At 40.8% G+C, this 72,089-nt stretch overlaps 1 long non-coding RNA gene and 1 other non-coding gene across 2 annotated transcripts; one reads left to right on the top strand and one right to left on the bottom strand.

Annotated features, from left to right (window-relative positions):
• Positions 1-15,220: 15,220 nt before the first annotated feature.
• Positions 15,221-15,327, top strand: LOC132682495 (U6 spliceosomal RNA). The gene has a single exon (XR_009611684.1). It is a non-coding gene; the product is annotated as a U6 spliceosomal RNA (small nuclear RNA).
• Positions 15,328-39,718: 24,391 nt separating this feature from the next.
• On the bottom strand, positions 39,719-44,925 carry LOC132675300 (uncharacterized). Its single transcript, XR_013554404.2, has 4 exons — positions 44,581-44,925; positions 42,351-42,642; positions 41,706-42,027; positions 39,719-40,243 (listed from the first exon to the last, which is right to left on the bottom strand). It is a non-coding gene; the product is annotated as an uncharacterized LOC132675300 (long non-coding RNA).
• Between the last annotated feature and the right edge of the window lie 27,164 nt (positions 44,926-72,089).

A 72,089-nucleotide genomic window follows, 5' to 3' on the forward strand; every position in this document is an offset into this window, starting at 1 on the left:
GTCTCCCTCTCTCTCTGCCCCTCTCCTGCTCTCTGTCTCTTAAAAAATAAAATAAAATGTAAAAAAATAAAAACAAATAATAGATAGATAAATAAACTTTAAAATAAAAAAAAAAGAAAAGATTCTCTCTCTCTTCCTCTGCCCCTCTCCCCCGCTCACACACTTGCTCTCTCTCTCTCCTATAAAAATTAAAATTAAAAAAAGGAACAAAATGGTTTTGCCATCTGATTTTACTTTAAAGTGCGATGGAATCTGTCGTTTTCCCCATTTTTAAAATTCCCTTAACTAATGCAGCTCAACCACCGGCTGAAGCAGAGCCTTGCACTGTATCCAGGAACAGGGCATGGTGACTTCCGGGCCCTTAAGAAGGGCTGTGCCCGGAAGCCCCCTGACACATCGCCAAGCTCACCCTTCTCCAGATTGCATCCCATGCCGCGTCCCAGCCGGCATGGCCTCGCCACCCCCCCATCGAGAGGCACTGAAAATGTTCTCACGCAGCCCGGGGAGGTGAGACCTTGGTGGATGTTCCCGATTCCAGCAGGCAGCTTCACGGCTTGTGTTCTGAGACCTTCGCACGGATTCTTTTCCTCTTCTTCTGGGCCCACCACTTACCGTGGCTCGATTTCCTATTTCCGGCAGGCAAAACGTGGGGCTTTGGAGCAAAACCGATTGCGTATGCTCCTAGGCCACTGACCCGAAGACGCGCGTACTCGAGGGTCCAGTCGTGCCACCGCGGTGCCCTGAGACTCCGTGCACAACTGCGGTGCCTAAAAATGGCCCGCGTCGCCTTGCTCTCTCACCCGCGAGAGCCGGGCTGCAGGCTGTGTTTGGCCGGGGCCTTGTGTCCTCTGCCCAGCCCCCCAGGGTGCAGCCGGCCCCTGGGCTGGGTTGCAGCTGCACACGGTTTTTGTCCGCAGTGCCCTCCCTGAAAATAGTTGTCTTTGTTGTGACTGAGATCTTTAGATCTTTCTTCCAGGAGTGCCCTTATTTGATTGACTTGATGAGCCTGCAAGTTATTTTGAATCTGGGTTATTTCTATTTCTGAGGGAAGATGCTAGAAGGCGGCATCCATGCTCACCCCACTCTTTTTATTTGATCATCTAAACTAAGCAAGGAAGCTGTTCTGTTAAAGGCTGTATTTTTTTTTTTTTTCTTTCCAGAACTATTGATGGTCAGAACCCAGCACTAGGCGTCTCCCCCTTGTATTAAATTACACTGCCTGGAGGCCTAACATGTCAACATCTTGGTGTCTAGGGCTCTCAGGGGAATGAATCTTTTTTAGGATTCTTTTTCTGGAGGACAAAAAACCCACACTGCCCCAAGGTCCTTTAGTAAATCATTCTGTAAGTGGCTCACAAAAGATGGAGGGATGTGGCCTGGCAATAAAGATATTATCTGGAGAGGTTTAAATTAATGACGACATTGAAGGAGGTGAGCTGGTTTTCCCCATGACTGGATTTTGATAAATTGGGTTATTCACACTGCGCAGAAATGTAATTTGATGACACCCTAAGGTTAAATGGGAAGGAGGCAGAATGACAGCAGAGTCTAGAGAAACACGACTGCTGACACAGCAAAGGAAACCCTGGATTAGCTCAGCTTGGCCTGTGCAGTTTGCACATGAGGTGAAAATTACTAATATCGTCCTTGTTTTTCAACGTAAAACATTCGCTTTAAATTTGAATTTGAATAGATAGGGGCAGGTGGGTTAAGTGGCCCCGTGGGTTAAGTGTCAGACTTCAGCTCGGGTCATGATCTCAGGGCTCATGAGTTTGAGCCCGGTGTTGGGCCCTGTGCTGACAGCTCAGAGCCTGGAACCTGCTTTGGATTCGGTGTCTCCCTCTCTCTCTCTGCCCCTCCCCCCCTCATGCTCTGTCTGTCTCTCTCTCTCTCTCAAAAAATAAATACATTAAAAAATTTTCAATTTGAATAGTTTTATGGACTCCCATGAAATGAGTTATTTTAAAATTACAAAAAAAAATGAATAAAAGTTAACTGGGCAAGGAAATAACTTCGAGATGATGAAAATAAGTGATTAGGCTAAGAACACCGGTGTGGAAATTTCCAGAGTTACAAAACTGTCAGAAGCATGATTCATTAACAGCAACGTTGTCCTACCTAACAGATGCAAAACCATGTCAATACTTAGATTTTACTATTGAAGTAAATCTTTACACTTGCAAAGACAAAGCAGACGATTTTGCAAAAAATATACTGATGCATTCTATTTATCAAAAGCTATACTATGAAGGGATTCCGTGGTGGAAGGAGGAGTTGCCATGCCAGAAGTAACGCGTAGTTAGGACTGAATGAAAAGTGTTTGTATTCTTAGCATATTTCAGTAATTTTTCCCTCAACCTGAGTATTATCACTGTTATCAAATTATTATTCATACTATTATTCATACACTGTCATTAAAGTACGTGAAGCATATTTGGTGGGTGAAATTTCATGCTAATGAAATTTTATTGCAAATATAATTAATTCTGTACAGTTTAATTAGTTAATTAATCTGGTACAGTTTAGGTGCATATCACCGATTCATATTTGCCTATGAGCAGCAAAATATTAAGTCAATGTGCAATGAAAGCTCACTGGAAGCCTGGCAACTAGCTATGTGATCCTTTATGCCAGGCTTGGTATATTAGGAACAGGAAACACAGGCATGATATGTCACTATATTGTCTTCGAACTTCCTCTTTCAAAAGGTATGAGAAGTTGAACTATTTTTTTTAATTTAGTGTTTATTTATTCTTGAGAGAGAGAGAGGGAGAGGTTGAGAGGCCGACACAGAATCCCAAGCAGGCTCCGGGCTCTGGGCTGTCAGCGCAGAGCCCGACGTGGGGCTGGAACTCACGAACCACGAGATCGTGACCTGAGTCGAAGTCGGTGTTTGATGGACTGAGCGACCCAGGCACCCCAGAAGTTGGACTATTTTTTAAATACACTTTTCATCTTAGTTTCGGTTCACAAAAAAGTTGCAAAGATAGCACGGAGGGTTCTTCGGTACCTCGCGCACAGTTTCCCCCACGGCTGACGTTACACGTGACTGTGGTATGCTTGGCACAAGTGATGAAACAGTATTCACACGTGTTGATTAACTAAAGTCATACTTCATTCAGATTTCCTTAGTTTTTCTTAATGTCTTTTTTCTGTTCCAAAATCCCATCCAGGTTTCGACATTAATGTTGAGTTATCATGTCTCTGGAGGCTCCTCTCAACTATGACAATTTTCTCGGACGTTTCATGTCCTTGATGGTTTAGGGGACTATAGGTCAGGCATCTTGTCGACTGTCCCTCTCCTGGGGCGCATCTGATAGTTTTCTTACAACTAGACTAGGGTCGCGTGTTTTGGGGAGGAAAACCACAGAGGTGAAGCGCCCTTCCCACCACATCAGAGCAAGTATGACTTACTACTATAGTTGACCTTGATCAAGGTGCTGACCTTGATCACCTGGCTGAGGTGATGTTTGTCAGGTTTCTTTCTACTGTAGGGTTACTCTTTGTTTTTGTTTTTGTTTTTTTCCATTTCCATACTGTACCCATTACCCTTGGGAAAAAGATCACTCTCTGAAGTCCACACTTGACAGATGGGGATTATATTTCTCCTCCTGAGTGGACAGGATCTGCATAAGGGTCTGGCATTCTACACAGAATCTTTGTCTACCTTCTCCCATGTATTTATTCAGTCATTTATTTATGTGATTTTTGGGCTCATGGGTATTTATTCTACACTTTTTAGTTATAATGCAATACTATGTTGTTTATTTCAGTGCTTAAACTGGAACCTAAGATTGGGACTCCAATTGTAATGCGTGGGTGGTCCCCCGCATCAAACAATTCTCAGACACCAGACGTGTGTCCTACAATTCAACTCAATTCTGCCACCGTCCACTGGAGACAGCATCAGATCCCACAGGTCAAAGGCTCAGTCTTGCAAGTCTGTCCCCTCACTTTCAGGCACCAATCACAGGTCCAGGTTGTCCCTTGTGCTTCTGACCGATTTGTTGTAGATCTAAGTTCCCCCAACCCCCTCCTTAGATTCAATTCATTGCTAGATAGCTCACAGAAATCAGGGAAGCATTTTACTTCCTAGATCACCAGTTCATGACAAGAGGATATAACTCAGGAACATCTAGATAGAAGAGACGCATGCCCTTTCTGGACACTTCTCTCCCCATGTCTCTGCATGTTCACCAACCCGGAAGCTGTACAGACCCTCTCCATTCGGGCTTTTAGGGAGGTTTCATTAGGTAAGCATGTTTGCGTAGATCACTGGTCATTGGCGGCTGAGCTCGATCTCTAGCCCCTCTCCCCTTCTTCAAAGTCAGAGGTGGAAGGTGGGTCTGAAAATTGCCTTCTAATGACAGGGTTGGCTCCATGGGCAACCAGCCTCCCACTGTAGGTGCTTTCCAGAAGCCACCTCATTAACATAGCAAAAGGTACCTTTATCACTCTCATTAAAGGAAATTTCAAGGATCTCTGTTCCAAGGGCCAGGATGAACACTAAAATATAGATTTCATATAACAGATCAGAATATCACAGAACCAAGATGCTGTGTTGATTTTATTTTGTATCTATGGGTTCCTTTTTATTCGCTGGTCACAACCTATTTTTCCAACCTTAACCAATATGGACAACCAAATTTCTAAAGACATTTTAGGAATCTAATCAGGAATCATTATTTTTTCATTTCTTCCAGTTAAGCTTCTGGAACCTATGCATGTTATTATTATGAAAATTACCAGATCCACTATAGAAACTATTCTTTAGTTTTGAAATCCCCGTCAACAGCATTTAAACATTAATTTTACCAAGTATTGTTAATTTATGCCTGCCCTTTGTATATTTTTTAATTCATTCTTAGTTATGTAGGAAGAGAAGTGTTTGTCTGCAGATTATTTATGTGGGTTGAATTATAAAGGAAAATTTGTTGCTAAACCGACAGACATGCCTTCTTGAAACAAACAAGCTTTACCCCAAGAAGAACAAAAGTTTTATAACAGATGTCTATGTTAAATAATAAAATCATATGGTGGGGCTTAGGAAGCATTCCAGCCTCAGATATTATAGAGTCGCTTAAGGGAAGACCTATGATCTTTACACGAAAAGCAAAATTTTGAGAATTGGATAAAATAAACATGAATAAACCTGTTCACAACCATGGAAGTGGGACTAATTCAAACATGGTTGAAGGCATTAGGACCCCAGAGAAGGTGACACAACAAGGCTAGCCCGGTGATGTTTTGTGCAGTTTTATTCTGGAGGCATTTGCCTACTCCAGGTAAAGGGAAAGAGGAGAAATGCAGGATTTTCCCTGGCAGAGGACTGCCCCTGAGCACAGAGGATCCAGCAGAGTTTTGGGTGGTCCGATGAAGCTGGAGAGACAAATCTGGAGACTTGAGCGGCCAGTAGGTCAGTGACAAAGACGATCAAGAATGAGCCTGCCATGGTGTCCCCCACGCCAAAGACATTTGAGGGATTCCGAAGCATCAGGGTTAAAAAGCTAAGCAAAGAACTTCCGAGAAGCAGAACAGGGATCTCCGTTGTGCAGATCTAAGACTTACAGTGGAGATCTCAGCAAGAGAACTGGGGTCTCATAAATTCACCAGGCTCTGAGTTGGAAGCCCCTAAAAAGGTCTGCCCAGGAACAAGATCAAATCAGAAGTAGAAGAAGCCTTATAAGTCTTTAGACCACTTGGGAGTCAGTTCAATCTCTAAATGAATTAAATGAAAATGATCACCCCCTACTCAAACTATCTTGCAGAGGAAAGAGTGAATGTTCTCTGAAGAAAAAAAAAAAAATCATCAGGGGACTCTAAACGTTTTAAACACATTATTTGACATTCAATGCAAAACTTTTAGAAAATCTGAGAAAGGGAGCCATATGACCTAATGTAAGAGAAAACTTAAACAAAAGGAATAGGTCTAATGATGCAGATGTTGGAGCTGGAAATGCGGAGTTTAAAATATTTCTGGTGACTGTGATAAAGAAAAAAGGAGAAAGATGGAGGCGTGTATTAAAGGTTGTAAAATTTTAATAGAATATGGGTATCTATAATAAGAATTGAGTAGAAATTCTAAAAATGAAAAAGACAACTGAAATTAATAAGTTAATAGTTTCACATAACCAAAGGAGAGAGGATCTGTGAAGCAGATTTATAGAAAATACCCAAACTGAATCCTAGGAAAAGAAAAAAAAATGTGTAAGCGATACAATGAAATGTACCAATGTATGTGCCACTGCAGTTCCAGAAAGAGAAAAAGGAGGGGATAAGACAAAAAACGGTATATGTAGGGATAAATACTAAGAATGTTCCCAAAGCCATTAATGACATCAACTTATAGATTCAAGAAGTGGAGGGGACATAAACAGAATAAACATTAAGGCAGATCTCAGTGAAAGTACTGAAAACCAAAGGAGACAGAGTAGAAAAACTTTTAAGGTAGCCAGAATAAAAAAATGCAGTTTCCCCAAAGAAGCAAACAATAAAGCTACAAGAAGACCGACTTCTCTTTCAGCATTTGAAAACTGGTGGTAACTTTCAGTGCTGAAATAAAATAACTTCTTTTTTAAAATTATTTTTTCTCTTAGAGAGAGAAGGCAAGTGTCGGGGGTGGGGCAGAGGATGAGAGAGAGAATCTTAAGTAGGCTCTGTGTCCAGTGCAGAGCCCGATGCAGGGCTCGATCCCATGACCCTGGGATCATGACTTGAGCTGAAATCAAGAGTCAGATGCTTCACTGACTGAGCCACCCAAGTGCCCCAAAATAAAGTAACTTCTAATCTAGAATTCCATATCCGATAAAAATTTCTTTCAAAAATGGAGACAAAATAAAGACATTTTCAGAGAAACTAAAATGGAGAGACAAGACCTGAACCAAAGGCTGAATTGAGTTTTTCAGGAGGAAGAAAAATTGCCCTGAATGGAAACATGGAAATGCAAAAACTAATAAGGAATAACGGAGAGAGTAAATTGTGGGTGAATAGAAACATTTATCCCCTAAAAACAATAACAAAATAATAATGTTTTTTGTTGTTTTAAATAAGTCAAAATGCAAAATAATAATGCAAAAGGTCAGAAGAAGGTAAAGGTGCTATATTCTATCAGCTGGTAAAAAGTCAAAGATATATCTTGTAATCTCAAGTCTGAGAAAATAGTTATCCTAGAGAATAATTAAAGAAAATTTTTAAAAATTAGAGGGAAAAGGGATATTTAGAAATACGCAGTTGATTCACACAAAGAAAAAATGTTTTAAAGGAGAAAAAATAGGAATAACAGTGAAAATACAGAGGGGTCAAATAGAAAAATAGAAAGTAAAATGACACATATGAACCTAAATATATCAGCAATTGGACTAAATATGAATGGACAAAATCTGCCAATTAAAAGTCTAAGATTCTCAGAACAGATAAGAAAAGCAAAAGCTAACTTCTATATTGCTTATAGAAGAATCACCATGATAGAAGCACACAACAATTTTAAAGTAAAGGAGTGGTGGGGGGCGCCTGGGTGGCTCAGTCAGTTAAGCATCTGACTTCAGCTCAGGTCATGATCTTGCAGTTTGTGAGTTCGAGCCCCCCATCGGGGTCTGTGCTGACAGCTCAGAGCCTGGAACCTGCTTTGGATTCTGTGTCTCCCTCTCTCTGCCCCCTCTCCCACTCACTCTCTGTCTCTCTCTGTCTCTCAAAAAATGAATAAACGTTAAAAAATTTTTAAAAAAGTAAAAGAGTGGAAAAGGATGTACTGCATAACCATCAACTAAAGGGAAGCTCATGCACCAATATATCACCAGGCAAAGTAGGTTCTAAATAAAAAATATCAAGAGAGCATAAATACAGGTAAAGAGGGATATTTTGTTATGATAAACAGTAAAATATTGTTATATATGTATATCCTTGCACCAGTATTTTAAATATATAAAATATAAATAACACAAATAAATACTAAGTGATGTAAATTAAATAAAACACAAAATAAATAAGTATGGAGTAAGGAGAGATGGAAATGGAAAGAAATAGGCAAAACAACATTCCTACTGGGAGAGTTTCACACACTTCTCCCGATAGGTAACAATAAGACAAGACTAGATAATATTAACAAATTTGATCTAATGTGATATATAGAACAAGATAACTAACAGTGTGGAATGAAATTTCTTTTCAACAGGACTTGTAAGTTTTCCAAAATTGATCATATACTGAGTCATGATGCAAATATTAATAATTTTCGCAAAGTTGAAATAATTCGGAGTATGTTCTGTCCTGATATTTTAACCGAGGCAGAAGTCAATAATAAAATAGCAAAAATAATATCTCCACTGTTTAGAGAGTAAGGAAGGAACTTTCAAATGGTTCCTAAGTCAAGGTGCAATTCAAATTGGAAATTAAGTTGTATTTATCACTAATGACTTAATATCAAAACACGGGGATATAGATAAAGCAGTGCTGAGAGGGAAATATACAGTCTTGAAGGAATATAGTACAAAAGAAGAAAGAAAATCAATAATTTAAGTTCCCATTTGAAAAACTCAGAGAATGTTAAATCATTTCCAAAGAAAGTAAAAGGAAAGAGGTCATATATGTCAGAGAAGAAATCAATCAAGTCGAAAACAAATGTATAATGGAGAAAATCAGCACAGCCAAATAATGGTTCTATAAATGAATGACAAAATAGTGAAGGTTATCAGCTAGTAAAAGAGGGAAAGAACTAAGCAAAAATACCAGGTCTAAGAAAGAAGTCACCACTACAGAGTCTATAAATATTTAAAAGATAATAAAAGCATTTTAGAGGAAATAGACAAAGTCCTTCCAAAGCACCACCTATCAAAAGGGCTCTGGAAGAAACTTTTAAAAATCTGAACATTCCAGGGGCGCTGGGGTGGCTCAGTTGGCTAAGCATCAGATTCTTGAGTTCGGCTCCTATCACGATCTCCTGGTTCGTGGGATCCAGCCCCGCATCGGGCTCTGTGTGGAGCACAGAGCCTGCTTGTGAGTCTTTCTCTCCCTCGCTTTCTGCCCCTCCCACACTCATGCTCTGTCCCTCTCTCAAAAATAAACATTTTTTTAAAAAGCAATTTTAAAATACCTAAATAGGGGCACCCGGGGGGCTCAGTTGGTTGAGCGTCCAACTTCAGCTCAGGTTATGATCTCGTGGTTTGAACCCCGCGTTGGGCTCTGTGCTGACAGCTTAGAGCCTGGAGCCTGCTTCAAATTCTGTCTCCCTCTCTCTCTGTCCCTCCTCCACTCACACTTTCTCTCTCTCTCTCTCTCTCTCTCTCTCTCTCAAAAATAAATAACACAAAAATAAAAATACCTAAATATATCTGGAGAGATAAACCACATTTATGAATTTGAAGGCTCATTACTGCAATGGGGTTAATTCGCTCCAAACTGATATACAGATTTATTACACTTCCAATCTGCATCTCAGCAGATTTTGTGAAAAATCTGCAAATTAATTATAAATTAGCTGGACATGAAAAGGCAAAGGATAGTCAAGGCAGTTTTGAGAAAGAAAAAGCAAGCTGAAGGACGTACATGGTTTAAAATGAGAGAGGAAAAAAAGACAGAAAGTACCAAGTGTTGGCAAGGATTTAAGTAACAGGAATTCATTATACTTCACATTCTGCTTGGCAAGCGTGTACATTAAGTTCTCGTTGGAAAATTGATGGCGTCTAAGTCTGAACATATGCATACCTTATAACCCACAAATTTCAGTTCTACAATATGTTCTATAACATGAAGAAGGGAGAGACATACAGATGTTCATTAAAGGGTATTTAAGAATTCATCCTGGCACTGTGGACAGTAACCCAGATCTGGAATCCCAATGCCTGTGGATATTAGAGCAAGGAAATAAATTGTGGATATTCATGAGATAAAATATACAAGGAATAAGCACGAACAAACCATCACTGCGTGCAAAGCCATGTCTGGCTTGCAAAACATAATGTCAAAACAAAAGAGTCTATATACTACACAATTCCTTTCTATAAAGTCATACAACAGGTAAAATGGACGCATCATGTTGTCAATCATGATAGTGGTTACTTTTGGGGGTTTGGAGCATTAGGAGAATTTGTGGTGTTAGTAATGTTTGATCTATCTCTTGATCTGGGAGTTGGTAGGTAAAAAGGTCCCTTTCTATGGGCGTGTGGGTGGCTCATTTGGGTGAGTGTCTGACTCTTGATTTCAACTCAGGTCATGATCTCACAGCTCGTGAGTTCAAGCCCCACTGACCGAGTGGAGCCTGCTTGGGATCCTTTCTCTCTTCTTCTCCCTCTGCCCCTCCCCTGCTGGTGTGCTCTCTCAAAAATAAATAAATACACTAAAAAAAAAAAATGTCCCTTTCTAAAGCTTAGTCAAGCTCTACACGTCCTCCGTAAAAATTTTGCTTTAAAAATTTCAGATGGGAAAAGGGATGCGAAATTTAGCCTAACGGGAAATACTATTTTGAATTGAAATATAGCGAAAAGCATAGACATCGTATGTGAATGCAATTAGAAGCATCTTTCTCCTTGACCAAGTCTGTCTCCATCCGGCTGTAATAAATGTTTCAGTAGCAGACGTTGACCATAATAAGTACTTTTGCAGGCTCAAAGCCAAACCCAGATAAGCCTCAGTAGGACTTTGTCCAATTTCTTAATTTAAAAATGCAGTATTCATTTTAAAGGCTAATTTTAGCCATCCTGTTAAATCTTTGTTGCACCAGGCTGTTCACCTTCCCCAATGTTTACTAATCCTTGAAAATAATTGAAAGCAATTTTACGGAAGCATGAAATGAGTTTTCAGGATTTTCATCTATATGAAGTGGGCTTCGAAATTATATCTGATCCTGAGTAGATTACCTACTTACGTTTTTTTCAACTTCTCCTATTTCTTTATTATAACTTCTCTAAGTCTCATATGCTGTTCCTCGAAAGACTTTTAAGAAGTAATTGCTAAGCAAATAACATGGGTGAGATTATATAGTTTTCTATCAATTGTAAAATAAAAAGTGTATCATGATGCGTGTTTTGAAAACTCCTTCCCATTTTTTGTTGCATTATCTACAGCATGCCATTAACATCATTAACACTTAAATCATTTTTATTATATAAGTAATATAAATATATTCTTCCTTTCGATTCATTTAATATGGAAAAATATATACGCACACGTCCATACATGCATTTGCACGCACCCACATTTGCAGTAATGCTCTTCTCCCCCTGTCCTAATCCTACTCCCCTCTCCACAGGTCTTTCTGGAAGGTGACTGACTATATTATTTCTGAAATGACTTCTCTTTGGAAACTTCCAGTATCTTCAAATCCCAGGGCATCATTTGATCATCCCATTTTCTATTTCTTACATGAAAAAGAAATCTTCTCGAAAGAGGATGACGTTTCTATTTTCACTTGCTTTGTAGCAGCAGTAGTAACCAGCAGCATTTATTGTGTCCCATGGGGACAATTTACTAAGCACTTTACAAAGGACAGCTCATTTTCTTCTCCTAGCTTTCTGTGTGTCGGGCATATGCCACCTCCAATGTAGAAATTCTTCCAGGGAGAGGAAGGTAAACACCTGGGGTCACAATGATTATGCGGTGGATGTGAATTGTGAATTCGTGAAATCTGAGTCCCAACTTCCAATTAACCCACATCTCCATTAGTGGGATTCTGACCCTGAGCTTCAGCGATGCCCCATTGGACCATAATAGAGAGTGAGTAAAGAATTCAGGTGGTCGCTACGACCTCTCTCAAAGTCACGAAAGTACCAGTGCAGCAAAGTACCAAATTTTGGTACCAAAATTGGTACCAAAGTACCAATGTTTGACCAAGCAGTTGACTGCAATTTGGAAAAAGTTATCTCAAGAAGTCACGAGTTGTGCTTGATTACGATTGAGTATGAAAATCCCCCGAGACCCCAATATATCTGGCCGACAGCCTCTGTCATAATTATGGAAGACATTCCTAGGTGTCACAGTCATGTCCGCTCTCCTCGTCCCACTCCCCTCCCCCACATCTGGCAAGCAGCGTTTCCTAACACCCCTGAGGTTAGGGGCAATCACGTGACTTACTCTGGCTACGGAAATGTGGGCAGAGCAATATTTTTGAGCTGCTAAGGATCTCATTGGGCTCCTTGTACTAATGCTCAATCCCGAAGCCTCAGGCTGTGATGTCAACATCCTCACGCTACGGGGCCACCAGGCGGGACAGAGTTCTTTTCTTCCAAACCACCACTCACCCAGCTTGGTCCTCGGTGGTGAGCCGGAAACAAACATTGTTATTTAAGCCACTCTCCTTTGGGGATTGTTCGTGACTACAGAAATTCTTTGGCTCTCCTGACGGTTAATTAAAAAATTAAAACAAACAACCTTGGCTTGTTGAGTGTTTAGATGACATCTTACTTACTCGCACCATTTCTGTTAGATGTTACCCATAGTCTCCTTAAAGGTAAAGGCTAAAATTTCAACAGCACTTGCCATATCCTGAGCACTATTCAAGTTTTTCAACAATTCTATGAGGTAGGGGGTATCACCATTGCCATTTCGCAGAAGAGCAAACGTGCTTTTGTTCAGACAGCGAACGAGTGATAGAGGTGGGATTTGAACTGGGGCAATATGTGCACTGAGACATGAAAAAGTCTGCGGGAAAGATGTGTTTCACGCAAGTGGAGTGAGTTCTAAAGAGCACAAGGCCAGGAAGTCACTTTAACAAGTCCTGATGAGAGGAGTTGACCTCAGACTCCCTGAGGATTCCTGGAACTGCTATAAAAGGTCTAAAGAATGTCCTCTGGGGACTACTGAAAGTGTTGCAGGGGCTCCTGAGTGGCTCAGCGGGTTGAGCATCTGACTTCACCTCAGGTCATAATCTCACAGTTTGTGGGTTCGAGCCCTGTGTCGGGCTCTGTGCTGACAGCTCGGAGCCTGGAGCCTGCTTCGGATTCTGTGTCTCCCTCTCTCTTGGCCCCTCCCCCCTCCTCTCTCTCTCTCTCTCAAAAATAAATAAAACAATTAAAAAAATTTTTTTAAGTGTTGAAGACCCCACAGAGATTCATAAGAAATAAGTATAGAGGGATTCAGGTATTTCTCCCTCTTTGTGTTTTGGTTAGGACTTAGTCTTCAACACTGTGATTTTAGTTTCTCTTCTGCCCACTTTTGCTAATTAATACTCACCCCACAAATAACAATAAAATGATGCAAAGGGTTACTTTCAGGAGAGTTACACAATTCTAATTTCTTGCCCGGTTCTAGAAATACCTAGAAGGCTGCAAAATGCTGAGTTACTCAATTTCCTTCACATGCATAAATCAGAAACATTAAATTATTTAGTTGCTTTGTTTTTTGCTTTTTGTTTTTTGGTCATATTATAGAATTATTTAGCTGAAAGGGATATTAGTCTTTCTTAGTAGATAGTCTAACATCTGTATAAATCTAGATTATTTTCCAGTCCTTACCTATATAGGAGATATATATATATACACACACATACACACACACACACACACACACACACACACACATATGTACATCCTATACATGTACACTTAACCATATAGGATATATATATATATATATATCCCCTATATATGTATACATAATATAATATATATATACATACACACACACACACATATATATACATCCTATACATATACCCTTAACTATATAGGAGATATATAGATATATATATATGTAGATATATATATATATCCTATATAATATATATAATATAATACACACACACACATATATACATCCTATATATATACCTTTAACTGTATAGGAGATATATATATATATATATATATATATATATATATCCCCTATATAATATATATATAAAATACACACACACACACACACATATATATACATCCCCTATATAATATATATATATATAATATAATATACTCACACACATATATATACATCCTATATATGTATACCCTTAACTATATAGGATATATATATATATATATATATACACATATATCTCCCCTGTATATTTATATATATATATATATATATATACACACACACATATATATATATATATATATATATATATATATCTCCCCCCTAGAAATCAAGTCAACAGTTCATTTGTTTTCTTTTCCTTATTGCCCATAACGTGAATTCCTACACCAGGGAGCCATGGAGCCCTTTTAGGTTTCTGGTTCCTGCATTTGCTCACAAGTTATTTTTGTCTATGTTGCCTGTCCTTTGCTGTTTCATTTCTGTCTGCTCACATGCTCCTGTTCCTAATGTCCAGTGAAAGTTCTGGCTCTCCTTAAGCTACTCTGTCTCTGTTAGTCTAGCTCATGTGATCAATTATGCTTCACTATTCCGGGAAAGAGTAGGGGCCGCATTATTTATTGAATAGCTTTTATGATTGCATTCCCTGCTTGGTTATCTTTTGACATCTATCTCTTCTTAAGGTGTAAGTTTCTTAAAGAAATAACTTTTATGTTTTTTATATACACACACACACACACACACACACACACACACATTATACATAAATATCAAAGAGTCTGGTGCAGGACTGTGAACATTTTAAGAGTTAATAAATGTTTTGGAATTCACTGCTGGAGAGCACCAACTCTACACTGTGGTATCTTACAACAGAAAGTTGCTCCTAAGTGATTTTTGTTTTCTACCATTTCCTATTAACATATACTACATGTTATATAACGTGTATTGATTCAAGCAAACAACTATCCCTTTGTTATGCACTGAAGATATAACCAGGGCTTCGTTTATGTCTTATCTCTTAGAGTATAAAACTCCTGGGATCCAGGCCATGATTTCTCTTGTTTTTGTTTTTGTTTTCTGTGTTGTTTTGTTTTGCTTTGCCTTTTTTTTTTTTTTTTTCCACCAATGCAGCAGAAGTACTTGGGTGTTCCTTTCCAAACACAATCCGTATCTGGGCCACCAGCCCTAATTTTGATAATTAGTTCCTTTCTGTTTTTTTAATAATTTTGTAACCTATATTTGCTTTTTGAAACATGTTCTGTATGCTTTCGATCTTCTGAAACATGTTGAAATTTTATTTCTGTCCAATGTGTAGCCAGCTTTTAAAAAAATGGTCTGTGTGCATTTAAAATAATAGATTTTTTTTGCAATAGTTGGACCCAGTGCCATTTCTATGTCTATTTGGCCAAATTTGTTAATCATAATTTTGTCTGCGGGTCCTATCAATTACTCAGATGAATTAAAAATCTGCACTATGGTGCTCGCTTCGGCAGCACATATACTAAAATTGGAACGATACAGAGAAGATTAGCATGGCCCCTGCTCAAGGATGACACGCAAATTCGTGAAGCGTTCCATAAAAAAAAAAAAAAATCTTCACTATGATTATAATGTGCATTTTTCTTCATCTGTTTCTTCTTGAAGTCTTTCTCCCTTCCTCTCTCTCTCTCCCTCTCTCTGAGGAAAACTCAGTTTTGAAAAAACAAAGCGTGAACCTTATGCTATGTACCACCTAGAGCAGGGGCAGACAGTACCCTGCATTAAAACACCTTAATATTCTAAAACAAAGCCACCACCATGGATAAATAAAAACTACAGATGATGGCTTGTCAAGTCAGCTCAAGTCTTAGCAGCAAAAGATCAAGGCTTTCAGTTTCCAAAGCTTTGTTGATTTCATCATTGTGGATGAGAGATTTTACATCTGTATTTTCAGGGTAGGTTATAATGTGTAATATGAAGAGAGTTCTCTTCCTGCACATGGAACCATTTATCATCACAAAGTGATGTGCATCTCTAGAAATGCCTTCCACTTGAAGTCCTATTTGTCTGATATTAATATAGTTGATATCAATGTATATTAACGTTGTAGCAGCAAACTAATGTATTATATATGATATTCTATTATATCTATAAAACTCTGGTTGGTATTTGTTTACTATATCTTTCTCGCCTTTTCGACCACTTGTCTTTTCTTTTAATTGGTTTAATGTTTACTTATTTTTGAGAGTGAAAGAGAGACAGCATGAATGGGGGAGGGGCAGAGAGCGAGAGGGAGACAGAGGAGCTGAAGCAGACCCCGCACTGTCTGTGCAGAGCTGATGTGGGGTGTGGACCTCGAACCACGGGATCATGACCCGAGCCGAAGACAAGAGGCCGACACTCAACCAACTGAGCCATCCAGGCGCCCCTGACCACTTTTCTTAATTGAGTTTTGTACTTACGTGTTTTTCTCCCTACAATGCGGAAGTTACATTCTTTCCTATTAGTTGTTACCTTAAAAATTAAAATATGCAGACTCGAGAAAATCTAAAACGAATTCTATTAATCTTCAACCAGATGATAACACAAGGACCTTAAGACCATGTACACTCATGCATTCCCTTGGCTTGTATGCTCTTCTAGCCATCACTACTTTGCGCTTTTCCAGAACACCTCGGGCCATGATGATGTGAGCATGCGCACTGGGCCGACTGGAGTACAGCTTCTCCCAGCTGCCCGGCACCCTTCTCCAGCCTCGGGTGGAATCGGGATCTGCTTACATTTAGTTCAGCTTTTCCCTGAGTCCTAGCTTCGGGAGAATCCTCCCTTTGGAGATCCAGCTTTTCTGTTAGACTGAACACGACGGACAGGCTCTGGATGTTGATCCATAGTCTCATCGCCCCAAGAGACCCTCACAACAAAAAATTAGATTCACCTATATCAGTAATTGCCCTCAGGTTAAGGTTGCTTCAACACTCGGATTGCTTTCTTGTGTCTCTGCTTTTACGTAGACTGGGAACCCCAAAACTAGCTAGCTTTCTTTTTCTTTCTTTCTTTCTTTCTTTCAATTTTTTTTAAATTTTATTACAGTTGGCATACAATGTTACATTAGTTTAAGGGGTAAACATAGTGACTTGACAAGTTAATACATTATGCTATGTTCAGCTACCTTCTATCACCACACGCTATTATAATATCATTGACTATACTCCCTATGTTGTGCCTTTTATTCCCATGACCTAATCATTCCATAACTGGAAGTCTGGACCAGGTAGCTTCTAATAAACCCACCAGCTTCTCACTATCTAAAAAATCTTTTAAAACACTGTATCTACATTTTGAGGGTGATGCCTCAGTTAATTTCCCAACAATATGAGTTCATTTATTAACAAATGTGTATGAGCATTTACTATAAACTTATGCTTAAATTTACTAATGATAGAATACCAATGTTTATGAAAATACCGGGGGTATTATATTGTGTTTTCACAAACAAATTTCTTGGTATGTTAAGTGAAAATGAGTGCCAGGGTAAGGCTAGTGATTATCTTTGTAGAGAACATACGTGTCTCTGAGACTTCACATCTTCCCATCGATCTACTTACATAACAACAATCCAAGACTCCCATCTTATGTGAAATCAGTCAACGAGGGTTCCTCATGGTCTTTGGAGCTGCCCCATCCCTCCCCAAGAACCTGCAGAGCCTACGTAGGCACCCTGCTAACTTCCTCTGTGGGGCAAGCTCCTTCAACAACTTTGCCCTCTCAGGGTCCCACTCTTTCTTTAACTGGTGATGCCCCTAAAGCTCAGGTCTCAGATGACACAGAGCCACCTCCCAGCACAGATGTGACCAGACCAGAGCAGTTCCCCAAAGGTTTGCTGAAAATCTGGGAATAATATAAGAGTTGCATAATTCAAAGAAAGAAAACCTAAAACTGTATGTCAGAGCATGGGCCCTAGTAAAATCCAGTGAAAAGATCATTTGTCCAGGGGTTCCCCCACTGGCGACTCTCCTCCTGGGCTCTTTCAACCAGAACCCCGTCTCTCATAGTTCTCCCCAAGGTCTCATATCCCAGCTTCCTCTGCCTTTTCCTGGCCCTGCTCTCCAAAGATGTCATATAAATCATGTAACATCATAATAATTGCTCTAGAACGACTGCCCTACTGACCTTAAATACCTTGTACGATAGTATGTCAAACAGCATAGCCAGTATTAGCCTCTCCATTCAAGGGCAAACTTGGTGCCTTCATTTTACATAGAAAAAGCCTCTTTATAGGACCTCGTCCCCAAGATTAAGATGAATCTTCACCAAAAAGTGAGTTCCTGGTATCCCACAAAGCAGAAAATATCCAGTCTATTGTCAGTGCTGTCCATCCAGTGTGACCATGACCTTAGAGAAGCATTTGCACCCTCTGGGGCTGTTTCTTTCTGCTCCAGCCAATCTCCTTTGCCCCAGTCCTCACTTTTTGTTTGGTTTATATTTTCTTACAGCACTTATCATGATCTGAGTTTTAAATTATTTATCAAAGGCCTTTCCCCAATAGATTGTAAATGCTACTCTAACAAGGTGTTATGGGTTGACTTGTGTTCCCCCCCAATTTTCATATGCTGAATCCTAATCCCCAGTACCTCAGAATGTGACCTCTTTGGACAAAGGACCTCTACAGAGGTAATCAAGTTAAATGAGATCATTAAGGTAGGCCCTAATCCAGTATGACTGGTGTCCTCATAAAAAGAGGAAATTTGGACACGGACAAGAACAGAGGGAAGCCAATGCACTACCATGGGAGAAAGATGGCCATCTACAAACCAAGGAGACAGATTTGGAGCAGATTTTTCCTCATAACCCTCAGAAGGAACAGCAACCGGACACCTTGACCTCAGATTTCTATTCCCCAGAACCATGAAAAAATACATTTAGGCTGCTTAAGCCACCTTGTCTGTGGTACTTCATTATGGCAGCCCCAGAAAACCAACACACAGGAGATCTTTGCTATATTTCTATATCCCCATGATGGAAAAAGATCAATGAACAAAAACCAAAAGAGAAAAGTAAAAAGAAAATCATAAATGAGGGGCAGAAATCAATGAAATATATAGAAAGATATGCTATAAACCATCAATAAGTACTATACCAGCTAAAAAAAGTCAGACGCATTGCACAACGGATGAAGAATAAAACAGAGAGTGAAAACGAAAGCCTTCCTGCAGGACTTGACAGTGACGGTGTGCTGTGACCTGCAGCGCACCATTAGTGCAAGTGCCCCTGTGCCTGGAGATCCCAAACAAGATGGCTGACACGTCTTCGTTATGGACTGTTCTGCCATCTTGATTCTCTAAGAATGCTGCATATACACTCAGTGAAATACGGAAGCCATTCACAAGACTGTATACATGCAAACCCCAAAGCATAAATATTTACATAAAACACCAAATGAAAATACACCCTAAAAGCTATTTTTTCTTGCATGGTAAGTTTGTGAGTCATGTCCCCAGGGTTTCTACGACGCTCATGAGTTTATCTTAGCATAAGAAAAAAATTTATTTCTAAGATAACCACGTAAAATTCATAGGAAAAGATTCTGCAAAATCAGAATGCAAAAATAGCTTTGAAATGTGCTGCCTACAAAGTGCTAATGTGAGGTCATGCGGTAGATAAATGACTCCTTGGAACTGAGATAGTCATACAGTGACAGATCATTATCATTAAAGCAAAGACAAGACTTACTTAGAAAGTCTGACGTATTGGAACAGCGGTAGCATTGTACTGAACCTTTGACTTGCCTGGAAATTATTGAAACTCAGGAACTCAGCATGGAGGAAAAGTTGATACAATTTCCACTTAAGAACATTTACTATTTCCAAAGGAAAAGTTTCTATTTCTTCAAAACAAAAATGTATGTTTTAACAAACTCCGTGGAACTTAGCTTCTCTTTAATATCATCAACTGAGTGGAGACGATACATGAGAAATATTCTAATTCAATTGCCCCTCAAGAGTCTATTGACTAAATATTCAATGGTGGAGGAAGAAATCACACAGAACCATAGTTTGTTTCCAAATATCTAGATATTTCCATATCTAAACATGCCTGGCAGTCTTCCGCATCATTCAGATACAACTTGTTTGGCTTCCCTACTCCATGAATAAATATCAGTACTGGAGGAAGATGTGTGATGAGTAAATCTACACAGGTAAGTGAACCTAGGGAGACTGAAGGACACAAAGATTATATAAAATTTAGTGGGCAAGGAAGAATTTCATCAACTCACGTTAAAACACCTTTTAAGTGGGAATAACATGTTCCTCCAAACATTAGGAAATGCTTTCAAACAAAAGGCCGTCATCACTCTCTATTTACCTAAAGAAACTAAAGTTGTAAGATCGCATGAGACCAAGTAAAAGGAGTAGTTTATCATCTCATGAATTAAAACTATGAAGAAAACCAAAATGGAACATAAATTATCTTCCATGTTCGCATTAGCTGGTGTTTAAGAGCCTGAATAATTCGGATGACGACCTGTCATGTTTTATGAATTTAATTTGGTTACCTTTGTGTCATATATCAAGCATTATGACATCTCCTTTTGCCCCTATTACACACACTCTATACTCCTTTACTTTTTTTTTACTGTGAAATTTATTGTCAAATTGGTTTCCATACAACACCCAGTGCACATCCTAACAGGTGCCCTCCTCCATGCCCATCACCCACCTTCCCCGCCCTCCCACCCCTCATCAACCCTCAGTTTATTCTCAGTTTTTAAGAGTCTCTTATGGTTTGGCTCCCTCCCTTTCTAACTTTTTTTTCCTTCCCCTCCCCCATGGTCTTCTGTTAAGTCTTACTTTTTGTACTTTTCCAAAGCAAAAACCACAGGCATATTATATATATGAGTATTTAGTTGCTGTCTTCACCTACAAGGGCATGACTTCTATGAGAGCAAAGACTGGAATGAAAATATGCATCATTAGTAGAAAAAATTTCTCAATTAAAAATGTACCTCCGGGGCGTGGTATGTGTAGAGATTATACCTAAATCCAGTTGAGGTGAGGAATTTTAGAACTAATTAGAATTACTTTGGAATCCCCACATTTGACAAGTGCCACCTAGAAAGAGAAGATTTCAATATTAAAGAGGATCTTTGAATTTTATTGAGAGCCTTTCGTATTTCAATATTTTAATTTTGACATCATTCCAACTGAATAAAATAACCCCAGATGATGGCGTTAGATATGTTGCTTTTAAATGTCACAGAAATGAAGTTTTGGAATGGGAATGTAGATAGAAATGTTTATGTTTCTCTAGGAAGGCCTTTATAAGAGGCTACCTCCTAAGTCCATGATTCGGGAACTGGACTGTAGATCCCCACGCAGGAGCCCATCAAGAACCTCTTACGAATTTTTGAAAGCCTCACAATGCTCCTTGGAAAACATTGCAACCACATTTCTGGCCTCCGCATGGCAGAAGACTCTCTTCTTACCCTGGAAGCAACCTTAAGCAGCTTCCTTTTATTTGCGTGATTCTTGTGAGAGACTTTCTTTCTTTAATTGACTAATTAAGTTAAAGGCCACAGTATCGTCCTGGAAGTATTTTCCTTCTAAAAACAGCATTGTGGCCTTTAAGAGTTCCAGAGAACGTCCTCCTCTACCACCAGGTCCATCGGCCTTGGCACCTGATCTGCCCCAGCCACCACATTTGTGGTGTTTCTCTGAGTCTAAAATGGAAGAGGGAGGTAGAAAGCCAAAATCGGCCAGTGTTTCCTGTCTCCCAACTTACTCATTTCCATTAAGAGCCTTAAGGACTGGCTGCTAAATTGTGAACCCAGCAAAGCACCTTTGGCTCTCAGTGGAAACAGTTGGAAAATTTTCATTGCTCATCCCAACCAACAAATCGTCTCTGCCTATAAAAGAAAGTGGCTCAACAGTATTTTTATGAAGTTGTAGGTGGACTGGACCATAGTCAGGCTTAAGCAGGGGAACGCAGTCTTCTGAAATTTCTGAAATCTTCTGCTTCACGTCCAGCGAAAAATAACACGTCCAGCGAGAAATAACACGTGAACTATTGTACAAAGGTCACAGGTCCCCTCCCAGCTGAAAATCCTTAGAACCCAGCAAACTAAATGTGCTGTGGTATTTATTTATGATATTTATTGCACTGGTAGACACATGGGGTACGGCAGTGGCCTGGAAGATTTTCCTCCAGTAATAACACAATTATAGCACAGGACTGTGCAGCCCATAAGGTAACCTGCAGGGTCCTCCCTGAGACAAGGGGCGCTGAGATTTCTAAAGTCCATCTGTTCTGATCATGGGCTCTCATTATAATGTGGAAATACCCCAGCCCCCTACAGCTATTGCATGAAAATTCTTCACCATTTCTTGGCGCAAACCACTCTTTTTAACGTCTTGATAGATATGGACCTTTAAGACAGTTAAGTAAGACCTTTCTCATAAGGAATGACATGGCTGGCCCTTCTTTCGGAGACTGCAAACAGGTCATGGACAAGGCTGCAAAGAGGTCACAAAAGTTAGCAGCTAGAGCACCCACAGGCCCTCCCTGTGCTGGCCCTCCCAGCATATTGCTGAACACTTCTCTTTGCTCTACTTAACCCGTTGGAAAATCAAAGTGGTAATCACTTTTATCCTAGAAGAACTGAACAGATACTTCTAAATCGTTGGCAATAAAGCTAAGCAACGAAAGATTTCTACAAGCGATAAGCAATGGCTATGTCTGCTTGACTCTGTATTTCCTGATTCTCTACTGATCATCTACAACAACCCCACTGACACCTCTGCCCTCTTTTCCATTTTCACTGCCATCATCCTGATTTGGGACCTCACTGTTTATTTGCTCAAAATCGTGGCAATAGTTAAGTCATTGGGCTTTCGACCAATGCACCTCCAGGTGCTTTCTCTTCTAATTCAGACTACATACACAGCAAGATTGATTTTCCTAAGCACCCCGCTGATATAAAAACTCTCTGGTAGATGTCTGTCACTTATCAAACTGAGTAGGATACCTTAGTTTTGTATTCAAGACTTCAATGTGGCCACCCTCCTAGCCCTAACTTCTTGTGTATCCATTACTCTTTGTCTTAGATCTCTCTCTTTGCTCCGATTTTGGGAAGATGCCTGTGCCTTTGGTCCAGTGTAGATTCCATCACTGGGTTCTAGAAACCCACCAAGAGATTATAGGCAAGAAAACAATGTGGTCATGCCATGCATTAGATAGGTTTGTGATTGTAGCTTGGAGGGTGACTAAGCAGTTTGAAAGCTACTGCACTTGTCAAGTTTGAAGTCTTGAACTTGACAGTAGAAGGAGGATGGAGAGGAGAGACATGAACCAAGAGAAAGGCGCCAAGAAAAGGGATTTCTAGAAATAACAATGTTGACGAAGAGGAATGAGTTGGAGATAACAGAAACAGGCAACTTCCAGAATACCCCATTCTGTTTGAGCTATGTGGGTTTTTTTAACGTCTGTTTATTTATTTTGAGAGGGAGAGCATGTGTGTGCACACGTGTGAGCAGGGAAGGTGCAGAGGGAGAGGGAGAATCCCAAGGAAGCTCCACGTTGTCAGCACAGAGCCCGACGCGGGGCTCAATCTCAGGAACCATGAGATTATGACCTGAGCTGAAATCAAGAGTCTGCCACTTAACCGACTGAGCCACCCATGTGCCCCTATTTGAGCTATCTTTTAAGAAGCTTTCAATGACGTGTTGAAGCTTTCACACAAAGCTCGGCATAGTAAGTCCTATGTCTTTCAGTTTTAAATGGCATGTTTTATTTCATTTTAAATACCACTCAGATTAACATGACTTCATTTTCCCACTAATCTATCCCCAGCGTTTATCATCTTTTAACCACAGGCCTATCAGATAATCTGATTTACTTCCTCTACGTATTTTAATACCTGTATCAATATAAGCCAAGTTACCAGATGGTCGATTCACAGTTAACTAGTACTCTAATCACTGTGTTATCTGATTGTGGAGTTCAGAGAAACATATTTTTTTTCTGTTAAGTTATTTAAAACAATATCGTGAATGTAACACACACAAAATGATCTACAAGACGAGACAAGGTAGAGTTACGCTATGTTTTATTCACACAGTAGTTGGCCATACAGTCAGTGCTCAATAAAGGTGTGCTGAACAATTATGATATTTTTCGGAGCTTTTAAGTTGAAAACGCAAATAGTATCGCAGGAAAACAGGTGCAATGATTATCATTTCCACCTCACAAAGGGCAATGAATAAAGGAATTTCTAGCTGGCTTACACTATCTTTTTTTTTTTTTAATTTATAAAAATAGTATTGCGGGGGTGGTTTGTTGTTAAATTCCTTGAAAACTTTATTTAGAAAAAAATGTTGATATATGAGCGTTTACTTATTGCGCAATATAAGGGTTAGGAAAATGTTAGGCTGCAACTTGCTCCCTGAGTGAATATGGTTCTGATTATCTCTCAGGAATCAGAAAATAAAAAACATTAGAGGCCAGGATTTCTACAGCGAAAATTCTAAATATCTGATGAAATGTGTCTTACAAATTAAATCCCAGACCCTTTTCAGAGCACTTAATACACTCTCAGGGGTGAAATGTGTTTGTTTTTAGCAAAGTAGATTAGCTTACATCTTGTGATGGGAAAAGTCTATGTAACCCAGCCTGTCCTGTAGCTCTCATTTCGAAGCATTTCTTTTGGGTTGTATCTTTTGGCCATAGTCGTGGATCTCAATTTTCTTCCCTGTCTGAGTGTTAAATCGTTTTCTGTCTGCTGTCAGGCTGTCTCTTTTGGTTCCCAGGACCCCTCCCCTTTTTGTGAGTTACTCACTTGCTTCCAAGGTCAGGTTGAATCCATCTTTAGTTTTCTTTCTTTATCACGCTCTTCAAAATCTAGCGTTCCTTCATGTACCTGACTCCTGAGTATGTCCACTTTTAACTTAGAAGATAAACTTTTGGAAACTTAATAATTGGGATTGAATTTTGTTCAAATCACATGTTCAATGGAGAAACCTAGATCTTTCAGAGCTCAAAAAAAAAAAAAAAATGTGGAAGAGGGCATTAGCTCAAAAGACAGGTTTTAAATGCTATTTCCAGTAGTTGGATGAGTTGGAGGACTGGTCAACATGAGCCACCACCATTGTCCAAACCACCTTCTGTGTCCCTTCTTTGCTGTCAGAAACCTGGAGAGAGCTACCATTCCCAAGCTCGCAGGCTGCTTCCATCACCCCTTCCAGATGGAACTCCCCCGCTAAGCCAGGGGCCCCAGGCCTACTTTCATTCTTTCTCATGGCAAATAGTCCAACAGATGTTTCCTAGAGGGTTGTGGTGGCCGGTGGATTGATTTCCTGGCTTACTGGGGTGCTAACATAGTATCTTGAAAATTATGTCATGCGGATTATAAGCCTCATGCTTTTCTAAAAGAAACTTTACACTCGTTTGGAAAAGGATACATGTCTATATGGAATTACTTTGGCAATAGCCTTTCTTTCTGCTTCCAAATCAAGAAGGGCAACTTCAAATACTAGAAGACAGGCTTCAGCACGATTCAGTCCCCCAAAGTGCAAGATCTCCATCACAAAGCAATGTTATGCAGCTCATCGCAGATATTTACTATAATGAATTCCAGCAAGCAAACTATTATTGTCTCCTGATGAAAAGTATGATAGTTTATCAAGACTATTTTGAATTCTAAGCCTGATCTTCAACCAGCTTGCACAGCCTCCACATGTGGATGATAATAGCTAACACTGATACAGCAATTTACTCTACACCAGGTGCCCTTAAAAACGCTTTACGTACGTTAACTAATTTGATCTATTCCTAACAATCCCCCTCTGATACAGGTACTGTCACGATTCCCATGTTAAAGGTGGAGAACTAATGCGCAGAGAGGTTCAGTAACTTGCCCCAAATCCCATAGCTCGTAAGTGCTGGAGTCGGGATTTGAATCCATCAGTATCAACCTCGGATTAACTAGTGTATACTATTCCCTCTCCATAAACTTTATGCAACCCAATTCACACGTTTATAAATCATCGATGCTAAATTTTGTGACCAGCGACGGGATTGATTTGAACAGATCGCCATTCCTGATCCAAACACTCACGGTGTTAAACAGTGGATTTAAATTAATGTTTATGATAGGCCAATCCGTGGGGAAAATACCACGGAGTAAGAATCTGGGGAGTCCCAAGTGAGAGCCACCAAGGCCATTTGGGGGACTATTGCTGCTGAGACGAGAGCTGTCAACAGCCTGGAATATTAGTCTAGTAGGAAAATTCACGATATCTTCAGAGATACAAACAGCGTCTGGTGCTTCGTTTGCCCCATCACTCGCTAGCGGGGTGCCTTTGGGGAGGCTACTTAACTATACCTGAGAGTCTTCACCTGCAAAATGGTAATAAGAGTAATAGATCATTTGTAGAATTGTAAGGATTAGCTGAAGCAACACATGTGAAGCACTTGTAACAATGGCTAGCACATAGCAGTCACTTGATACCCGGGTATCATTACTACTATCGTCGTGAAGTAGCTATGGGCATAAAAGATAAAAACATGCAGAATGGCTCCTGATTTCTAACTTGAGTGACTGAAAATCGTGGCGCCGTTTATTGACAATAAGAATAGAGAAAGAAGAGTCAAGGGAAAAAGAAAGATCAACTATATAATAGAAAAGGTGCCGGACCGGTGGGATAAGACCCTGAGGAAACACCAAAGAATGGGGTCACCAATACAGGAGGAAATATCGGTCTTGAGATGACAAGGGATAAATGAGACAATAACAGACACAGCTGTAATGACCTCTACAGGGGAAAAGAGAGGTGGGCCATAGTTCACATCAGAAGGCCGCTGTTGCCTGGATTAATGTTCCTGGGTGGTATGCAATGAAAGGACAAAAATGCAGAGAGTTGGATGAGGGATCATGCAATTATCCACTATGCTGAATCAAGACAGAAGGGAATGAACAAGTCGAACTATATAATAATACATTGATAGAGTAGGGATAATCGAAAAATAAAGAAACTGGAGGCCTCCATAGGACAATGAGCAAATACAGTGAACACTAGGATATGAGACAGAAGGATAAGAAATGGTCACAGAAGAGTTTAAGTTTGGGGACAAAGGGTCAAAACGTTTAGGGGGTTGAAACAAGGCAAAGGTGAAGGTCAGTAGTCCCGACAATGCCCGAGAACCTGGATGCTGACCCGTTGGCTACTTTGGCCACAGAAATACTGGAATGAGCCAGTTTGATGGTACAACATGGGCTATAGAAGACTTCTGTGGTGCTAGTGTCTTCAGTAATTGTAGCAGGATGACTAAAGGTAGATAGTGTCATGACAATAAGAAGGATGACCGACTGGAAAAGTTGGGTAGTATTGACTTAGAGAGAATGCAATATTGCATGAAAACACAAGAACGTTTCTTTCAAAAGTGACCTTGAGGAGCTCGGGGAATGCCAGTCCCTCTCCTGGCCTTTGAGTAGATCAGGAAATGTTCACTTCAGAGGGCAGCATAAAAGAAAGTCTCGGGGGGAGAGCACAGATTTCTTCAAGGGATGGAGTGAAAATTCTGTGAAAGTTTGGTGGCACAGGGTAGGAATTTATCATGAAATGGGCTCTGCGAGAGCACAGGTGAAAGTCGAGAAATGGGGAGAAGTGGAGACAGGAGATGGGAGGAATTAAGGGCAGTGTAGGAAAAACAACGCAATAGGACATTGTGGGGCAAAGGGAGTCCCGCAGAGAAAGACCAGAGGGCGTATGGTACCTGCAAAAGTTTCCAGTGGCTCACTCTAGCCTCCGTGTGGAGAACAAGGCCAGAGCAGGAGGAGAAGATAATAGGATTCTGGAGGTCATTAATAAATCTGAATCTGTAGATTGCTTACACCTGGGTGGATGAAGCGATGCACTGGGACAGGTTACAGGTTAATCTCACCTATGGGTCGGGCATAGTAGCTCTTGATCAAATATGAAGGAAGGGCTGAGGCCCATCTATCAAGGATGCTCACATACACTGTGGTTATTATCAAGGATCAATTAAGTTAAGTCTTCAGTTCTAACATCTGGTAGCCACATTCTTGTGTCCAGAAGTCTTGCAACATTGGACCAGGACGAATGGTCAATAAATTTAGATCGTTAAGCTTGGAGTCTGAGTCTGAACGAGTCAATGAGAGACAATAGAAATTGATAATAAAATCTTGAAGGAAAAGGAACAAGAAATCCATTACTCTGCCATTTCAAACAGTTTGCATGGATGCTCTTTATTTCCCCCCTAATTTTCTATTTGGCGTGGTCTAATGCATAAATAATAAAGTAGGCTGTCATTAATTACTGTTTAAATTGGAAAGCATACTTTCACTTTGCAACAGTTTGGTTGAAAAAAATTAACTCTCATGGTTTTTGATGATGTCCTAAACATTAAATTTCCAGTCTAATCTTTTTATGTTAGCAAAAATTAGCTAAATTGGCACTTCCCTCCAAGATCGCTTCTTTCACAGCTCCAAAATACTTGCTGTGTGTGTGTAAAAGCTATTTGAATGAAGTATAAAGTTAAAGCTTCCTACCTCAAACTTCACTCTAGTCATAGTCAAATATATTTATAATCATTTCCTGTACAATTCAAGAGTAGAGTTATTATCCTTTAATGAGGATCTGTACAATGGTGTAGTATTCATCACATCATGAGATTTGAAAATGACAAAGGACTATGCCTAGAATTAGGGCTTAAATGGAACAAGTTCTTACAGGATTAAAATGCAGTATGTTGGAGGGAAGTGAAAAGGCAAGAAAGGGACCAGGGAATTTATAGTTGGTTGCCATGATCTGTAAAGGCAACCTCGGAACATTTTTTTCTTTGCTTTTACCACTGCATCCCTGACAGCAGTATTTGGCATTTTGAATTTATAGACATAATCTCAATCTTAAACTATTCTAGAACCCGTTCTGCCGATCAAAAACCTAAGCTAAACATTCTTCAAGTTTACCTAGTAAAAGGAGAATTTATCTACAAATTATTGTGAGAGTGGGAAATGGGGTTTATTTTTTTCACGCTATGACCCTGTGTGTTATATTATGGGCCACAGGGGTTGAATGGAAGTGAATTGTATTTTACCCCCAATGTCTTAAGACTATTGTTACCTTTCTTTATTCTTTGAAAGGAGAAAGAAACAGAAATGACCAGCAACACACAACACACACACTGACCAAATAAAATCTTTAAAATATTAAAATTTAGGGGCGCCTGGGTGGCTCAGTCGGTTAAGCGGCTGACTTCAGCTCAGGTCGTGATCTCGCGGTCTGTGAGTTCGAGCCCCGCGTCGGGTTCTGTGCTGACAGCTCAGAGCCTGGAGCCTGTTTCAGATTCTGTGTCTCCCTCTCTCTGACCCTCCTCCGTTCATTCTCTGTCTCTCCCTGTCTCAAAAATAAATAAAACATTAAAAAAAAATTTAAAAAAAAAAAAAATTAAAATTTAAATATCATAAAGTTAACTGCAAAATATGATATGTTTCCCAAACAACACCCCATTGCCTTTAATCTTCTGGTAGAATACAGAATTGATGTCTATAATTAAAATGCTCCACTAGAATTGGTGGGGGGCAGGATAGAGGGAGATTTTTCTTATTTTAATTAGAAAGTTGGGGCGCCTGGGTGGCTCAGTCAGTTGAGCGACCAACTTCGGCTCAGGTCATGATCTCACGGTTTGTGAGTTCAAGCCCCACGTCTGGCTCTGTGCTGACACCTCAGAGCCTGGAGTCTGCGTCTGATTCTGTGTCTCCCTCTCTCTCTGCCCCTCCTCCACTCATGCTCTGTCTCTGTCTCAGAAATAAACAAACATTAAAAAAAAATTAAAAAAAAAAAAAGAAAGTAAGATAGGGCCACCTGGGTGGCTCAGTTGATTAAGAGTCTGACTTCGGCTGAAGTCATGATCTCACGGTTCATGAGTTTGAGCCTTGTGTCAGGCTCTGTGCTTACAGCTCAGAGCCTGAAGCCTGCTTCAGATTCTGTGTATCCCTCTCTCTCTGCCCTCCCCCATTCACACTTTGTCTGTCTCTCAAAAATAAAACATTAAAAAATAATTTTGAAAGTAGGATAAACTGGAAAGTTTCATGTCAAGGATTATGCTAAGTTGTTTAATTACATGTGAAGGATAAAAATGGCAAAAAAAAATTTGTTGCATTGGATTCTAAGTCATATTTTGAAACATGAAATAGTGGGAAAGTATATCCCTTCACTAAAAGAGGATTGTAGGGGCGCCTGGGGGGCTCAGTCAGTTGAGCATCCGAGTTCAGCTCAGGTCATGATCTCACAGTTCGTGAGTTTGAGCCTAGCGTCGGGCTCGGAGCCTGGAGCCTGCTTCAGATTGTGTCTCCCTCTCTCTGTTCCTCCCCTGCTCATGCTCTGTCTCACTCTCTCAAAAACAAATAAAGACGGAAAAAAAGAGGATTGTAATGTACAAACGAAAGAGAGTTTGTCAGTCATCATCAACTTTTTTCACAAAATTTGAGTCAGTTCTACTGAACCCTCCGCTCTTTGATTTCCTCTCAGTTGGCTGCACCATGTCTTGGCTTTCCGTGTCACCATACTTCTGCCTTCCTGAATTCCTCTCTCCCAGGCCCTTCCTCCTGGCTTAACAAACACATCTGTAACTGGCCATTTGTCTTGGAGATGCCATTCTGTTTTCTGCAGTCCCCCATTTTCCCATACTGGTAGTCACAAAAATCAACTTACGCTAATCTCAATATCCTCAAGTTTCTTAAGAGAATGCACCTTCTAGTAATACGAAAAATAAATTTTTTAGAAATTCTGTGCATTAGATCGGCATAGTTTGGATTTAAATACACTTGAAATGCTTGTAGGATTGAGGCCACCCCAGTTGTCATCCTTTGTCACGAGTTGTGTGCCTGTGTACCCAGTGGGTACCCACCCAAGCTGTGTTATAATATTGAAGGTACTGAAGTTGTACCATCCCAGGACAAGAAAGTTCAGGACTCTCATTATCCCCAAGGCAAGTGAGCCAAGTCCTCTGCCCACTATTCTGCATCCAGGGACCTCAAATAGACCATTAGGACAAAATTCATCATTGAGGCAAGTCTTGTGGATAGCTTAAGAATGTATACGTTATTCAGTACAGTTCAGTCAGTTTCTATTATGCTCTTTACATCTTGGCACCTCACTCAGATCTGCCCTCACTCACTTCCCAAACCACTTTATTCAGGGACCTGTACCATTTGAATCTAATACGTCTTTCCCCCCTCTCATTAATGCCATCCACCAACCTTTGAGCCATTTTTTTCCTTCATTAACAACTTTGGAAAATGGTTCACAGCCTTACCCTCCGCTCTAAACCCTGCTATCACCCTGATCGCAGCCCCTTCATAGCTCATCATGCATTTCCTCATGAATCACAAAGTCATCGCCTCTTTGCTATGCTAGTTAGATATTTCCACTAAGAGCTTTCCTTAAATAGAGTACAGATTCACTCTGAATATGGTGAAGTAATGTGACAGTTCAGTTGAAAGAATAGGTTTGTCGTAAGAAAGATCTGGCTTTGAATCCTGATTCTCCATGAGTGGTTGTTTTAATTTGGACAAGGTATTTAATTTTTCTAAACCTCATGTTTTCCCAACTCGAACTTTGGATATTGCCTACCGAAAATGACGAATGATTGAATGAGATAATCCATAAACCTTCTTGACAGATCATTCTCTCGTTACTTGCTTCAATAAGCAAAAATTTGAGTACTTGGTACATACTGCACTAGACGGAGAAAACAACAATCAGCAAATATAAGGCAGGCCTTCCTCTTAAAAAGCTTACAATGTACTGGGGTGCCTGGGTTGCTCAGTCGGTTAAGCTTTCGACTTCAGCTCAGGTCATGATCCCACAGTCCATGAGTTCGAGCCCTGCATCAGGCTCTGTGCTGTGCTGACAGCTCAGAGCCTGGAGCCTGCTTTGGATTCTGTGTCTCCCTCTCTCTCTGCCCCTCCCCTGCTCAAGCTCTGTCTCTCTCTGTCTCAAAAATAAATAAAAACATCAAAAAAATCTTTTTAAAAAGCTTACAATGTACTGAATAATGTATACATTCTTAATCAAATAATCACTCTAATTAATGAATGTACATGTAAAAAGTATCATCAGGGCTGTAAAGAAAAGGAAAGGTGTGTTCCATAGGCACATGGCAGAGGAAGCTAACTTAGATTGGTTATCCACAAGGCTTTCCTGAAGAGGAGATATTTGAGCCAAGATCAGAACATGTAATAGGCATTAACTAGATAAAGAGCTTTTTGGGCTTGTTTTGTGACATGAGAAGGAGAGAACTTTTCAGGTAGAGGAAATAGCATGTGCAAAGACCTTATGTTGGAAAGGATCATGTTGGATTAGGAGGATTGAAAACATGCCAGCATAGCTCAGATAGTGAGGGAAAGAGGAGGTCAAATAAGCAAAGAAGTGAGCAAAAATCAGAACATTAAGGCATTTCTGTATGATATTAAGGATTCTTGTTAATCTTCTAAGAGCAATGAGAAGTTTTAAGCAGAGAATGGCATGGTCACATTTGTATTTTTGCAAACTTCTTTCATAGAATAATGAAATGAATTTATATACCTTTGCAACGAACAATCCTAAACCAAAATTACCAATACGAGTTTGTGATTGTATAGAAAATAATAAAAGACTTAGGAATACATTTAACAAAACAGTGGAAAACTTACACTCTGCAAACTTCAAAACTTAGTTGAAAGAAATTAAAGTGGATCTAAATAAGTGGAAAGACATCTCATGTTAATGGATCAGAAAATTCAATATTGTTATGATGGCAATACTACCTAAAGTGATCTACAGACTCAACACAATTTTTTATCAAAATCCAAACTGTCTTCTTCGAAGACTTGGAAAAGTTTATAGCAAACTTCACATGGAAATTGAAGGGAATAGCTAAAAGAAGCTTGATAAAGAACAAAGTTCTTCTGTAGAACTCACATTTTCTAGTTTCAAACTTATTAGAAAGCTACAGTAATCAAGACAGTAGTCAGGACTGACATAAGGGTAGACATTTAAATCAATAGTATAGAATTTAGAGTCCAGAAATGAACTTGAGTGAGATCGGTGTAAATTGTGAAGTAGTGAACTTCAAGTTCCCTCCACAAAAGCAGCAAATAAATGGACAAACCGTTAGAGATTAGTCAAAAGCTTATAACCACCAAGGAATGGCTTAATCGAGAAAAACAGCTGAATCTTATAAGAGAGTTTTGCAGTGTGTTAGGCTACCCTGGCCCCATCCCCCACACCTCAGCTTGGCAGCAGCCTTGAAAACAGCAGGCCATATCCTCAGTACAGGGCGTGTTAAGAAAAGCAGAAAAGACCTTATTTTCAAAGAACTGTGGGATAGACTTTTTGTTTCGATCTGTTTTGTGCCTCCCTGAGAAGCCAATGCAAAGAAACTGCCTTCATTTCACCCAACTTGGAACTCTACGCGGACTGAAGTGGCTACCAAGGGAAAGTTTAAACATTTAAAGGCAAATGCATGACTTTGTGACACCCGAGAAAGGGATAAAGGTTGGGTAAAATAGTAAACTAACCAAAAAAGCTACACAGACAAAGATAGGAAAGAATCTAATTTTCAGAATGCCACATTATAAAATTCAAAGTTCCATTTTTCAATGAATAATTTTAAAGCATGCAAACAAACAAGAAAGTATGGCCCATACACAAGATTTAAAAAAAAGGAAATTAATACAAACGATCCATGAGAATTAGACAAACTGTATATAAACTGGTTTAAAGATTCTCAAAGAGCTGAAGAAGACCATAAACAAGAATTAAGGAAATCATGAGGATAAAATCGCACCAAACAGAAAAAGCATCAATAAACAAAAATATATTGTGAAAAGGAAACAAAAAATATTGACATTGAAAATTATGACAACTGAAGTGAAAATTACACTGGAGAGTCTTAGTAGCAAGTTTGCACAGGCAGAAGAAAAAAACAGAAAACTTGATGGGTCAATTGAGATTATCCAGTCTAAGGAAAGGAAAGAAAAAAATCATGAAGGATAAACTAGCACAGCCTCAAAGATCTATAGAATTGTTAAGCATATACATATTACATATTTACACATTAGGAATTCCAGAAGACAAAAGAAAGGGAAACAGCAATAATATTTGTTATCAACTAATATTTGATGAAATCACAGCTGCATACTTGCAAAATACATAAATCTACACATCCAAGAAATTCAACAAACTCAAAGTAGTTTAACATGGCACATTATAATCAACTTATAGGATTCCAATAACAAAGAGAGACTCCTGAGAGCAGCAAGAATTAATTCATGATGTACACAGAATCCTAAATAATATTAATAGCTTCTCATCAGAAACCATGGAAGCCAGAAGGCAATGGAATGAAATATACAAAGTGCTAAAATAGAAAAATTGTCAACCAAGAATTTTATATCTATCTATCAGAAAAAATATCCTTCAAAAATGAAGGAGAAATTAAGACATCCCCAGATAAACAAAAACTGAGCATTTATTGCTAGTAGATCCACCGTAGAAGAAATTCTAAAGAAATTTCTTTCTGTGGAAATGAAAGGACACTAGACAGTAACTCTAATCCACATAAAGAAATAGAATACCAGCAAAGGTAACTACATAGACAATATAAAACTTAGGATAAATGTATTTTGGTTTATCACTTATCTTTTTCACTATTTGATTTAAAATGACAATTGTATAAACCAATAATTATAAATCTAAGTTGACGGGCTGACAATGAATACAGATTTAATTTGTGACAACAATATCATAACTAAGGAATCGAGCTATATAAGAGTAAAGTTTTAGTTTACTATTGAAGCTAAGTTGGTATTAATTTCAACTAGATTAATATAATAAAGATGTTACTACTAAGAAAATAACTAGTAAAAAAATGACAGAAAAAAAACACACCTCAAAATGGCATACAAGAAAATATCTAATTAACATAACAGCAGCCAGTAATGGAGATGTTGAGGAACAAAAAATATATAGCACATAGGGAAAATAGAGAGCAAAATGACAGTAGTTATTAGTCTCAGATTAGTAATTACATTAAATGTAAATGGATTAAACTCTTCAATTAAAGGGCAGAGATTATTAGAATGAACTTTTAAAATGACCAATCTATATGCTGTCTACAAGAAACTCACTTTAGGTTTAAAGACACAATTGAGTTGATGTAAAAAGAAGGAAATACTGGGGTTCCTGGGTGGTTCAGTTGGTTCAGTGTCCAACTTCAGCTCAGGTCATAATCTCATGGGTTGTGAATTCGAGCCCTGCTCCCAGCACAGAGCCTGCTGGGGATCATCTGTCTCCCTCTCTCTCTGCCCTTCCCCGCTCTCTCTCAAAAATAAATATTTTTTTTTTAAAAGATGGAGGCACCTGGGTGGCTCAGTCAGTTAAGTGTCTGACTTCAGCTTAGGTCATGATCTCAAAGTTCACAGGTGGGAGCCCCGTGTCAGGCTCTGTGCTGACAGCTTGGAGCCAGGAGCCTGCTTCATAATCTGTGTATCCCTTTCTCTCTGCTCCTTCCCTGCCCATGTTCTCTCTCTCAATGATAAATAAACATTAAAAATTTATTTAAAGATAGAAAGAAATGTTTTGTACAAACAGTAACCAAAAAAGAGCTGGAGTGATTCTGTTAATATTGAAAAAGATGAAATTTAAGCAAATGAAAACAAAAATTGTTGTAAGAGATAATGAAGGATATTATATAATTGTATAATGATATATATCATGATAAATTATATAATGATACTTATTATATAATATAACTTTATATAAATTTTATATCATATATATATCAAGACATATATATATCTTCTATCAAGACATATATATATATATATATATATATATATATATATATATATATCTTCTATCAAGAAGATATAACAATTATATGGACCTAACAGAGCTCCTAAATATATGAAACAGAAATAAATTTTCACACTTATGGTCTATTTATTTTTGACAAGATTGCCGAGACAGTAACAGTGAACAATAGTACAACAAATGGTGCTGGGAAACTGGATATCCACATGCAAAAGAAAAAAGTTGGACCCCTGTCTCACAACATATATACAATTTCAAAAATGAATTAAAGACCTGAATATAAGACCTAAAACTATAAAAATCTTAGAAAAAATATAGGAATAAGTTTTTGTGACCTTAACTTAGGTGATAGTTTCTTAGGTATGACACCAAAAACACAAACAAGCAAGCAGGGGAAAGAAAGAAGAAAGAAAGGAAGGAAGGAAGGAAGGAAGGAAGGAAGGAAGGAAGGAAGAAAGAAAAAAATAACAAAATAAATTAGTCTTCAAACAATTTAAAACTATGTTACAAGAAATATCATCAAAAAAGAGAAAGGACAACACATTCCCAAGAATGGAAGATAATATTTGCAAATCATATATATGATAAGAGATTATATTTTGAATACAAAAATAATTCTCACAGCTCAATAACAGAAAACATAAGATCATCCAATTTAAAAGTGGGCAAAGGATCTGAATAAACATCTTTTCAAAGAAGATATACAAGTGGTCAATAGGCAAAGGGAACGAGTCTCAACCCCAGGGATTCTCAACTCAGAAATACAGAAGATACCACTAAACAGGATAAGAAGTGTTGGTGAAGATGTGAGAAATTACAGCACTCACACACTGCTGGTAAGAATGCAAAATGGTACAGTCACTTTAGAAAACATTCCTCGAGTGTTACACATTTGACCCATCAATTTTAACATCAATGTTAACGTATGACCCATCAATTCCAGCCTTAGGTACACCCAAGAGAGATAGAACATAAATCCACACAAAAAATTTACATGGATGTTGACAACAGCTGTATTGATAATAGTCAAAAAGTAGAAACCACCCAAATGTTCATTACTGATGAATGGAAAAACAGAAGTGGTATGTCCATTCAAGGGAGCGGTATTTTCCCACTAAAAAGAGAAGAAGTACAGGCTACACACGGATACTTTGTAAACATTATGCTAAGTGAAAGGAGCCAGCCACGAACAAAGACATATAGTTGTGGTTCCATTTATATGGAATTATGTAATTTATATAATTACATGAATTATATAATTTATATGAAATCATAGCCAAATCAATGGAGACAAAAGTAAATTACTGGTTTCCTGGGGCTAGATGATTGGGGGAGGAGGAGGAATGACTAAGTGCTCAGGGATAGGGATTTCTTTTTTCCATGCTAAGAATGTTCTAAAATTGACCATGCTGATGATTGTAGGGCTCTGTGAATATATTAAAAACATCGAACGAGTAAATGGGTGAATCATATGTTGTGCAAATTATATCTAAATAAAGCTGTTGTTTTACGAAACCTCAATATTAGAAAATATCTGAGGGGTGCCTGGGTGGCTCAATCGATCGAGCATCCAACTCTTGATTTCAGCTCAGGTCATGATCCCAGGTTTGTGGGACTGAGCCCTGCATCTCTCAAATAATTATATATCTATACCTATACCTATATCTATATCTATATCTATATCTATATCTATAGATAGATAGATAGATATCTGAAAGAAACCAATGGATTTCATTGTCTAATGAAATAAAAGCTCAATTCTCTATCCCTTGCAGAAACATAGATCAGCATGCTATAGAGAGTAAAGCAAAGAAGAAGCAATCTTTTTCAAAGGGCACACACACACTCTCAAGCTGGGAGTGGCTCTGAAGCAAGGTAGGTCAGACAAGCCTGTCTTCACAGCGTGTAGCTGGATCCTGTTTTCTCTCCAAACCAGCAGATGAAGCAAAGTGGCATTTTTTTTTTGTTGTTGTTACTTTGTGGCCTGGCCGTGCGTGAGACTTCCCTCGCTCTGTGATTAGGTAAGTGGGCCGTAATGACTCCAGAGAGGAGATCAGTTCTGATTTATTATATGTGCCTTGTCCGTTTATTCATTCAAAATAAATGGAGTGTTTATGGTGAGGTGGAATAGACATTTTTTGGAATTGTGAAATCGGCTTTCTTTATTCTTCTCCTTCCTGCCCTTTCTGCTTACCCCTCAAAACAGTGTCCCTTCACTTCTCTTGTTCAAATGTCTAATGCCCTCCAAACTCAACTCATCTCTAAGAAGTTCTAGGAAAACTGTACGAGGACAAATATTATCACTCTTAGGGGAGTTTTCTATCTTAAAAATAAATCAAAGCCATGAACTAAAAGAAATGAAACCCTAAAAGTGGGATTTTAAGTATTGAGAGGGCTTTGTGTATCCATTTTCACTCAAAAATATGACTTGCCTATTGAGCTCTGGAACTTGGTGGCAGAGAATTGAAAAGATGAACCAGTAGCTTGTGAATGTGGGTGCGGTGCGTATAAACGTAAAATCTGGGATTTCAGGGAAATGGGTATTTCCAGTTGCTGAGTACCCACTAAATCTTGGGAAATTTGTTAAAAAGCATATATTTGAAATTCTGCTTATATTTTGTCATTTAAAGCATATACGTATATTATAGTAAATATTTGCGACAAGAAAGAGAAATGGCGAAGGGCAAACCTGGTTTGATAAAAAGTGGACAGAAAGGACGTAGGGTGAAGGGTGCAAAGAAACATAAGAAATCTGGTTTAACAGTCAAAGGTCTGGGACCAAGAACCATAACCTTGGAGGTGAGCACAACTGTGGACTTGCTAATCCCTTCACTGACCTGCAGAACTTCAGAATGAGTTCTTGGACACCAATATACGTTTTCTAGAGTCACCTTACTTTTCAAAACTTTTCATAGGGTATTCACATCCTATCTGAAACTCCAGCACCGCGTCTAGTGGCCACGCTCTACACACGGATCGAGTGGGAAATCTGAGTTCCCCAACTCAGGGGCCTTCAGTGCCTAGGCACTATGCTACAGAGGAACCAAAGCCAGTGGGTGCTGGGCACTGCGTGTTCGCCCTAAACGCATTCCAACTCAAAACGTTTTTTAATTCTTGCCAGCCCAAGAAGACATGGCTACCAGCCTTGGCTCAGTGGAATGGAACGTTCTGTTGTCCGAAGACGTATGAACAGGACAAATGACTCAGCCCTCTTTCCACTCTTTCCATGTCAGCGGACCACGCCTTGCTCAGGCTCCCATTCCCCACCTCTTCGCTCCTCCAAGAGGATGCATTATTCTCCCGACGACGGCCTTTCCTCTCTTCCTTATCAATTTGTAAACCCTCAGTGCGATACTATAAACTAAACGTTAAAAGATTAATGTGATCTAATTAAGTGGAAGCCCATGAAATTGAAGATGAAACCATTATTCTTGGTTTTCCCAGGAGGCTTTCTATTAAAATGCCTCAAAAATGTAACTTCTCTGACTCTCCGGGGGGAAATTCCACGAGGAAATGGTACATAAGCAATGAGCTCTGTGGCTTTGATATGGTTAGCCCTGTATGTTTTTACAAAACTGGATGTCTTTCTCATTTTACAAACAGAATAATACATAAACCCCCCTACCAGCGAAGAATCCCTTGTAATCGGTTGGCCTTAGGCCAAAATGCCTCGTGACAAATTTGTGAATGCTGGTCTGCTGGATGTTTCTAAAGGAAGTGCCTTGGCTGTCACATGCAGTAAGAGCTAAATCAAGAACGGAAACACAGTTAATTGTCTTAGAGACACAACAGGTCTTCCCTAGCCTTCCAAAACATCCCTCACTAACCTGGGGTTATATAATGAGTTCACGTAGGTCCAAACACGTCTCCTTACATGGGAAGTTATTCGTGGAAAAGTGAGCAAGTACAGAATGACCTGAGATGCTCAGATCACTGGCTGTCATTGAAATAAATATCTGTCAGTCACTGGCAACGGCTTTTGAAAACAAGCGGCATTTTACATTGCACGGTGTAATAAAGATCACATCACAGCCAACCCATTATCAAAGCTCGAAAACAAATAAATGTACCGCAGACTTGCCAAGGCCTTTTCTCGGGTTTTATCATTGCTGACAATAGAGCCAGTGTTGTGAGAACCACGTGCGTTGGCCAATTCCCACACGTCACGCTTTGTTCTCTGCCTGAACCTGCTCCTACATGACTTTAGGACGAATGCTATTTATTTTTGTTGTTATTCTTCAACGCAATTTGGCAGAAATGCAGAAATTCTGCAATCGTTTAGTCAGCCTCTGCAATTCTTGTGAAATTCTTCCAGGAGGGCAAGAAAAAGAACATTTCTGTGCTAAGATGAAAACACCTAAGTGACGCATAATTGACCTTGACAGTTTGCATTGTGGAGAAAATTGTTGTGAATAATCGCGAGACACGATGTCTTGCCTCGACCTGGGGACACGAGCACACAAAGGGGTGCGAGACGCTGGAGATTAGGAAGCGCGTCTGCTCCATCTACCTTCCTCAGCGAATATTGTTTGCGTGGTCGTTATGGCCAAGGCTCTGTGCTGGGCCCTCTGAGGACGGACAAGGGCATATGAGACAAAGGGCCTTTCGTGAGCGGGCCATGCGAGAAACCGATGAGTCGACTTTAGGCACTGTGGACGTGAGCAGGGAAAAATGGATAGCACCCCGTTCACCTAGGGTCTAGTCGAATCTCTGACACTAACCTGTGACCTCAGATAAGTCTCTTTACTTTGTGCCCCTATGCCTCACCCGTAGTCTCTACAATCAAATTTGGGAATAATCTCTAAATTAAGTGGACCAGTGTGTTGGGTTTTCCTAGAACAGGAGGGTCTGGCTTAGCTAGGTCCAGGACCCCACTACCGGTCCTCCCACTGATTCGGTTCCCTCTTACTCTGTCGTGAATATTCAAGATCTACCTGGAGTCCCCAGGTGTCTAAGGATAAAAGTTGGGTTGTGGTAGCTTTCTTCAAGCACATCCCATTTGGAGGATAAAACTGCTTTCCAAATACATTCAGTTTTTATACACCCTCCAACTATTGAGGTCAGTGACATCACTGCGACAAAGTCCTAATACCTCATAGCTCACACGTCACTTAAAATGTTTTGTTATTACTCCATTTATATCTACAGAGCTACTATTATGTCGTGAAACTCAAGGTCTGGAAAAACCACGCGGACGACTTTACAGATAATGTCCCCTGAGGGCCTGCCATCGGTGAGGGTGCCGTTCCAGAGCCTCTACTCTGTCCCCAGGCCGGGGCCACTTAGTACAGAAAGGCATGCCATGAGCAAGAAAAGGGGTCCAGGATTACATTCTATATGTGGTTAACAAGTCCTCTCCCAACCCCTCAGCAGTGTAGCTGGAAAGACACAGAGGAAGTATATATTTCTGACACCACTGACCAAAAATGAGGGCCAGCAATTAAATTTATTCCAGAAGCTGGGAGAAGTTCTGAACAACCAGAAGAGAGCTGGAGCTAAAGCTCCCAGCTGTCAAAGAGCAGGCAAACCAGCTCAGAAATAGGAGAGGCCCCGAGATTGGCCCTCTGCTGTGGGTCATGAATCTGACACGGAGGGATGTGGCGAGGCCTCCAAAGTGCTGGAATTCTCCCACCCCACCGACACTTCTCCTTCTCCATCCGTTCAAGGTCTCAGCTTGCAGAAAGCAACGGAGAGCAGAAGTGGATTCATGGTGAGCCATCGCATTTGGGGGGGTGTAGACCCTAAGGGTAAAATACTGCAAGCAGAAACGGGGACAGGAAGAGCCTGGATCTTGGCCTTTCCAGAAAAAGTTTGGCATCCCTGCTGTATATTATAATTAGGGGCGCCTGGGTGACTTTAGCATGTTAAATGTCTCTTGATTTGGGCTCAGGTCACGATTTCACAGTTCATGAGTTTGAGCCCCGTGTTGGATCGGTGACGGCAGCATGGAGCCTGCTTGGGATTCTCCGTCTCCCTGTCTCCCAAGGCCAGGGTGTGAGAGGGCATCCCTACAGAATGAGATAATGGGGAAGGGGTGAAAGGGCAGGAAGCAGGACAGGGACAAGACAAGAGGTTCAGGAGCCCAGCGAAAACAGAAGAGAGATGCCGTACCTGCTCTGTCATTTCCCCATGGGTCGATAAACCCAGTTTGCAAATACTGGAAATACTGAAATCATTTCTTTGTCCCTCAAGATGGTGGCGTAGGCAAGCATCTTCGTGCAAATGCCACATGAGGTGGATACTCAGAAAAGTCATCTTCTTCTTCTGTCTCGACTTCAGGTTGTGCGAACCCACAGAAAGTATGTATGACTCACCGTTGCAAATAATACAGGGGGAAAATACTAGTTATATATTTGTCTTCCTCCTCAGTTGAAAGAAAGGTCACTAACAATTCTTTTCCGACATGAGTGAGATGGTTTGAAATAATCAGCCCCTGTTTAAAAAAAAAAAAAGATTTTCAGACAAATAAAATATTTAAGCCATAAGGTTGGAATGTAAAACAATATCACCAAGATAAAAGAAAATGCCTGTTTATATAGAAAACAGACTTGATATTTTCAATGAGAAAAAAACAGCATTCAAAGGGATTTTAATATGCCTCCGAAGGCAATGTACCCAAAAAGTGTGTGTGTGTTTTTCTCCTTTCATGTACTCTTTTCAACATCCAAGCACTAGGCTCTCAAAGGTCACATGCGATCTGATTAAGTGGAAGCAAAGAAAAGGAAAGAGGTCACCGATAGAGCTCACGGAGAGTACCTGATGCTGAATGGGCCAGTGCACAGAGAAATCTTGTTACAGTGGTGACCCAGTTTGGGTCCTTTCTGGGTGCTTAATTTGGAGTCTTCAAATCTATTAGCTTCATTAAAATCGCCACACGTTCAAGAGTCTCTGTAGCAGGAGTCACGGATGCAGACCAGCACGAGAGTCGAGGAATGGTCACTGTCTGTGGCGTGATAATGGGGGTCGGTCCTGGGTACTCCACATTCAGAAATCGCAGCAGTGAGTTAGTGGAGTTCACAGCCAGCTTACGCATTTCTAGCCAGCTTAGCTAGACGTAAAGAGATCCCAGAGTTCAAGGATGGCAAGGATCACAGTGATTTTCAAACTTCACTTAAAAAAATTTTTTTTTTAATACTGATTTGTTTTTGAGAGAGAGAGAGAGAGCACAAGTGGGGAGGAACAGAGAGAGAGAGAGAGAGAGAGAGAGAATCCGAAGCAGGCTCCAGGCCCTGAGCTGTCGGCACAGAGCCCGCTGCGGGGCTCGAACTCACGGACCGTGAGACCATGACCTGAGCCGGAGTCAGACGTTTAACCGACTGAGCCACCCGGGCGCCCTCAAACTTTATTTTTTTCAAAATGAAATGTTATAAAGAACAGCATGCATGCATTCACTAATTCATTGTAACAAATATTTACGAAATATCTACTTTGCACCGGAAACAGGATGACAGACCAGAAGAGTTCCTATCGTGTAGAAATTTATAAAATCCAGATACACCAGCGAGTTACTGTGAAATAAGGAGAGGTGGCAAGTCACCAGGACAGACCTGGAAGTGTATTTGTACTACACTTGGGCTTTGTGTCATACTCTAAAAATTACCGGACTAGAGCATGAATGCTAACCTAATGAAAGAAGGAAGGAAGGAAGGAAGGAAGGAAGGAAAAGAAAGAAAGAAGGAAAGAAAGAAAGAAAGAAAGAGAAAGAAAGAAAGAAAGAAAGAGAAAGAAAGAAAGAAAGAAAGAAAAGGAAGAGGACAAAAGAAAGAATGAGAGAAAGAAAGAAAGAAAGAAAGAGAAGAGAAAGAAAAAAGAAAGAGAGAGAGAAAGAAAGAAAGAGGACAAAAGAAAGAAAGAAAGAAAAAGAAAGAAAGAAAGAAAAGGAAGAGAGAAAAAAGAGAGAAAGAAAGAGGACAAAAGAAAGAAAGAAAAAGAAAGAAAGAAAGAGAAGGAAGAGAAAGAAAAAAGAAAGAGAGAGAGAGAGAAAGAAAGAAAGAGGACAAAAGAAAGAAAGAAAGAAAGAAAGAAAGAAAGAAAGAGAAAGAAAGAAAGAAAGAGAAAGAAAGAAAGAAAGAAAAGGAAGAGGACAAAAGAAAGAACGAGAGAAAGAAAGAAAGAAAGAAAGAAAGAAAGAAAGAAAGAAAGAAAAGGAAGAGAAAGAAAAAAGAAAGAGAGAGAGAAAGAAAGAAAGAGGACAAAAGAAAGAAAGAAAGAAAGAAAAAGAAAGAAAGAAAGAAAAGGAAGAGAGAAAAAAGAGAGAAAGAAAGAGGACAAAAGAAAGAAAGAAAGAGAAAGAAAGAAAGAAAGAAAGAGAAGGAAGAGAAAGAAAAAAGAAAGAGAGAGAGAAAGAAAGAAAGAGGACAAAAGAAAGAAAGAAAGAAAGAGAAACAAAGAAAGAAAGAAAGAAAAGGAAGAGAGAAAAAAGAGAGAGAAAGAAAGGACAAAAGAAAGAAAGAAAGAAAGAAAGAGAAGGAAGAGAAAGAAAAAAGAAAGAGAGAGAGAAAGAAAGAAAGAGGACAAAAGAAAGAAAGAAAGAAAGAAAGAAAGAAAGAAAGAAAGAAAGAAAAAGAGAAAAAAGAGAGAGAAAGAAAGAAAGGACAAAAGAAAGAAAGAAAGAGAAAGAAAGAAAGAGAAGGAAGAGAAAGAAAAAAGAAAGAGAGGAAGAAAGAAAGAAAGAGGACAAAAGAAAGAAAGAAAGAAAGAAAGAAAGAAAGAAAAGGAAGAGAGGAAAAAAGAGAGAGAAAGAAAGAAAGAGAAACAAAAAGAAAGAAAGAAAGGAAAGGAAAGGAAGAGAGAAAAAAGAAAGAGAGAAAGAAAGAAAGAAAAAAAGAGGACGAAAGAAAGAAAGAGAAAGAAAGGAAAGGAAGAGAGAGGAAAAAGGGAGAGAAAGAGAAAGAGGGAAGGAAATCCTCAAAGTGACCACCGTAGGAGTAGTGAGAAAATAGCATGGTGAACACGTAACCAGAAAACAAGGGCAACATGTTCTTACTAGTTGCTTTGCAATTATGCACATGCAGTTTCTTCCCAAAATACAAACTTCTGGATTAATGGCAGATCCAGCGACAATGACGAGTTCCCGGAGCCAGTGAGTTAGTAAACGGCGCAGGGCATTTTGGATGGTTCGCCCCACGGATGGTATTTCCTTTACAACTCACTCTGGCTTGAGCTTAAAAGCCTACTGTGCTTTAAAAATGTTCAAGAGTGTCCGCGAAGGTGTCGGACGGAATTCCAGTTCTAACATCCCGTCGCTTTGTGAGCTTCGAACGTCCCACTGCTTTTGTGATCCCGGTGCCCGGTTTCCACTCTCCAAGAAGGCAAGACAGATTTTTATTTGCATTCGTCTGGACAGTGCGTGTGCTTTCAAGTTGCCATACGTCTCTACCACTGCTTGTGAACTGTGAAGTGCCTGGGCCTTCGGCGGTTACCTGCATCCACAGGGCCGCGCTTCTGCTTGAAAACGGAGAAAAGCTTCCAACAGAGATCAGAGGGCAAATGGGGTGATTTTGAAACTGCACAGGTCTTCTTATTACAAACTCCTTGGGAAAGAGTAGGGGCCAGGGAAGTGGAGAAACCAGGGGCCGGCCGAAATTAGGCAAGGGGGAGGAGGTGGAAATCAAATCTATTTAAATTTCACGAAATCAGAATGTATCAAGCCGACCCAGCCACCACTGGCGTCGCTCGGATTCCATTCTGAGACTTAGTCATTAATATTTAGCATTTTTGGTGATTATTTTATAGACATGATGTCATTGTTTCACGGTGTTTTACTAATCACCAATGACTCAGTTGCCAGAGAGCGAAGTTACAATGTAGTGATGTTATGAGTGGAAAATGTTGCCATTGGGGTGGGGTGGGGGTGGGGGTGGGGAGAGAGAAGTTCAGATTAAGTTCAAGGCGCTCGGCTTGGATTTTTCTGGGTGAACCGAATCTAGACTTCTCCGGGGGCGGGGGGGGGGGGGGGGGGTGTTCCACATCTTAGAACCACATTGAAAAGCTCCCCGTTTTCTGGTTGCAAAAATACCCATAAAAGTTAAAGCTTCTGCAATGGGAATCTTGGGGAAAGGGAATAAAACCACAGACATTCCAGCAAAAACAACCTTCTTCTTTTTCGACAACTCCGGGTGTAGACATTCCTTAGGTTTATGGCCGCAAGGCAGACCAAGCCGGCAGAGGCGCCGGCAGGACCCCTCGGTCCTTCTGAGCCCCGCGAGCTGGCAACAGCTGCTCCCGGACACGTACCTCCCCCGGGGGGCGGGGGGGGGGGGTGACGGATGGGCCCTCCGCCGGGGAGGACCCAGCCCCACGCAGACGAGGCTCCACGAGGAGGTGACACGCATTTGTGATCTGAGGCTCCACGTGGAGCCGCCAGGGCGCGCGTGATGGATGGAGACAGACTCTGTGAACATTCTGGGATGTGGAAGCCTCGGGCCTCAGGGTGGACCTTTGCTTCGGGGCCTCCGCTCTTTCCCCTCCTTTGTCCAAAACCTGGGGGCCGCTTTCAACTTACTCAGCTGGTGTCAGCCCTGCCTTAGCGGGTCCAATGAAGAGCGTGATCAAAGACTCTCTCCTGTGCAGATGGCTCAACACGACTGCTCCAGGCGGACGGTGGAGCGGTGGGGAGACTGACGATCTGTGGCCCCTGAGGAGAAATCGATGCCTTGAACTGGTGCAGGGGTAGAAGCACAGCCTCATGCGGCCCTTTGTTTCTGTGTTGGGAAGACGACGCCGTTTCTCCCCCTTTTCCCAGCACCGGGGGGGCCGGGGATAGTTCACTCTACTGGATGTTCTCTCCGGTCTGGGGCAGGACACGCAGGACAGTTGGAAGAGTGCTGTAGATCCGTAGGGGCCTGTAACTGAGAAATAGTTGCCTCCGATCTTTCCTAGGGACACACTTGAGTAGCGATCACGGAAATCCTCTGAAATCAGACAAACACCAACCACCCGGGGACTTGTGCCTCAAGAACCCCCTCCTTTCAGATGTCGGCAATTGTGAGAAGCAGGTACTGTGGCGTTAGGTTTAGCGTGATGCGTGCTTGGAAATGGAATCATTTAAACCGCACCCCCCCACCCCCACCCCACTGCCCAGCCTGGTTACCATACCGCCAGCCGAAGCCACTGTGAGAGTGACAAAAACACACAGTGCAAAGTCTCTGTGTATCACTAACGAGGCATAATACTGTTTATTCCTTGGGAATAATACGACTTATTCCTCAAACTTCACACGGCTAACAAGAAGAAGGCCTTGGATACATCACGGATATTTCTGGACCAAATGTGACTGAGAGAAGTCAAGCATTCTGAGTAACTGGGCAGCTGGAAAATACTAAAAAGACAATGGGTATGAAACAAAGATGTTTTTCACCACACACACACACACACACACACACACACACAGCATACATCCCACATTTCAAAAGAATCTCTTAAATGGGAAAAATAATTTAAAAGAATCTATTATATCACAATAAGTAGTATTTTCTCATTTCAAAGCACAGAAGCAGAACGGGTCACAGAACTTGGTAAAAGATAATAGATGAACACAAATAAAATCCTTTGGCTGAAAGGTAGCTGGAGACCCTCACCCTGCCACTCCTTCTCCGTGACCCTTGGGGGCTTTTGCAGAATTGGGTTTTGTGTTTCTTGGTCTCTCATAGCTTCTTACAAATGGCCTGTGAGTTGAACTTCTGAGTGGAAGTCTTCCTAATTGTTTATCTATTGCGTTTGTTTCTGGAGGGTCCCACAGTGAGGCAAGTAAGGCATCTGCCTGCGGCACAAGATTTCGGCGACGCCAACACACTCGGTAATCAAGGAACACATTTTAATGCAATATTTAAAAAATTAAAATTAAGGCGAAAGCATCGTAAGTAATGAACAAAGCGTCCAAATTTTAGTTTTTAATTTTTGTCGTGTTTTTTGTTTTGAAACACAGAGAGCCAGGGAGGCAGAGAGCACCTGGGGGGAGGGGCAGAGAGAGGGAGACAGAGAATCCCAAGCAGGCTCCACGCTGTCAGTGCAGAGCCCGATGCAGGGCTTGAACCCACAAAGCACAGGATCATGACCTGAAGCGACTGAGCCACCCCAACCCCCCCCCCCCAAAGGTCCAAATTTTAAATAAAGACACCATCCACTCCTGCACGGAGAGAACCAGGCTCTCAATCTGCACCTAGTTCAGCCCCTGCTTGTTAAAAATACTCGGGCTTGTTGGTCGGCTGATACGATCACCAGTTGTATTGGCCAACCCCAATCACCCATAGACATAATTTTCATGTTTTTGCATGTTTTGAAGCAAGGAATTCTAAGGAAGAAGAGAGGGAGGGAAGGAGGGCAGGAAGGGAGCAAGAGATTCAAGAACATTACAAGTAGCTATTTTGGAGGAATTTTGCAAACTTCCTTTCATTAGCATTATTTTCCAGTCTCCCCTCCGTACCCCTCAATGAAGGTGCTAAATAAACAACAATCCGATAAAGGTGCCTTAGCCAAGGCATACGAGTTTTCATTCAATCCCGATCTTAAGATAATGCAGGAAAAGAGGGATTAAATGTGAGTGACAGGTAAGGGAAAGGAGACTCTGTTGTCATTTACTGCCTTTCTGTAAGCGCTTTATCTATCAGACGGTCTTGGGGCTCGTGGACCCTGAGAGTCGTTCATACCTGCTCCGAGAGAAGTACTCTTGGTACTCTCGACATAATAATTTCCATTTCAAAATCAGGACTTCCAGAAAATGCGAATATGAAGAGGTCAGCTTAGTCACGAGCGGCGATGGAAAAGTTTTTGTCTGATGATGCCGTAAACGTTGGAGGGCTTTGGCACACAGTGAATTTTGAGATGTTTAAATTTCACAAATGTCTACAACTCAGGCACATGAAGTTATAAGCAGGGCGAATTGTTCCATCAACTGGAGCATGTCAAGGGGCAGCCCAAGCGAGGGGAAGCAAAGGCCAAGCCATGTCAGCATTTGAAAACCCCCACTGGCCGGTCTGATCCTATCAGGTGCCCCAAGACCATCTGCCGTCTTCCTGTGCCTCTCAGCCCCACGTTACATCCCTGGCTTTGTGTGCAGCCTGTGAAATGTTCTCCTTCCAAAGCTCGTCCAGACGAAGGATCATTTTTCAAATACCATGTACGTTTGACACGTGCAGCAAATGCCAGCTTGAAAAGCAGATATCAGCAGGAGACGGCATTCCGCACTTAGAGACAGAGAAAGGGACTGAAGGAGAACAAAATCTTACTCTCTGCTAAGAAGCACGTTAGGTTCAGAACGGTAATTGAAACTCTTTGCTGGTAAGTCCAACGGGGCTCTTACGTGAAAGGTAACGCCAGCTCTGGCTGTATTTTTTGCTCTGGTGCACAGTTCGGATTCTATGAAAATTCATATATTGAGATTGGTGGGCAGGAAACTGTAGTGATGGTTATGACAGTTCCTTGTCCCACCCAGGCTGCTTCTCACCAGGGACTGGCACACGTAGAGGAGTACTTCCGAAGCAGTGCAGCGTCGTAGAATTCTAATTATACTGATTATTAGATGTCTTACTATGGACAGACTATTTCAAATCTTTTTCTCTCTCTCTCTTTTTTTTTTTTTTTTTTTTGAGAGAGAGAGAGAGAGCATGGGCAGGGGAGGGGCCCCAGGAAAGAGAGAGAATCTCAAGCAGGCTCTACATCCGGCGTGGAGACCAATGCAGGGTTCGATCCCGCAAACCTGGGATCATGACCTGAGCCAAAATCAAGAGCCGGGCGCTCAACCAACTGAGCTGCTCACACATCCCTCTCCTTTAAAAACAAATAAATAAAAGAGGTCAGAGTGGAAGTCAGCCAAAGCCTCAGAGACTCTTAAAAACTGAGAACAAACTGAGGGTTGATGGGGGGTGGGTGAAGGGTATTGAGGAGGGCACCTTTTGGGATGAGCACTGGGTGTTGTATGGAAACCAATTTGACAATAAACTTCATATATTGAAAAAAATAAAAAATAAAAATAAATAAATAAATAAATAAAAATAAAAATAAATAAATAAACGAACACATGGACTTGTACGAGTCTGCCTAAGTATAACTGAACGAATACTATGAAATTGCACAGATAATTTCTTTCTTCGCTGCTAGGTACTCTCACAGCTTTGAATGATTCAAAGCTCCTGAAACTTTTCATTTGAAGTCCTGAGACTTTTAATTTGTTACAGACCAATAGGAGAGCTAGAACCATTTACTAGAACAACAGTGGCCTGATACCGTATCTCCAAGAAAGAAAGTAACACCCAGCAAAAGAGGAAAGAGTCAAAGCACACAGTGAAAATATTCTACCTCACTATGTAAATAAAGACATTCAAATTCAGAGGAAACCTGCTTTTTTTTTCACTTGTAAAACTGAAAGCTGTAGTTTACAGATATGATTCAATGCTGATGGATGGATGATGAAGTTAGAATCTCATTAAATATTGCTGAGGCAATGTTTTACGCAAACTTTGGAAAACATTCTGAAAATACGTATCAGGAAACTTAACATTTTCTTACCTTTTTCCACTCTTGGGAATATAAGAGGATAATCCGTAATCACACTTTGAATTGAAAACACATATTCAACTCGCAAATAATCTAAACCATGTATGTAAAAAAAAAAAGGAAGAATGGAAATTTGTGTTCCATATTCACAAAGTAGCTAAGTAACTTTTATCTCCTTCTACCTGAGAATAATATTCTGCATTCATAAAAAAGCTGTGAACATTTACGCACAAATTTATTTGATCCCAGTACACAAAATCCAATAAGCAATACAGTCATGATGATGTTTAAATATGCAAAAGAGATCTGTTAAGAAAGAACATCAAAATATTTACAGTTTGTCTCCGCACGTGGTGAAAAACCGGATTGTTTCTGGTTTCATGATTATAATACTTGGGGAAAGTTAAATTTTTTAACACATTAAAAAAAAAACACCCACAGACATTCGTAGGCCCAACAATCACATACTGATGGAATAGGCGTGTATTTTCTGTATGATTAGTGAAAACATTTAACTAAAAACATTTCTCTAATTTTACGTTTTCCCTGAAAGGTTGATTAATGAAGTTTCCTATGATCCTGAGAATTTCACACTGGTCTTTGGATTCATGTTAAGATCCTAAAAAATAGAAATTTTAGTAGCATCAACTCGCTCTGAAGAAAGAATGCCTAATGGGGCCTTAGCAGGTCTGTAGAGTGACCCCCGTAACAGGCTCCAGCGGGCTCTGGGGCCTAACATGCCTAACGTAGGTTCTGTTTGGGACTGTTGCCTGATCACGCTCCCTCCTTCGGACTCGGGTCCCACAGCCCCTCACTCAGCAGACGTGCTCTTTGTCATCTGTGGCAAATCATACGGTGGGAACAAGGTGCACCATAAAAAGTAAAATAGGAATCCCGATTGTCAAAGGGACGTGGGTCGATCTCCCCGAGATCTCTGGCATCTGTTCTCTTGGTTTTCCTCTCTTTCTCATCCTTTCTCTCTGTTTCTCTCTCCCTCTATCTCCCCTTATCTCTCCCCTCCCCTCCCTCTCTCTCTCTCTTCCTTTCTCTCTGTTTCTCTCTGTCTCTGTCAGAACGCTTTAAGGCTTCTCGTAAGTATCTCACTAATTCCTATTTTTCTGCATCAAGAAAGGCCTTAAAGTGTGGGCAGAGCATTCTTTCAAACTTGCTTTATAGTTAACTCCTTGCTATGTGGTATTTTTAAAGACAGCATATTATAAGTTTACGTCTACATGCAAAATTAGTTGAAAGATCTGGAATGGATTTGCTAACATCCAAATTTATATATTCATACTTATTTTTAGTAGCTGCTAAATCTAGCCCCACAGTCTTAATCTAATTCTAGTCCCATATGCCTTTTTCACGCCAGGTGCTGGATTACAAGTTCTGAGGGCAAACACCAGGCTCGATGTTTTTCTACGACCCTAACCCTCCCCTATATTTAGCTCTGTCTCGGCAAGTTGGAGACAGCCGTGTAGTCATCCATCAAATCCTCGGATACCTTCTAGGCGATGTTGTAGGTACCGGGACACAGTGGTCGGGAATCAGGCAGCGTTTGTGCTCTTGCCGAGATTATATTTCCGTGAGTGGGAACTGGGAACAAACAACCCAGTAGGCAGGGAGCGAGTGCGGTGGTCGTGTCCCAGGGCTGTGCTGAGATTTACAAGAAGGGGATAGGAGAGGGGCAGTCGGCTGGTGGAGACTGGAAAGAATTCTCGGTGGTGATGTTTACAGTGGAACAGGAGGGACAGGGAGGGCCCTCACGTGTGCACATTGCTACGAAGAGAATATCAGGCCAAGCGGAGAAGGTCAGGTGCAGTCCTTATGAGGTCAAGGAGCAGGAGACACTGGCAAACAGAAGTGAAGCCATTCTGTTTAGAGCTTAGCGTGGAACGAGGAAAGTGGTGTAAGGGGAGTCAGGGCGAGTAAGGTAACAGCTCACGTAGACCTTTGTAATGATGTGCTCAGAATCCCCGGAAATTTCTCGCTGCAACATTAATTAGCTATTGGAGTTTGGGAAACACAGTTACCCTCTGTGAGACTCAAGTTCCCCCCCAACCCCGTCTTGGAAATCATGATATCTATCTTGCATAATTTTACATGTTCAGTGATACGAAATGTATGGAAGTGTCTCATGCAGTGTCTTACGTTTACCAGAAGATCAACTTAAGTTGGACATGACTTTTTTTCCCATGACGGTAAAATATTTTCTGGCAGCTGGAAGGTAAGCTGAGTACAATGACTATAGTGTAAGAAGAAAGACAGGGAAAGTAGGTGTTCAACAAAGATCAACTACATAAGCAGACCAAGGGCAGACCTACTGAAACACCAGGACCAGGGTGAGTTAATTCTTTTCCTCCTTTTTAAATAAGAGAAAATGACGATAAAGCAAAGACCATTTGTGTGCACAGTGAAGAGAAGAAAACATTCTTTTTTTTTTTTTTTTTCAAATTACCCCTCAGCAGAATGACCCATGGCAGAAAGTGCAAGTCCTTTATAATTATAAACCTTATTGGTGTGTTAATATATCCATCTTGGAAGACTCTATTTTGTGAACAAATGAGTTCTTACGTGAATCATGAATATAAATATGGACTAAATTAGATAGCTGCTAAATTTCAATTCTCTCTTGTGCACAGGGTAGGGGATATTCTTTAAGCACGTAGCAGGGAATACTTGGGCTTTGGGCTGTATCTTTCTCACTTCCCAGGATTTCGTGTGGCGGTGAAGGAAGCCAAGCCTCCGGTAAGCCAGATGGCCACTGACTGTCCAGCACTAGGTCAGTGAGCTCCTCAGAGCCATGGCCCTCAGACTGCTGTGGACACCTCAGCGTCTGTTCCCATGATTCATCTTTATATGAGCCTTTTTACTCAAACATGAAAGGGTCTTTTCCTCCTGGTACTGCTTTATTAAGAGCAGGGGTGTAGTACTTTAAACCACAAAGGTCCATAGCGACTTGGATGTTGAGAAGACTCAGGCAGCTTCCACAGCCACCGCAGGTTTAGAGAAGAACAGTAAGTGCCAGGAAAATTCTAGAAAAAATGAGGAGACTAGCCCCAGCAGACAGCAAACTATATTACAAAGCTACAGAAATTAAAATATTCTGAAACTGAACTAAATAAAGAATCCAGCACCGGTATTAAATAGCAAGTAATAACTTACATTTGATAAAGGGGACATTTAATACCAGTGGGGGGAAATCTGGCTTATTCAAAAATGGGATTTATCGTGTCACTCCCTCGTCAAAATAAATTCCAGATGAATCTTTAAGCACTTAAACATGAACCATAAAAGTGCTAAAATGAATCATGAAAGAATTTTTTTTATAATCTTGGAAAGGGAAGCTTTTATAAACATGACACAAATCCAGAAGCCTTTGAAAACATTAAAATTGAAAAGCAATCTGCATGGCACTGAATGCCATTAATGAAGTATTAGCTATACCAAAAATCTGGTGAGACAAGATATGGCTTTTATTTCCCTCATGAAAAAGCTCCTGGAAATTCTTTTTTAAACAAGCGAGGCCCAAGAAAAAAAAAACAAAAAACATAACACAGAGATTACAAAAAGAGAAGTACAAATGGGCTCAAAGGTATAAAAAGGTGATCAACTTCCCTCATATCAGAAGAAACACAAATTAGAACTGTAACATGTTATTCTCAGATTAGCAAAACTCCAAAAGTGTTGTCCTTCCCAAGGACATGGGAAGATAACACAAGGACATGGGAAGATCGAACATGTTATTCTCAGATTAGCAAAACTCCCAAAATTTGATAATACAAGGACTCGGGAAGATTGAACTTTCCATTCATTGTCAACGGGAAGAGAAAAATACAGCCTCTGGGAAGTATACTTTGGGTGCAGCTCCTGAAATTCAAAATGCACATTCTCTGTGACCAGAGAATTCTGGTTCCAGGCATCTGTGCTACTGAGATTTTCCTCATAAATAACATACACCCAAGAAAAATCACAGCATCATTTTTTTATATACCGAAAGATTGGAAACAAGCTAAATATTCAATAGGGGACTAGTAAAGAAAGGAAAATTAGTACATCTGTGAAAGGCATTTTATGCAGCCATGAGGAAGAGACAGCTGGTTTGGAATGATCTCGAAGGTCTTGGAAGGGAACAGAATAAAGGTGCAGAACTATAGGAATTGGAGTTCACCGTCTACAGTAAAGGAGGAACAGGTATCCACATGTGTTTGCATATGCCTAGAACATTCCTGAAAGTGTGGGAGACAGACCTGCAATTGTGCTGAGCTCAGGGAGCTAAGCTGGATGCCTAAGGTTACGGGTGGGGGGAGGATTATTTCACTCTATTCTGTTTACTACCCACGGGATTGTGTACAAAATACAGTAAGTACATGTCCCCTAAATTAATGGATTTTAAAATAGCCAGCATGTTTCTAAAGCTCTGTAAGAACATCCTCCTACTCTTCACGTTGTTCCTGGGGGCCTCCCCGGATCAGACAACCCCATTCTCTGTGTGCAACTGAATATCAACCTAACTGCCAACGAGTGGTACTTTTCTCAGTACAAACTGACCATGCAGTTTGAGAGCCCTCAAACATACACCGTCGTCTTTGCTTGAGTCCGGTCCGTTCTGCCATAACGTTTTGCACACTAAGACTTTTCTCCCAGTGTGGCTGTTCCGTAACTGTGATGTCCCTGTAAGAGTACTCACCGTGGGCATCTCGGCGCTAAGAGCGTGGAGACGGCATGGGCCCTGAATCTATCTGGCTTTGGTATTATCTAATCCGCTTGCTAATTCTGTGTCCTTGAGCAAATAGTTATGATTAATAACTCATATTATGGAGACAGCAGAAGTACCAAGCTGCGGAAAGTTAGAGTATTGTACCCTTACCTCCTTCCACGGGTCAGAGTGGCTTACGTACTCTTTTGACTTGGGTTTGGCTCTCTGACGTGTCTTTTCCGGTTACTGAGCATGGGTGACGGAAGTGTGGCCTGCAACTGGGCTTTGTACCTTGCACATCTGCCATCGGCCCAAGGAGGACATTGAGGAGGTGATCTGCTAGACCGAAGAGAAGAGGAAGGCAGACACAGAAGCAGAGCTGAGAAACCCTGGCTGAGTTGGAGCCAGATCAGCCGACTTCCGGCCCGTGTAGCAAGCCAGCCAAGGGCAGCCTTCCCCAAACACTCGGAAGCTGCAGAAATGCTTGCTGCTGTATGCTAATGCCATGGAGCGGGTGCCTGTTACCTACAATTATTGTGGCCATGGTTAATTACCTATAACTATAGCTACCAGTTAGGAAAATCATTTGAGGCCCAGGGAATACTGCTTGGCACGCGTCAAGCACTTTCTAAGAACGGGCTCTTATACTTGTCTTTAAGGATGCTAGTTTCATTAGGATAATTTCAGGACTCGCGGGTCTGATGTTCAGATAGCAGCTATCGATCTGTTCTGCCGTGGGAGGCACCTGTCTCGCCCGTTTCCCTGTGGCCTGTCGCCTTCTGGAAGGGCGCTCAGACTTTCCCAACACAGGACGGTTCCTTTGTTAATCTCACATGGCAGGCGGGCGCCCCTAATCCCAGCACGCCTTTAACACAACACAGCACGTCATGCATTCCTACCTCTTTAATTCATTTCGCTCTATTCTTCTTTCTCTACCAGGTCTCACAAGAGCAGGGAGCTTCGGGCAGGAGTCTACGCTGGCGGAGCTCTAACACAGAGTGTGACCCTTGGCGATTATTTCTTGTCTCTCGACCTCAGATTTCTCCTGGGCAAATGAGCACTTGGGTGGTTCCCTCGCTGAGAATTCTCCCACCTCCATTTCGTCGACCTAAATGAAATAAGGCAGAGGTACAGAAGCAGGTCCTTCTGAACTTGTAAACTGTAAGGTCCTGTTTCTGTGCTTGTTTAAAACTGAAGAAGGGCAAAAGAACATCTTTGACATGTTTTTAAAGATTCTTAACAAGGTTATACGAAAACACATTATTGTTTTATTCAAAATGAGAAATTTTACGCTCCAAGAAATTTGCACCTTTCATTTTCAATGTGATTTTTCTAATTCCAGACTATTTTCTTTAAAATGTCTCACAATGGGGATGGGGTGGGGGGCGCCTGGGTGGCTCAGTCGGTTAAGCGTCCGATTTCAGCTCAAGTCATGATCTCGCAGTTCGTGAGTTCGAGCCCCACATCAGTCTCTGTGCTGACAGCTCAGAGCCTGGAGCCTGCTTTGGATTCTGTGTCTCCCTCTCTCTCTCTGTTCCTCCTCCACTTGCATTGTCTCTCTCTCTCTCTCTCAAAAATAAAGATAAAAAAATAATAAATAAAATAAATAAAATAAAAAATAAAATAAAATAAAATAAAATAAAATGTCTCATATATGAGAAACACGAGAAAATGTCAAAATATCTCATATTTTTGATATATTCAGAGAGAGGGAGTGAGAGGGAGAGGTATGTTGCATCTAATTCATCAATCGAGGTTACCAGAATTAGAAGTTTAGTGGATATTATTTCAACTTTTTCTGTTTTACATGCACATGCACACAGAATTTGTTTTGTGACCACAGTATCCTATTGCTATGTGACTTGTTTTTTGCAGTTAAAAATTTGCAGTGAGAAATTCTCATGGTCCTTTCCAATGGCTGCCTCGTAATACATTGTGCGGATATACTGTAATCATTTAGAAAATATTCTGTCATTACTTTAGATTGTTTCCATTTGTCCTTACAAGTGATATGGATTGGACACCTTGTTTATGTATCATTATACATGTGAGTAAGCATTTCCAAGGGTCACGGTCAAGAACTGCAATTGCTGAATCATAGCATCTGTTCATTTCTCCAAATGACCTTCCAACAGAGTTGTGCCAAAATGCAGCCTCACCAACCCTGTCTTATACTCTGTTTCTCCGTAAGCTTGATAAGCTGGGTGGTTACATTTTATTTGTTTGTTTGGACACTGCGGGAGATAAAAACAATATTAATTCGCTTTTGTGTCTAATTATAATCACTGTTCCTATGCCTTATCACATTACATATTTTTCTTTTATGAATTGTTACTTGCTCATATCTTGTCACCTTTTTTCTATTGAGTAGGTTTTTTTTTTATCTTGTTGAATTTTAGTAGCTGTTTGTATATTCAGATGTGAATTCTGTGTCTATTCTGTGTCACAAATACTGTCTTCTTAACTCTAATGTTAATTGTGGTATATTATGTTTGATTTTTTTTTTATAAATCTGTCATTTCCTTTGAAATCTTCTGACTATCAAAACTTCTTCAAGAAGGCTTTCTGTAGCCCAGAATTGCAAACATGTTCCCGTGTTTTCTTCTGTCGTATTTTGAAAATTACACAAATCTGGGACCATCTGTACCTCTCCTCACTCAAAGACCCAGAAAACCCAGAAACTTTAGTACTAGATTCTGTTTTAACCACAACGACTCTGCAGACAGCTCAGTATTGCCAAACCAACGCTGCCCATACACTGTGAGATTTAGAGACGCTTCTAGGCAGACCCTCCACTTGGTGGAGCCCACGTATATGGAAGTCGGCTCGACTCCGAGGGTGGGATTTAACCAGCCTCCATCTTGCCTGAGGACAAACCGAAGGAATTGGCTGGAAGACCTGGCACTGAGGATTGGTCAATCTTGGCATAGAGACCAAGGTCAAGGAAGGACTCTCTTTCCACACTAGATCTCGGAGATTGTTATCACACTGTCATCAATAATGGCAGCCCGCACACTGCTAACAATACAAAGGAGACACGATGTCGGGGCCAAAGTCTACAGTGAAGGTGGAGTACCTAACCTCGTGTAGCTGAGCCACGAGTATCTTTACTCAAAAGAGTTTCGAAGAGAAATGGTAGTCCCAGTCCAAAACATATCCACACTTGTATCCCTTTCAGGAATGATGGAATCACTATATATATATATATATTTTCTTTTTAGCCACATGGGAGTTGATATGCACAATATTGTGTTTTCTGGTGAATTTCCCCTCTAATGACTCATGGGTACCATCAAATAGTATGAGTAACATGCTGTATTATTTTTTTCTTTTCTATGTGTTTTTCCCCCCTTACCAATTACTCAGCACCCTAAGCTATTGTTAGCAAGCTCATCAAGTTTCAGAGCCCCAATTCAGTTTTGAGACTGATTTAAAGTTCCACTAGATCTCCTGCAGCTGTCAAAGGAAATGTCCTAGTTGCTATTCTGGGGCAGTCTTTGGTGTTTCTGTTCAACCCTTATTATCTGGAAAATCTCTAAATAAGTTCTATAAATGGAGCTTTCAGCTGCTTTTACCAAGAGTGACTGGGATTATAAGGTTTTAAGGTCATGAATTTTTATTTGGAGCTAACTCATACTCCAAGGGTTGGAGTCAACCATCATATATCACCTATCAAAAAAGAAAAGAAGAGAAAAGAACTCAACCTGCTACCTTTTGGACATTATTATATTGGCATATTTATACCTATCAGCATATGTTTGAGAATATTTGGAAAGCACAAGGCGAGGGAAAGGTGACATTTAGCTATAGGCAGAAATCTAGGCAGGGCATGGTCAATGGCAAACTGAGTAGAACAGTCTGAGTATAGAACAGACAACAGTTAATAAATGAACTCTAGGGCTGGCACCAGTTTTTGGTATTTTCATATTTAGGAATTGGATTGCAGGCTATGGACCCAATCTATGTTTGGAAACAAGGAAAATATTTTGGTATGCTGGTGGATAATCAGGATAGAGACTGGGCTGGGGGGGTGGGCATGTGAATATGGGGAGGTTGATATAAGGAAGACAATGTCGGACAAGGTTTGTCTAGCACTAGAGTTTATGAAACTTCTTCACATCAATATTATCTTTGATCTTATATCATTGCCTTGAGGTATGGATTATTATTCTCTTTCTACAAATGAGGAGATCAAATCTCAAACATTAAGCTGACTTTACCCCAAAATACACAGCGAGTAAAGGATACAGTGAAGATTCACAACTCTAGATTTCTGACTCATTGTCTTAAATTTCCCCTGTGTTCACTCTTTCATGCTATTGGATGGTATTTTAAGACCAGATTACAGCACACTCATCTAGCACAGTACCTGTTGCAGTGTGAGGGGTACATGATAGAAACACTCCTTCTCCCCCCCCCCCCACACACATGTGGGAGAACCCTGCGAGTCAAACAAATGGAGACTAAAAGAACTTCTGATAAAATTCAGAGCATGACTTGAGGTCTTTTAGCTAACTGAGACGGTTAATGTCGTTCCTCTGGATTGAGTTTTCCCAGCTAGTCAAAACCCTTCCCGAAAGGAGAGAAGAGTGCAGAGAGAAGAGAAAAAAAATCACATCAGGCGATCTGGTAAGTGGGAGAAAGAGAGAGGTTATAAATCACTCAAATTGAAATCCTTCCCAGGGGAAATACAGGGAGTAGTGAGGAGATCTTTCCACAGAGCGCCTGGTTTTTCATCAGCACGTAGTTGGATAGATATTTATTATTTAATAGATATTTAATAGATAGACATCTACTCTTTCTGATGTTTACAATACACTACATTGACTTCCAACCTCTTGGCTTTATCCTGACATTTTTGATGCTTTTGCCTTCTTTATTTTCTATTCTTTTACTCTGAAATTTCAGTATCTTGCAGCTCTGTTCACATAGTTAGAAAGAGGAAAATAACGAGAGGCCACAGATAATAGGTTACATTGGGTATTAGAAGGGAAAATTGAAACGGCCAGTGATGTGAGGTGAGACAGTTACGAAACAATAACCACCACCTGTGTTTTGTCGCTCACAAAGTGCTTTCAGTTCCGATATCTCATTCAACTCAATCATTTTCTAGACGATTCGAAGACAATCTGTACAGATAAATGAGGGGATCTGGCCCCCGAGTGGTCAGACATGGGTCAGCACTGGTTAATGGAGAGTCTGGGAGTCGTATGGTCCATGACCCTGTCAATCAGGCAGCATGTCCAAAGATTTCCATAAAAGCAATACGGGAGCCTACCCACCTCAACCGCTGCATTATTTCTCTGGCCAGATGGAAATGATTCAACAGGAGTATCCATGGCCTTGCCCCTCACACTGTGCCTGTCGGAGCTGCCTGCTGAGGCTCCGCCCGGCCTCCTGAGCTAGGAGAAAGGATGGAAGGACTCTGCCCGAGCAGGATTTTGAGAAGAAGGAAGGCAACAAGGACAGAACAAGTGCAAGACCCGGAGGTCCTGCGTAGGCACGTGAGAGTGTACAAGTCTCAAGCATCCCGGAACGGGGCATAAGACGGCATACGTGGGACGCTGACTGGAAGGGGGGAGGTGAGCGAGGGGGGTGGGACAGGAGGAAAGGGGTGCAGGTGAGAATGTGTGCCTCCCCCACTCCCCACCTCAGGAAAAGGAATCTGGGAAACGGGGAATAGGAAGATCAAGCCAAAGTTAATGGGTTCCAAGCACCATTTACTTGAGCCCCGCGAAGTATTTGAAGAAACCATGAGGCAAGGTTGGAATCTGCTCAGCCCAAGCTTCTTTCCCAGAGCCCAAGAACCACTCCAGGACCGGCTAACGTGGCTCACTGCTCCATCAACGCCGAGCTGCCCTTCCCCCGGCCGCCAGGCTCATTTTATTGAATTCCCAGGTCAAAGGCCACAGCGCCCAATATTTCATCTTTCTCTTGTCTTGTACTGTCGTCCCCCCTTCATCCTTGTGTCTTTTCTTCAATGGGGATCAGCCCTACTCTATGAAGCATCCTTTTATGTCCCCATGTTTAGCTAACTGTACTCAAGGACAGCTTGTAGTTATGTCCTTTAGGCTCAAGCCAGCTCCCTGCATGACACCAGGGACCTTTCTTCCCCGAATCACTCTACAGAAAGTTCTCCAACTCTGGCTAGCATTCAGAGGAGGAGACTGGGAACAGAAACCGCATCATACCCACCGCCTCGTTACCGTATTACAATACCTTTCTCATTTACTTCATGTGAAAGACAATCTCTCCAACTTTTCCAATTCATTGCATTCTCACTTCCTTTTTCTAGAACATTTCTTCAAATACCTGATTAGATGGCCAACAGTGAAAATAATCCCATCCGCAATCACCTCGACTCCCCCTCGACTCACCTCGACTCCCCCCACAGCACAAATAATGCTGTGGTTACAGCTTTCATAAGCTCATGGATAAACTTGTTATACTTTTTTTTAATACTTCAAAGAAATGTCAGCATGTTTATTCGAAATGGTGGATGTTAATAAAATATTGCCTCACTTCAGATGATTTTGTTTTTAGGTCGTCACTTCAAAAAGAAAATATTAGAAACCTTACAGAATCACGACCTGGCTCAACACATGTGGAAATATATTTTGTGACAAGTAACCAAGCTGATTAGAACCCACTCGAAGAAGCAAGGAGTTGCTATCTTTAGGCTGTAATTATAGGAACGTTTATTTAACAACTAATTTACTGCAAAACTTTACTTATACTACCAAGCAGGGACCATTTCAAACCACTCACTCGGTAAGTAAGAAGAAAATTCTTCGGTTCCAAACTCCTACTCAAAGAGGAATACCTTCTACACTATTCTGGAGTAGTCACTCGGGTCTGTTTGATTGAAAAGCACAAGGGTTGGAAACATCCAATTCACATCAAGCCAGCTGGCCATCTTTTGCGACTTTTGACAACTGTTCACAGTTCTACCTTCCAGGAGCCAATCGAAGCTGACCGAGACTACTACATGGTCAACAGAACAGAACTTTAGATACTCAAAAGACATCCACAGTGTCCCCCATGAACCTTCTTTTATCCTGGCTAAAAGTTTTATTAAGTTTTATTAAGTGTTCCCCCACATGGTGTTTTTAATTTCCAGATCCCTCACACTATTTTATAAACAGTCCTTTGAAATGTGGCTGCCCAGAAATGAACACTGTGTCCCAAATCTGAGCAGGGCTGAAAAACAGTGCCTCAGACATTCCTTGACCTAGAGCGCACAGTCAAAGACTATTAGAATGTTTAAAAGAAATGCCATGATGTCCGTTGTTTTTAAGGTTACGGGCAACTGAAAATCCAAGAAGCTCTTCTGCCCCCTCTCATTCGATGCGCACACAAGAACAGCCGGGCCACCTGACTTTGCCACTCCATCAACAGATACACATTGCTGAAGCCAAATGCAGGACTGTTGCCCTGCTTATTATTCCAATCCCACCTTCTGTTCTTTAGCATGCCCGATTTTATCCCCTGTGCTGATGGCAGTTTCTCTCAGCTTGTACACTAAATAATAACAACTCTTCACTGAGGTCATAGGTTCGTATGTCACAGGTCATAGTATAACCAGCAATAGGACAGCCATTAAGGGCTCCTCGTGTCGAAATGTTCTTTGGATATGATTTCATCAGTTGCAGCTCCATAAGAAGACACTGTCAAATACTTGTTCCTGAGACTTAAAAAATATAAAAACTGCTATCCTCTAAAACTTTAGATCCACAAAACAGTTAAATTCGTAAAAATCATTACCACTAAGAAATAAAAATAAAATAATGCAGCGGTAATTTAATGATCATTCTATTATGCATTAGATGATTTGAATTGTATCGTCCTCAGGGTGCCTTTGAAGCTGGATGGAAAGTCATTTGAGCGATGGCTGAAGTTCTTTACCCCGTTGGTTTCGTTTCCTATATTCCATTCCTAATAAATTGGACATAATTTGGCTAAATTCAACATGTTCTCTCTGTCGATGACGATCCTTTCCCTCTGGTTTCCTTCAAGATTTCTTTTCTGGTTTCTGCATTTGGAATATATGTATCTAGTGGGGTTGTTGCTGTTGCCATTGTTGTGGCGGCTGTTGTTTCGCATTTATCCCTCTTGGAAGGTCTCTGAGGTTTTTGAAACGATAGCTTGGTGTCTGTCATCGGTTTTGGAAATTTCTCAGCCACAATTTCTTCAAGTCTTTCTTCTGCCTTGTTCTTTCTTCTTGCAGATATGCCTGTTCCGTTTGGTACTGCCCCACATTCTTGTTCTTGGATGCTTTTGTTTTACTCTTATTTTTGTGTTTGCGTTTTGGAAGTTTCTCTTGACCCACCTTCGAACCCACTGGTTCTTTCCCTGGTTATATCTATCTACTAAGGAGCCCATTGAAGGCACTTCACCTTTCTGTTACTGTGTGGGTTTTGTTGTGGTGGTTTGATTTTTGTTTTTCATTTTCTAGCATTTCCTTTCGATTCTTTCTTATACTTCCAGCAGTCTGCTGACATTACCCATCTGGCCTGGCATGTAGTTGACCTTTTCCATTAAAGTCATTAGCATATTCACCATAGTTGCCTTAAATTCCCTTTGTGATGTTTCCGACTTCGGTGCCATATGTGAGTTTTGCTCTGGTCATTGCTCTCGTCAGACGGTGTTTCTCTTGCCTTTGGCATTCCTTGTCATTTCTTTTGCTTGCTTGCTTGCTTTTCTTTTCTTTTTTTTTTTTTTTTTTTTTTTTTGGAAAACAGATGTGTTGCAAAAGGTAATAGATATGAGGTCAATAGACCTTTAACGTGAGGCTTTATGTCAATATGGCAAAGGTTTGGGCCATGTTTAATGTCTGTTGTGGTTACAGGCACCAGAGGCTTCAGCCTCCTCTAATGTCCTTGTTTTTGTCTCCCTTTACAGCCTTGGAGCTTCTCTTTGTACTATTCCTCAGAGACACTCTGTGTCTGGTAGTCCTTTCGGCTCTAATCCACTGTTATTACTGGAGGCTTATTAGTATAACTGTCGGGGGGGGGGGGGGGCAAGGGCCGTTCTCTGATCTTCTAATTAAGTCTCAGTGTTTGAGTGGGCTTGTGTCTCAGAGGTGTGGTCTTCGAAGTCTTTGTCAACTTCCTTCTGGGCATGGCTCTCCCTCACCCCTGCCCTGGTCCGCTACAGCTCTCCAGCCTGTTTCCTTAAAGCCCTACCCGCTGTCGCCTACTGCTTTTATTTCTCTTTTTTTCATGACATGAGCCAGGAAGGCTGGAGGAGGCAGGAGTGATTTGGAAGGTTTCAGTTTTGCTCTGGTGAAATTCCTCTTCCCAGGGAGTCAAGGCTTTGCTAGGGGGAAGTCTTGGAGGGTGGAGTTCATAACAGCTCACTCTTCTCCTTCCCCTGCCCAGGCCACGTGGGCTCAGATCTTTCCTGGGAGGTTCTGGTAGGATTTCTGGCAGAAGAGCCTGCAAAACTGTGGGCCCTTCTCTAATCGCAGCCTCCAGGAGCTTTTTGTTAGCAAGCCAGTCTGCATTTGGCCTGCAGTCAGGTTACTGGTGAAGTGTTCCTACCGGCTTACGGCACCCGGGGTCCTCTGTCCCAGGAAAGCAAATCTCAAGGGCTGTGTCTATGCGGGTATGAAGATACCATCTGGGGATGAAGACGTGCTCTGTGACCTCAGTTCTGCGACAGAGCTGAGAAAACGAAGAACGAGGGTAGCAGCTTTCAACTTCATGGGATAAAACCCAAAAGGGTCATATCCTTCAGTACTAAGTCAGCCATGCAATTTGCCCCAAACTTTTCTGTTAGGATAAAGTAAGACAGAGACTGTGACTCAGATGCGTGTTTTTATTCACCCTGACTGGATATATTACCATCCAGGTCGTGATACACCTCTTAGCGTCTACAGCACGCTCACAAAAGAGTCATCACCTGGCTGGCAAGCCTCTTTGGTGAGGTGTTTTAGAAGCGATTAACATAACAAAAAGAAGTAAAGAGCTTTTTATACAGGTGACTTGCATATGTTGAGCTATTTACATACTGCGTGTTAGTCGTTCTAGTCAGTTTTATTTTATTTTATTTTATTTTTTAGTTCTAGTCAGTTTTAAAGTAAAATATATGGTAAGTAAAAATACGATAGCAACCATAGCAATTGTTTGCTCTTCTTTCCTATTATATGTCCTTCTCATTGTGGACATCCAACGCAGTTATCGGATAAAGGAATTGCATCAATAGGCTTTCTTGTGTTTTTGTTTGTTTGTTTGTTTTCACTTTTCCCAGAATATATTGATTTTAAATTCATGTCTGGTTTTACTTATTTCTCAAAAAAAAGTGCCTGGTTTTGCCCTTAAAAGTGATATTCCTGTAGTTTTACTGTCTGCACTAATTGAAAAACTATCATCATTACTTAAAAAGCATGATCTTTGTTCGTTCTGGAATAATTGTGCTTTCTAAAAAAGTCAGAGATTTTGGAAATGACTAGAAAGTATTATAGTGAAGGCTTATATTTCCGCTCTCAGTCGTGGACCTCTATAACCAGTGTGACCCTAGGTATATCCTACATTAGTCCAAATTCATACTTGTTGTAGCATTGTGACCATTTCAGCCTTTTAGAAACTTTCTATCCTCTTCCAGTTTCTTCCATGGTTTTGTTTGGTAGTGTGTGAAATTCGTGTGCAATAAGTAAGGTGATTAAATGTGAATGGCCAACCAGCGCCAGCCCTGGTGATTTATCAGTTGCAATTGTTTAGGGCCTTTCCTGACCTCCTGATGCTGGGGTCAGACGGTGGCTGGGGCCAAACCATCCGAGACGGCATCTGCCCTCACATATCCTCCTCTCAGTGCTTCTTTATGGGGATCGCCCTCCAGGCACTGTCTTGTGTTCTAGGGTTTTCCCAAATCGCCTCTGTCTTCAGCAGAGAAGACTGGGCACCTCACTTCATCTCTCGACGAAGGCTTATTGGTTAAAGGGAGTCAGAGGCCACCCCAGGCTCACTGTGGGAGGCCACTGGAAAAGGATGTGAACACTGAGACGTGTAGGTCATCAAGGGACATCGATGAGAACAGTTACCACATTCCTCCCATCTGTCCTCAATTTTGCAACCTTCCTACATGGAAAGTACATTTATGCCTTGCCAGTATCCCTAAATCTCGTCCCATTATGGCATTGATCTTAAGCATGACGTTTCATCATCTGAATGTAGAGGTGGAGAAGAGGCTTCTTGAATGAGGCACCTCTTAATCTGAAGACGCGTATATTGAAAAGGCAAATCATCTGCCAACCCCCCCCCCCCACACCAAATACGTAATGGTAAGTTGGCAACAGAGGAATAGCAATTGACACAGTCAAAAGTTGGGGGCAGAGGGGGCGCCTCGGTGGCTCAGTCGGTTGGGCATCCGACTTCGGCTCAGGTCATGATCTCGCTGGTCCCAAGTTCTGGCCCCACACTGGGCTCTGTGCTGACGGCTCAGAGCCTGGAGCCTGCTTCAGATTCTGTGCCTCCCTGTCTCTCTCTGTTCCTCCCCTGCTCCCACTCTGTCTCTATCTCTCAAAATTCAATAAACATTAAAAAAAAAGTCAAAGGCAGAAAAATGACAGTAGTCAAAGGCCATAGAAATTCTGAAGCATGACGGGTACCTATATCCAGGAATTAGAGTAGGACTCGGTCCTGCCTTCTGGAAGTGTTTTTCCCATGGCTGCTGGCTTCATCCTCTGGGATTTGGACTTGGCCTTCCAAGTCACCCTTTCTTTTCCAAAAGAAATAGGCCAATTTTACAGATGAGGAACATTTCTCAATCCATTTTCTGCACATCAAAGTTTGAAGGTTCAGAGTCCTCCTCATTTTCAATGGACTCTGTCCCCGGCAGCCCAAGAAATTACAATGTCCCTTGAAACTTTGTGGGTTTCCTATGCATCAAATTATAAATCTGTTCCCAAAGACAAAAGACACAGTCCTAGATCTCTTTAAGACAGGCCCCCCTCTCTTAGACTTCTGTGAGTCAATACCCTAAGATGCTGGCCAGATCCTAAGAAGTCATTTTGTCTAGTGAGCACCGCTTGAAATAATTCTGAGGTCTTAGGAATGTTTCTTAGAATAGCACCCATGACATCTTGACCTTAAAACCACATTTCACTGAGAGCACTCAAGATTTGGCCATGGTTCTGAGGCCCCTTCTCCCTTTGAGTATCATCCACTGAGACACACTAAGAATGACAGTTCTATTTTTAAACATAGCAAGTCTCAGTTACTTTACATCCTCTCGAAATTTTTCTTACAAATGAAACAGCTCTCTCTGGTACTCATCTCCCTACTTCTATGCTTTATTAAAACCAGCTAATAGCCTGGAGGGACATTTATGTCTGGAAAACTTAGCCTGATGCAACTTTCATTAAGTTAATCTCTATCTTCCTTGCATATTACCAGAGGTGACACTAGTCCCAAACTTCCCACCCCACTATAAAGCCAACTGCCTTTTTCCTCTATCTTTCTCCCCTGTCCCTCCAGCTTTTAATGGCAGTGTCCTCGAAGCCTGTCCAGCTTCCACCTGCCATGTGGTCCCTACACCAGTGCCACGTGTCTTGGATCTCTGTTATGGCAACACCCAATTTGAGTACCCATTGCTGTTTCAGTAATCTAATGCTGCGTGACAAACTATCTCACACCTTGATGGCTTAACACGATGACGATTTTATTCTGTCCCATTACCACGTGTGCTGGCTGAGGATTGGCCTGTGGCTCCTCTGTTCACCTTCCTTGGGCTACCTTACATGATTACATGTAAATGAATGGAGGTTAGAGTTTCGAAGATGAATATCCCACTCACAGGTCTGGAGGCTGCAGGCTCCTACGTATGGCTGATCGTGCCACACGATGTCCCCTTCTCCAGGGCCTCTCCACATAGCTGCTCTTTCTAGAAAAGAAGTCCAGAACCCAACAGAACAGCAAAGGATGCTTCCAAGACTGGCCAAGAATCACACTTTAAAATGACAGCATAACATCACGCTGACCACTCTCTATTGGTTAAGGCAAATCGCAGAGCAGTTCAGATTCAATGTGGGAGGGGGCCACACAAGGGCACCGGGAGCTACAGGCATGACTGCATTTACTTTATTATTTGGTAATGCTTTGCAATAGACTCATTTGCAGCGATGAGCTAAAAAGAGAAAGAATAAATGCTCAATAATTGTTTTCAAAGTACTGACTTTTGATTTCTGCAAAAGATGATGTTGACTTGCACAATGCACCCATTAACATTTGCCATTTACTGTGAGAGCGGTGGCAATATCAATGATCAAACAAATGGCAAAAAAAAAAAAAAGCTCACAAAAAACAAACAGAAAACACAGGCCATACATCAGCATCAGCTTCAAAATCAATTGCTACCTTTACAAAGACTTCGCTCAAAATGATAATTTATCACGTGTTGCTGTTTATATATTATTTTATAAAATGAGATTTGTCATGTAGACCAAATAGCTGGTCTCCTTAATTAATTTTCTAACGTAATTTTTGCAAATGTGCAAAACATTAACTGACGGCTTTTTCATGTGTTGACTCTATTTGTAGAAAAATTGCGTAGTTATGTCAGTATTATTTGGTGATTTAAATAGAAAATCAGTTGAGTATATTTCAGCAGTGGTTCTATTTTCCCTACTTCATAGGATTAAGCTAAAGCTTTATATTCATTATGTCAAAGTTAAAAATTCCAACATTTTTGGCAAATGCTATTGTAAATCTAATTAAAAAGTTCACCTTTAAAGATAAGTCGTGTGTGGGAAGGAGAGTCATTGCAGAGATGCAAATACTGGTGAAATGTCGTATCATAGTTAAACCAAGCTTCTTGTTACCTTAAGAAAACTAGGTAACATAAATTTACTTGGAATTGATTGGCAGTGTGGACCACAGACTGGGCAGTGGGAGCAGTCTGTCTGGAACTAGTGACAAAGGACTGCGTTATCTGCCACAAATTGAAAACAATGCCCTCACCCCCAAATCGGTTCCTCATTACCCTCATAACCTGTCCAGTCTGAACAATGCCAATGATGAAACACTGTCATCCCTAAAATCACATTTTGATCAAAGTTCTAAACAATCTCTACAATTTCTGCTGAACCATCGTCATACATATGGGTAGATGTGCTCTGAATTAGCATATTTTATTTACTCTTTTACTCTGCAAGGTCATTCTATAAGGAAGTTAATCCAGAGAACTAATTATGCAGTTCACCCTACGCAGAAACTCAGCTACATGTATCTCCATGCTTCTTTTTCGCCTCCCTTCACTCATTAGATTTTAGAAATGTTTTAGCTTTCAGACAATTACATTTAGATGTCACCAAACTTTCTCAGGGCATTGCGGTTTTTTTTTTTAATTTTTAAATTTTTTTAGTGTTTGTTTATTTTGAGAGAGAGAGAGAGTGCATGGGAAGAGGAGGGGCAGAGAGAAAGAGAGAGGCAGAGAGAGAGAATCCCAAGTAGGTTCTACACTGCCAGTGCAGAGCCAGATGTGGGGCTTGAACTCACAAACTGTGAGATCATGACCTGAATGTGAAATCAGGAGTCAGATGCTTCATTGACTGAGCCACCCAGGTGTCACATACATTTTTTAATGATGTCTTTAGATTTCTTTTTGTCTTAATTTTTAATTTTAACCCCAGTAGAGTTAACACACAGTGTTTTGTTAGTTTCAGGTGTACAGTGTAGTGATTCAACAATTCTATACATTACTCAGCACTCATCATGGCAAGGGTGATGTCTTTAGATTTCTTGAGATGTCTTTTAGACTTAGATTTGCATTTTTGACAAATTCACTTGTAACCATTGCAACAAAAGTTTTCATTGCAGCATCTAAAACTTTTCCACATGTGAAACTTCCAAACCTTAGAATTCTTGGAAAGAAAACTAGTACAAAGGAGACATTAGAATATATTCCCCCATAAGGAGGGGAGAAACTAGCTAGATTAAGTGATAAGGGCTCAAAGAGCATATACAATCCACAAATTTTGCAATTCTAAAATGCTGCTTTAGGATATTTTTACTTCTGGGAAGAACGTTTTTGATGGAGGTCATATTTTTAATGAGCTAATGATGGGTGCCCTATTTTGAAAGGAATGCAATTGAGAAGATCTATAACGTTGAGAATCTAAATTTGGCAAGACATCCAAAACCTTAATAACTAAAGACGATTCATTTGATGAATTTGTGTCACACAAACATTTTTGCTGGGCGTAGGTGTTCTGAATTGAAGTGAAAACACAGAACCCGTGAAAATGTGTGAGCTAAATATGTGTATTTTAAAATAAAAGACCTAACATTGCCTTTTTTTCAGCGGCATTTGTGCCACGTTTTCCAGGCATCTCGGCACTGGGAGGGGAGCATCTTCTCAGTGATGCAGATGGTCTACGGAGAAGGACTAGTTGAAAATGTCAGCAATTTCAGAGTTCTTAGCCACAAGGGCAATGTAGAAGAGGAGAGGCAGTATCACTGTAAAGTAAGTGCGTTCGTCAGAAATCCACCAGTGGTAGAGAGATACAGTTATAGGGGCGCGTGGGTGGCTCAGTCGGTTAAGCGTCAGACTTCAGCTCAGGTTATGATCTCGAGGTTGGTGAGTTTGAGCCCCACATCGGGCTCTGTGCTGACAGCTCAGAGCTTCAGATTCTGCTACAGATTCTGTGCTTCCCTCTCTCTCTCTCTCTGCCCCTCTCCTGCTCACACTCTGTCTCTCTCTCTCTCAAAAATAAACGTTAAAAAAAGTACAAAAAAGAAAAAAAAAAGAGATACAGTTATAAAACTGTAAGAAACACGACTATGTGCCAAGAATAGCTATTCCATTCATGCTGTTTTTAATTTTTAGATTATTATAATCTGTAAGCATTTCAATAATATTTAGCAAATTTTTTTTTCTTCTTATTTATTTATTTATTTATTTATTTATTTTTGAGAGAGAGAGAGAGAACACGGGAGCGGCAAAGAGAGGCAGACAGAGGATCTGAAGTAGGCTCTGTGCTGACAGCAGAGAGCCTGAGCTGGGCTTAACTTACATGAGATGATGACCCGAGCTGAAGTCAGACACTTAACCGACGTAGTCACCCAGGCGTCCCTATTTAGCAAATATTCTATTATGTTTCATTCAATCAGTGTATGTAACGTGCCCAGTCATTTTAAGGAAAGATATTTGTTTTAAAAGTGGTTTTAATAGATTGGTTTTAAGTCTGACGTAATAAACTCATTTCATAGTAAATTCATAAATATTTTTTTCAATTGATGATTACATTTTATGTCATCCTATTTGTAACAGAAAACATACTGAAGTCTAGAAATAAATAATCCAATAAAAAAGCACATTCAGAATGTTGCCTTTCAATTTTTAGTTTTCCTTTAATTTTTTTTTTTAATCTCACGAACAGGTTTAGATAAAGATCACATCCCTGTTTCCACTAGAGTCCTCTTAATTATTGATTCTTGAAGCCTAATTCCAAGTGGTGGTATTTCCTTGATCCTGCCTCTGAGTCCTCCTTCTCACCATTCCCCCTGCTAGGAATGCTTTTCCCCGGACTCTGCCATTGCTCGTGCCTTATTATCCAGATCGTGGTTCTTCTCAGAGTAGCCCCGCTCTGACCACCCATTCTACAGCACCCACCAACTGAAACGCTTAAATGCCTTATCATTCTTTTTCTTTCCCCATGACACATACTTGTGGCTGATTTTTTCCATCGTTTGTTTGACGGTAAATGTCTCCTTCCATCACCGTAACTGGAGCGTCTGAGTGTGGGCCACCCCTCTATCCTCCTCGTTGCCATATCTCCAGGGCATAAAAATGTAACTGGCAAGAAACAGACGCTCCAAAAATATTACTCCGAAAAAGCTTTATGCTGCAATGTCCAATTTTGAGCCACTGGTTCATATCATTGAAGTCGAGCAAAAACACACCACACTAATAACAATGGAAATGGCAGGGACCATAAACAGTAGCAGGGAAATCCCGGGAAAGTGTCCCTAACCACATCTACCCGATTCCCTGTTGGCCAGATGTTGGCCCAAAGGACGCGAATGACCCGGTGTTTTCTGTGTATAGATAATTTTGCAAACATAACGACTTTTGAGAAATATATAGCTGTGAAAATCGTAATGAGTCTGATCTTTTTAATCTGTGAGATGTGCAAACATAAAATAATTTCGTTCCCTTATTTCTTTTCTCAGACTATCAAAGGACCACTTCACAGAAAATCAGGAACCACTAGTGAGCCCCAGAAAACCCTAAACACTATAGACTTAGAGAGTATGATCTGAATATTCCTCTCTCATTTATCCCAGAGTCAGGGCCCTTGGCTTCTG

Source organism: Panthera onca, chromosome A1, assembly GCF_046562875.1.
Source record: "Panthera onca isolate mPanOnc1 chromosome A1, mPanOnc1 haplotype 2, whole genome shotgun sequence".
NCBI classification, from domain to species: Eukaryota; Metazoa; Chordata; class Mammalia; order Carnivora; family Felidae; genus Panthera; species Panthera onca.